This window comes from Equus quagga, chromosome 1, assembly GCF_021613505.1.
Source record: "Equus quagga isolate Etosha38 chromosome 1, UCLA_HA_Equagga_1.0, whole genome shotgun sequence".
NCBI classification, from domain to species: Eukaryota; Metazoa; Chordata; class Mammalia; order Perissodactyla; family Equidae; genus Equus; species Equus quagga.
In genome coordinates, this window is record NC_060267.1 from 51,761,527 (window position 1) to 51,832,258 (window position 70,732).

The 70,732-nt window shown below is 51.2% G+C and overlaps 1 protein-coding gene and 1 long non-coding RNA gene across 2 annotated transcripts; one reads left to right on the forward strand and one right to left on the reverse strand.

The window, feature by feature from the left end:
* Window positions 1–9,025: 9,025 nt before the first annotated feature.
* On the reverse strand, window positions 9,026–41,257 carry CD9 (CD9 molecule). The gene is made up of 8 exons (XM_046674063.1): window positions 41,063–41,257; window positions 20,209–20,311; window positions 13,974–14,071; window positions 13,179–13,253; window positions 11,598–11,696; window positions 11,373–11,462; window positions 10,683–10,766; window positions 9,026–9,519 (listed from the first exon to the last, which is right to left on the reverse strand). The coding sequence occupies exons 1-8, from the start codon at window positions 41,126–41,128 to the stop codon at window positions 9,454–9,456; spliced, it is 681 nt and encodes a 226-aa protein (XP_046530019.1). The 5' UTR covers window positions 41,129–41,257; the 3' UTR covers window positions 9,026–9,453.
* Window positions 41,258–51,489: 10,232 nt separating this feature from the next.
* LOC124227710 (uncharacterized) lies at window positions 51,490–59,795 on the forward strand. Its single transcript, XR_006885529.1, has 2 exons — window positions 51,490–51,582; window positions 58,151–59,795. It is a non-coding gene; the product is annotated as an uncharacterized LOC124227710 (long non-coding RNA).
* Window positions 59,796–70,732: the final 10,937 nt, after the last annotated feature.

Genomic DNA, 70,732 nt, shown 5'->3' on the forward strand with positions numbered 1-70,732 from the left:
GGCGTAGATCTGGGTTAGAGGAATGAAAGTATTTAGCCCTCATTTGGAAATATTCTCTTGTTCCCAGCTTCAGGTTGACATTTTGCATTATTAGAATTTCATACCTTGCTCAGCAGTTTTGGAACAACATCTAGAGGCACATTTTATAATCAAGTATCCAACCAGAAGGATAAGAAGTACAGACAACCCAAATTTTAACAGACCCTGAAAAATAGATCTGATCCCAGTGGATTAGATGGATTAGATCCATCTGATCTCCAGGTGGAGGTAGACGTCTGGTCTTAATTCCTGATAGTCTTTTGTTTTACTGGATATGCATCAGAAACTGGAGCAACGCCCTATACCCTGATCTTTCAGTTGTCATTGATGATGGCTATCAGCATAGACTCTCTGCCTGGGGGTCATCACATTCCTAGGGAACTCAAAAGAGCAAAGTTATCAACCTATTGCAGTTGGGAGGGGCCGTAAAATCTACAGAGCATGTCTGGGTTAGTAAATTAGAGGTCATTTAAAGTTACAATATGGTTTCTTTCCTACAATATGGCTTCACTTACTTAGGTCAACCTTGTGTTGAGCCAGTATCACCACAGACTGGCCCGGAGAGATTTGTACTTAGTTGAAGTGGTATCACCTTCCTTCTCTGCCTTTGCTCTAAACCCAAAGGGCACCCAATATGTCATCATGGACCGAACTACAGATATACCTTCCATTGTTATTCGCATTGTCAGAAGGGTCTGGGAGTGTTGAGGAGATGGGGACTCTGTGCTGGTCCAGAAGGAAATGAGGGGGCAGCCTGATAATAAGGGTGGTGGCCACTGAATCTGGGTCCAGGTTTCCCTAGTGGGGGAAGGGCAAGAGAGAAAAGTTTCCCCTGGGTCTCTTTTGACATTGTGGGGTTGGGTTTGTTTCCAAGAGATTCAGAGGATTCCTCACTTTCATTTGCTGAATATTGTCTTTGCATTTTTTTTTTTTTAAAGATTTTATTATTTCCTTTTTCTCCCCAAAGCCCCCTGGTACATAGTTGTATATTCTTCGTTGTGGGTTCTTCTAGTTGTGGTATGTGGGACGCTGCCTCAGCGTGGTTTGATGAGCAGTGCCATGTCCGCGCCCAGGATTCGAACCAACGAAACACTGGGCCGCCTGCAGCGGAGCGTGCGAACTTAACCACTCGGCCATGGGGCCAGCCCCTGTCTTTGCATTTTATCTTCATTTTCCTGTTCATTTTCTTGATCACCAATAACTCCTTCAAAGATTAAGAAAAGTGGATGAGACAGAGTTTTCTCCTCTTTACTGCCAAACCAAAGTAATGGTAGCCGGGTAAATGCTGCTGCCTTCTGTCCAAATGCCAGAACAATTATCTGTTGTCTCCACTCCCCACTGTTTCATTGGAGTTGTGAGTTCCTCCTCCTTCTCCTCCTCTCCCCTCCTCCTCCTCCCTTCCTCTCTCCTTCCTACCTCCACCTTTTCTCTAATGCTTCTTAACAGACTTCATTTAATGTGTTCCACATTTTTGATGAGAAGCTTCAGAACTTTACCACTTTTAGTGTACTTTTAAACTAAGCTATGACTTTACCATATACCTCAGTCAAAACCATATCATCCCACGTGTCAGAGCAGCCCCGACTCCTCATGGAAGTTCATGGAAGCCCCCACCACCCAGTATCCCCATGGCAAGAAGCCTCAAGAGTCATGTAATTGGTTTTTAGATGAATCTGTAGAACATTTGCACCTGGCACCCCACTCTGTAATGTAATACCTACTGTATCTTGATATCTGAGTTGAAACTTCCATCTTGTCCTGTGACATATACATTAAACTTTTTTTTAAAGATTTTATTTTTTTTTCCTTTTTCTCCCCAAAGACCCCCAGTACATAGCTGTATATTCTTCGTTGTGGGTCCTTCTAGTTGTGGCATGTGGGACGCTGCCTCAGTGTGGCTTGATGAGCAGTGCCATGTCCACACCCAGGATTCGAACCAACGAAACACTGGGCCGCCTGCAATGGAGCGTGCGAACTTAACCCCTCGGCCACGGGGCCAGCCCCTACATTAAACTTTTAATTTTTTAAAATTAATAGACAGTTTTTTTTTAGAGCAGTTTTAGGTTCATAGCAACATTGAGTGGAAAGTACAGAGAGTTCCCAAATATCTCCTCCCCCAGCACATAGCCTCCCACACCATCAAACATTGGCATCAGTGTGGTACATTTGTTACAACTGATGAACTGATGTTGACACATCATAATCACTCAGAGTCCGCAGTTTACATTAGGGTTCACTCTTGGTATTGTGCATTCCATGGGTTTTCACAAATGTATAATGACATGTATCCACAATTACAGTAGGACACAGAATAGTTTCATTGCCCTAAAACTCCCGTGTTCCACCTATTCATCCTCTTTCCCCCTGAACTGTTGGCAACCACTAATGTTTTTACCGTCTCCATAGTTTTGCCTTTTCCAGAATGTCGTATGGTTGGAATCATACGTTATGTAGCCTTTTCAGATTGGCTTCTTTCACTTTGTAATATGCATTTAAGGTTCCTACGTGTCTTTTCGTGAATTGATAGCTCATTTCTTTTTAATACTTTTAATTTTCAAAACTACCCTATAAGATATGTTTTATCAGCTCCAACCTACACATGAAGAAACCAAGGCCCAAGACCATGCCAGTTGAATGCCAGGGATGTCATTGAATGTAGATCTGTTTCAATGTCGCCATCCTTTCTCCCGTAGCCATGGGGCTTCTCTAGGCTTGCTTGAGCTTCGTGGTCCTGGGCAAGTCACTGCCTCTTTTCTTTGGCCCTCAGTTTCCCCATGTGTTAAGATTAGAGAATAATCTGCATGTCTCCCCAGCTCCCAGGGCAGTACTGAGGGTCAGCTGGACAGCCCACGCTCTGCTATGAGATCTATGGGCACAGGTGACTGCTTGCAGGGTGTGTCAGAGCGCTCCCCAGGGTCCCTCACTGCCTCACTTGGCCGGAAGGTCAGCCCAGGCTCCTTGGAGTCTTGCAGAACAGTGGAGATCTACACTGAGATAAGGTCTGATCCTGCCTGTGTTGCCACAGAAGAAGCAGATGGTTCAGGGAAATCCAATTTAAAAGGAAAGAAATCAAATTAGCTCTCCAGGGGTCTGCTGGCCAATGCTTGAGTGAAAACTATTACATTAGTGGCTCAGGCCTCTCCAGGCCGGTGCTGAAACTGAGGGTGGGTGGGGTGGCCTGAGGGGGAGACGAAGGAACTTAGCTTGCTGGAATAAAGCCCTTAGGCTCCGATGACCCTTAGCTTGGGGGTCCATGAACCTGCAGTTGACTCTGACATTGACCTTCCGTGGTTCACAGTCCCTCTCTGTAACCTCCATCTCTCAAAGACCCACAGATGTAATCCTACCTCTCCTGGGGTGTGGTCACACTTATTTAAGGAGAACATCCCTCAACAGGCATATTTGCTCTGAGAATCCCATTGCAGATCCTCTCGGGGTGTAAAGACTCTGTGGTGGGGCTCATCTAAGGTGGTTGTCCCAGGCGGTCCTTGAGCCAGTCAGCTCTAGCCAGGAAAGGTGCCCCCAGAAATTCTTTCTGCTTAATTTCCTGTGCTTGGAAGGCCATGGGGCATCCTGAACATTGACACTTCTCCCTTGGCTACAATCACTGGGGCCAGGGATCGATGTCCTGACAAGAGATGCCAATAGGGATGCTTCTTACTGGATGGTCCAAACTATCTGTTTCGATGCTTTCTGCTCAGGGAGCTTGAGTGTGAGATGCAGAGAGAAGCAGAGGTGCCACATACAGAGCTGGGATGCGCCACCGTCTCAGCCTCCACTAGGCCTGTGGTACAATCCAGGCTAGCAAATGCAGAAATGCAGAGGTCATGGTATAGAGGCTGAGATGCTGAATATCATTCCAACAAGCCCCATTATTTAAGGGTTAGGGTGCTCTTTTCCTTGAGTCTTGAAGAGTCCAGCAGTGGCACTGAGCATGGAAAAAAGGCAACAATTTCAGAGATAAAGCATTATTTTGAAATGTTTTTGGGTTGCCCATAGAAATATTCACTGTTGCTATTACTTCAACCTTTATTAGAGGTCCTTCCCTCACCCTTGCCCCCCAGTAAGGAAAAAAAAATAGAGTCAGCACTTGTTGCCTGAGTATTTGCTTGGAGACCTATATTGTTAAAGCTCTTAGAGTTGGAAGGGATGTATGAGTTCCTCAAGTCTCCTTTGGTGCAGGAATTGGCACAGCTCCATCTCCAGCCTCTCCTGGAGCCTCCTTCATATCCTGGGGCCCACTACTCTGTTGGACAGCCCTGGTTTTAAGGAGCTTTCTTTGTATTAAGCCAAAATCTGTTCCCTGTGCATTCCCCTCTGAGTTCTCATTGTGGCCTCTGGGACAATATATACCCCTGGTTCATTTTATAGCCATTTGGATATCTGAAAACAAAGATGGTCATGTGGTGGGTTCTCCCCTTCCCGTGCTCAGGTTAGAATTCCCTGGTCCTTCACTCTCCTCCTGGATGACATGGTTTTAGGCTCCTCCCCAACGTCCATCCCCTCCAGGTCTCTGTAGTTGGCTACCTTCACTTTTGAGGAGTTCCCAGGTTGGAGCATCATACCGCCTGGGGTCTGACTGCTGCATCTGTGGCTTTCTTCTCTCCCTCTGTCTGGACACCCACCTCTCTGGATGGAGCCCAACACAGCTTCACCTGAGAGTTTTGGCTTCTGTTAAGTTTGTAGTAAGCTACATTTCCACATCTCTTTTTCAAATGAAATTCTTTCTCCATACTGCATTTATGTAATGAGTTCTTCTGATCAAAAGATGTTCCAGTTAAATTTCCTCCTATGATATTAATCCTGGGAGGCACCACTGTGTGAAACATGCAATAAGACGGGAGAAAGGTAAACCTGGATTCAAATCTGTATCCAGTATATTAACTGTATGATCTTCGGGCAAATATTTAACTTCTCTGAGCCTCAAGTTCTCCAAGTGTAAAATGGAATAAAACACCCCATAACTCATTTGTCCCTTTCCCACCTTCACTGTAGATTGGAAAAACTAAATATTTGTATTCTCATCCTCCCTTATGGCTATGAGTACCCGTGTGATAGACTTTGGCCAATGATGGCCAAATGAAAATTGGCTTCTTGTCTGTTGGGGGAAGCGTTTGTATTTCAGATAAAAGGAATAGTTGTAGCGAGCATTTGCCCTTCTCCTCTACTTCCTGCTGTGAATGTAGAGATGGTTGGAAATGCGGCAGCTACCTTGTGACCATGGGGGATGAGCCAAGAGCATCGCAGAGATGCCAATTTTGACAGCACCGAGCTGCTGCATCACCTGTGGTTGCCTCCAGACTTAATATATGAGGGGAAAAACTGTATTATCTAACCAGCTAAATATGTGCCTAACCTAACTCAGCTACTTGAAGTGTAAGGATCAAGGACTGTGCTGAACATATTATAGGATTGCTTGATTTCATTTACTTTGTATTCCTGTTAAGATACATCCTTTGGGTGTCACAATCCATTATTCTAGACCCCAAGATCTCTTAGAACTGTAATTCTGCTAACCCAAATTACTGGCTATTCCTCAGAGCCTTGTAAAACCTACAATATTTAATAATATTCTGAGTTATCACTTAAAACATTGACCATGATAGGGCAAAGCAGGGCCCCGTAGCCCACCAACAGAGACCTCTCCCCTTGTGTGGGGTATTCCCCCCGCTATGGGTCCGCTAATGGTGCTGTCACTCCCCCATACTGCTCCATCTCGTGCCTAAGAAGCTCAGGAAATGTCTGAGCCTAACCTTCTGTAAAACAAAACTTCCCTGCACTCCTGCAGTGTCCTAATGCGCTAGTTAGACCCCCTTCCCGGGAGAAAGGACGGCAGCAGGAACGAGCGCTGGGATTCACGTGGGGTCCTGGCTCCGCCCTCGCACCGCTCACCTCCACTCTCGGGGGACGTGCCATGTGGGAGCCGGGCCTTGTGAGAGCGCCAGGAGGGTGGGGATTCAAAGCAAGTTCAGGCCTTGAAGGGCACCGAGTGAAGTAGTAACTTTTACTATCCAGCTGTTTTGATTCAGATTTGTTGCCCCTGGGCTGTTTTTCACAGTTGAACCAAGAGGCCAACGGACCCAGCTGGGTATTCCTGTTTTGCTCAAGGAGATTCTCCGCCCCCCCCCCCCCCCCCCCCCCCCCCCCCCCCAGGAAGATTAGCCCTGAGATAACTACTGCCAGTCCTCCTCTTTTTGCTGAGGAAGCCTGGCCCTGAGCTAACATTGTGCCCATCTTCCTCTCCTTTATATGTGGGACGCCTACCACAGCATGGCGTGCCAAGCGGTGCCATGTCCACTCCCGCAATCCGAACCGGCGAACCCCGGGCCACCGAGAAGCGGATCGTGTGAACTTAACCACTGCACCACCCGGCAGGCCCCTCAAGGAGATTCTTTCTGGACCCACAGCTATTGCTGTTATTGGCAGAGTCTATTGCCTTTTTGTGACCTCAAAATTTCCTAAAGGCCTTTGCTCCCAAAGCCCTTCAGGTTCTGAGCGCTGGGGACCATCTTGGTCTTGCCTTAACTGCAGAGCTTCATGGACCGTCTGCCAGGAGTCTGGCAGGCTTGTTTCGGCCAGACTGAGGGCAGCGGGGACCAGCTGGCTCCTTCCCGGGTGTCTGCCAGCTCTCAGTGATCCCTCCGCTTCTGGTCCTGGGCCCAGTCTCACTCAGGTCAGAGGGTGGCCGAGTCTTTACTACATGCACCCCTCCCCCACCTGGCAGCTGACTGGCCAGGGACAGATATTCGAGTGAAACTGGGTCAGATTCTCTCCTAAGACTTCAAACGGGGCTAATGGTGGTTGTCTCTGTGTAAGCTTGGGAGCTGCAGGCCAGCCTTTTCCAGCCCACGTGGACTGAGTAGCAGAGACCATTGGTCTCTTTGGAGAGCAAAACATAGCACTCAAGTAGAGAGCTGCGCGAGCTCCTGGGCCATGGTTCCAGGATCTTCCTGTGGCCCAGGTGTCTCCACTCTTGGGTTCCACGAGACACCACTAGTGTTCTTAATAAATTATTCGCTTTCGCTTAAGCTAGTCAGTTGGTCCATTATTTACAATAGGCTGAGAGACAGGGTACAACCCTGAGATATTCTTCGATTTAAGTAGTGGCAATCTGTGACACTGACTCTACCCATTCTTCAGCAAAGCGGCAGAGGAGAAAGTGTGTCTAGGGGACCCGCCTTTCCTAGAGGTGCTGGCAGTCAATACAGGGTGGAGAGTAGAATGAATCAGGATCCTGACGCCGTGCATTATGACAGTCTCATCCACTCTTACACAAAACCAATGGTTCCACAGCCGAAACAGTACAATTAGCCCTCAAATGCTCAAATTAATAAGGGACCTGGGCCCATAGAACAGCGATGAGATGCAAGGGTGCTAACCCTGACATTTTTAAATTGTGGTAAAACAAACATAACATACAACTTACCATTTTAACCATTTTTAAGTGTACAATTCAGTGGCACTAAGTCCATTCACAACGTTGTGCAACTGTCACCACCATCCGCTTCCAGAACTTTTTATTATCCCAAATGGAAATCCTGTTCTCATGAACAGTTTTCCTCTCCCCCACCCCTGGTTACTTCTAGTCTACTTTCTGTCTCTATGAATTTATCTATTTGAGGAATCTCGTATAATTGGAATCATACACTGTTTCCTTTTTGTGTCTAGCTCACTTCACTCAGCATAATGTCTTCAAGCTTCATCCATGCTGTAGCACATGTTGGAATTTCATTTCTTTTTAAGGAGAAATAATATTGCATTGTATGGATTTACCACATTTTGTTTATACACTCATCTGTTGATGAATATGTGGGTTGTTGCCACCTTTTGGCTCTTGTGAATGATGCTGCCGTGGACACTGGTGTTCTGATATTTAATGTAACGGTGGCATTCAGTGCCATTTGGATTCTTTTATTTTTTGTAAATGTTAAGAAAGAACCCAAACTAAATTAAGGAGTGGAAAATAAGAACAGGCTTCCTCTGCCTCCGCGCGTCACCTCACAGCGTTGGCCTCTGTTGGAACTGCCTCCTTAACTCCGGGTGCTCACTGGATGGCAGGCTTCCAAGTGGCACTACCTCCCACACTGGAGGCTTGGTGAGCAGGCAAGCTGGTTAAGCTGAACTACACTTCCCAGCGTTCCCTGTCCTGCATGCTTCTGGTTCCGGTGGAGCACGATGGAAGGAGAGCCTCGTTAGGGGTCTGGAGGAGGGAAGAAGTGGCAGTCATTCTGTAGCTCCCACAAGCTGTTGCCTAGTTGCTGGCTCACATCACCTTCTCCAACTCCTGGCCAGTGTGTTGAGCTCCACCACGAAGGATCCCAGCCGCTGTAGGACCCACACCACCAGCACCAGAGGAACAGGAGTTGACACGGATTTGTCTGTCCTCACGGGCTCCAGCCTGTTCCTGCTGTCCCCCACTTTCCATCCATCTGTCCTTCCCAACTGTCTGCACTGTGGGCTCCAAGCTCTAGCATCAGACGCAAAGACAACAGGCATATAGAGACTGCTTAAGGATTGTGTAAGGTCAATCCCTCTAAGAAATTTTATACATGCATTATATTTAATATTCTGCTTCTCTGGTTAAACCCTGATGAGTATGCCTTCATTTATTCAACCATCAAATATTAACTGAGCACCTACTATGCACCCGACAATAGGTTCTAGGTGCTGGGGGTAAGCAGTGAATGAAACCAAGCCATCAGGGAGCTCCTGTTTACTGCTGTGTCCCCAAGACACGACAAATCCCTGCAGGACAGAGTCCTGGGCCAGGTTCCACTGCTGACTATCAACAACTGTGTGGTCTTGGATCACAATGCCTTCATCTCTCCATGCCTTGATTCCTTCACTAGTAAAGTAGGCAGACTAACCTCCCCACCTCCTCACAGAAATGAGTCGGAGCAAAGAGCAGTTGAAAGACATCTGAAAAATAAATACCTCTAAAAAAATAAAAAAAGAAAGGAAGTGAAAAATAGAAAGCAGTCTGGGATATTGTCATAATCTTTTATTATGTATCAAATTGTCTTCAACATAAGTTATAACCTGATTAAATTTGATAGACATTTTTTTTCATCTATTTAAAGACAAAAAAAATTCTCTTTATGTACAATATCTTTTGTCTAGAGTCTAGCAAATATAGTACCTTTCATTGCAGGATTTCTGCTGAACATAATACGCAAAAACAAACAACCAAAAAAAAAAAAAAACCAAACCAAAGCAGACCAAATCCCCAAACCCCTCCACTACAAATATCAATATTGAATAAGCACTAAAAAGACAAACGGAATAACTTTTTCGTGTTTAGAAATGCAGCATGAATACTACAGTTAGTGGCAAAAAACAAAAAACAAAAACAAAACCCCAAGAAAACCACAGTCTTCAGGGGTAAGCTTTCCTGCTCGGGGGTGCAAGCTGACTCTAGACCATCTCTCGGCTCCTGCGGATGGCACAGCACAGAATCATACTGAAGATCATCCCAAAGATCTGGAAGACAAGGCAGGGAGGGACATGAGGAACGGGCGGGCTTTGCCGAGGGAGAGGAAAGACACGAGTCATTCAGGCCGACACAAACGACAAGGAGAATGGTGACCACGAGGCCAAATGAGTTCAAGGGTGCCGAAGCAGGAGAGACGTAGGTTAGACAACGGGAAGGACTGCTGACTGGTGGGATTCTGAGAGTCTGCAGTCACTTGCTAACGCAATCTGCACAAGCAACTCCCCTGAAGACCTTGCAGGTGAGACAAACAAGCTCAGAGCTAAATTTAATGCACAAATTTCAGATAGTCCAATAGTCCAGACAGGTTAGTACTTTCACTTCCATCTCTCTATGTCTGTGTCGTATATTCTATTTTAAAAGGTATCATTTTGTCTCTTCCTGAAAGCTGCTTCCAGCTTTTCTTAGATGCAGATGAGGGGTGCAAATAATCAATAGGGAAGGGAGCAATTCTCTCTTTTGGGGCAGTCTTGCAAGGGGCAGAGGAGGACCAGAGGGAAGACTCTGGGATGTTAGTGAGCCAGGCTGTCCCAGTGAGGGGTGTGTCCCCTACAGGGTCCTTATCACTCCCTCATGGGGAATGGGGGTGACCCTAGGGAACCTTGTTGGCCCTTGATGGTTTCTGGGGGCTGATTAGCAAGAGAGTCTTACTGGAAGCTTCCGTCTTCCCTCTGGCTGTCCACAGCGGGACACAGGGGGAGGTGAAACCATTCACATCCATGTAGCTTTACTGAACTTCTTTCTCAGGGAAAAGAAGAGCAGGTACATGAGCAAAACATGTTCTTAAGATTATCCCAGATAACTAACAGGTCGGGGGATGTCCATCCTTGCTCCTCAAAGCCTGGTCCGGGGACCAGCAGCACTGGCATCACCTGACACTTACCCTTGAACCTAAACGGTTAAGAGAATGGATTCCGCAGATACACTGAGTTCAAATCCCAGATGCTTCACTCAGGAGCTCAGGGACTTTGATCAGCTTACTCAACCTCTCTGTGCCTCCACTGCCGAGTCCGTAAAGTGGGAATACTAATAGTTCCCGCTTCATAGGTGCGGTGAGGATTAAACTTGTTGATAAATTAGTTGGTCAGAGCATGTGCTTATTAAGTGTTAGCTACTAAGAGGACCACTCCCTCCCAACGTCCCCGCCACTCACCATCACCACGGCAATCCCGATGCCCACCGCGCCGATGATGTGGAATTTGTTGTCGAAGACCTCCTTGATGGCCTCAGGGCAGGGCTTAGGGGGCAGAGCAAGACTCGGGTCACACAAATCCCTGCTCCAGGGCGCACCCCCTCCCGCCCACAGCACCGCTTTCACACCGGGGGCACTGGTGGCCCCAGACAAAGGGCTGGGGCAGGAGTGTTCAGGTGTCCTGGCTGGTGGACGGAAAGGAGAACCAAGACAGAGATATGGGAGACGGGTCCCTAAAATCTGGGTGAGAGAGCGAGGAGTGGAGAGGGGTAGGCCCCCGCTTTGGGGTCTCTCTCTTATCAGGGTTACTTGTCCTCCTGAATTTGGACATTCGCTCTGGTGCACGATCCTGAGCTGTTTATGAGTCTATGGCAGGAAGCCAGGACTCAGAGCACAGCTGTCCTCGAGGGCCGCATGGGGCAGAATGTGGGGCAGCAGCGGGCCATTCCAGGTGCCAAATCGTTGCAGGCAGCTAGAACACTTTCTTATTTCCCCTATTTGTTTTGCGGTCCTTAAGGAAGCAGAGGCCCCAGGGCAGTGGAGAAATGAGATGGCCACCCTGGGCCCTTTCACAGGCAGAAGAGGTGTTTATGGGTACCTGTCACCCCAGAACAAGAGGGCAGGGGCACAGAGGCTTGCTCTGAAGGTTACCTTCGTTGTGAAGCTTGAGAGTACATCCTTTTGGGGGCAGATGTCCGAGATAAACTGTTCCACTCCCCCAACGATACCACAGCAGTCCAGCTGCAGGGAGAGGGATGGGGGTGAGAGAAACAAATAAAAAGATGAGCAGCATAGGGACGTGTGGCAAGCATCCCAGGTGCACAAGCGTCCACCAGAAAGGCCACAGGGGTCAGGGTCTTTGCAAAGATGACCTACCGCATAGTGGATGGCTTTCAGCGTCTCCCGCTGGGGCTCGTCCTTGGTCTTCAGCTTGTTGTAGGTGTCCTTGTAAAATTCCTGGATATCCTTAATCACCTATGATGGACACACAAGAGAGGAGCAGAGATGGTTTTTCATGAACACATGTTACCTGTTCCATTTTGTTCACAAAGAAATTCCTGGGGCTAGAAATCATTGCGAGCAGACTGAAGCCACTGGCCTAGCACGGCCTCTCTCACCTCGGGGGCCCCTCCCTCCTCCTCCCACAGCCTCTAGGAGCCTGCTGTGGCCATGCTCCCTTCTTCTCTCGCACCTTTGGTCTGGCCCTTCAGCCTCACTTGGCTCCTTCCCTTCTACCTATGAACAAAATTGAATCTCTTCAAGCTAAAGAAAAAAAATCCTATTCCCAACCTGGCTGGGTCCTCAGGTTTCCATCTTCTTTTTTTTTTTCCACTTAGAGACCAAACATCAGTTTCTGCATACGTAGGATGGAGATTCTAACAGTCCCTACCTCAGAGGTCATGGCAAGGATGCAAATGAGCTTTCGCATGTTAAGCCCTTAGCACAGTGTCTCATAAGGGGTACATGTGGAATAAGCATTAGTTATTACATCATGAAATAGAAGACACATTATTACTTCCTGTACCTGGGTGCATCCCAGTCTAACAGATGCCTGTCCCTTGGTCCCCTCTCCCCTCAACATCAATTAACTGACCAACATCCAGCATTTCTCCCTCAGCAGCTTTAATAGTTATCCCCTCCTATTTCCATGGCTGCAGCTTTTATTATCTGGATAATTAATTAATTAATTATTTTTTTTTTAAATTAAAAAAAACAGGGTTCCTGGATCCAGTATCTCTTTTCTTTTTCCCCTCCTGCTAAACATGACAAGACAGCCCTTCCTAAAACTGTTCTGATGTGGTCCGTCCTGGCCACAACTCTTCGGTGGCTGCCCATGGGACCCCAAGCTCAGCTGTGCTCAGACCCTTCCTTTGCCGGGAAGTCCCGTCCCCCACCAACCTTCCTCCTGAAATCCTATCTCCCATTTAAGGTTCACGTCAGTGTCCCCTCCTCCATGAAGCCAGAAGAGATGCCCCTTCCTCATCCAACCTTTTCAAATCCCATGGGACTTCTGGATGTAAACGACTTCTACGACACTTGCACTTAGCTCATGGCAGCACGAATTTATAGACTAGGTGAAGTAGGGGGTGTCCAGCCCACACAGAGCCAGGTGTTCCTAAGACCTTTCTAGAGGAGGTGAGAAAAGGGCTGCCGAGCTGTGAGACTGAGACAGACACACACTCCCAGGGAGTATTTCCTGAATGCCTGCTGTTTGCCAGCACCGTCCAGCAGCGGTTGGCAAATTCCCACACAGGGAAGTATAATCGCTCACATTCCCTGCCCCGGGGGAGCTCGCACTCTGACGGGCATGCGGGAACGTGGTCGAGTAAGTGGCACGTGCAATGGCTGAAGGCTGACCAAAGCGACGAGCCACCGTCCGCCTTCATCACCCCCCACCCCCCAACTCCCAAAACCGCATCACTGCAGGTCCCAAGAGATCTTATGGGAAAAACCCACCTCATCTTTGTGGGAATATCCCCAGATGGCTGCAGCAATTTCGATGGCAAATATCACCAACAGGAAGCAGAAGAACTGGAAGGCAGAGAGGGGGTGGGTGAGGAACAATGCCAGCCAGGCGACCAGGAAAACCAAAGGGCACTTGGAGAACAAGGAACAGTGACTACTCTCTGGAGACGGGGCATCTAGGGGCACAAATGCACAGCCTGGAGGGGAGGGAAGATGCTTACAGAACCGTGAGAGTTAAGCCAAGGCGGAGGTGAAAGCTTTAGTGGGGAGGTTCTCACTAGGAGGAAAGGACTGGACACAGCTGACCCCAGAATCGGCCTTTCTAGGGTGTTAATTAAGAGTCAGTCAGAAATAAAATACCCTCGCTCACTCACAAAAAACAGAGATCTGAGGAAATAAAGAATGTGAATATACTCTGGAGTTTGAGAAAAATTCTAACAAATTTTGAAGTAAGAAGAGAAGGCAAAGGTACCTGTGGATTCAGGGAAAAAAAGCAAACGTGGTCCTCGAAAAAGGGAAAAACAAAGTCCTGGCATTTAGTTGCCTAAGGGAAGTGACAAGAGAGAAGCTCCAGAAAGGAAGAGGACAGCACATCGCCACAGGGGAGGGGGGCAAGATGGCTGCCCGGCTGGGAGACGGGGCAGGGCCTGGAGCCCAGGGACACTGCAGGGCTGAGGATGGCTCATGCCCTTGGGGTTCCCTCTTCACCTCATCCCACCCCATCTGTTCTACGAGATCTTGCAGTCCAGGAGTCAGAGTGGCTGTGGGCAGCAGGGGGACACTCACCAATCCCAGCATGCACTGGGACTCCTGCACAGCCCCACAGCAGCCCAGGAAACCCACCACCATTATGAGGGCACCGGCTCCAATCAGAATATAAACTCCTGCAGGGAGAGGAGAGAGGACAAGACGTGGAGACATTAGTGTGGAGGCCCAGATACTTCGGGCAATTCCATTTCCTTCTACATGACTCTGTGCTGCCCCCCATCCTTCAAAAAACAGCCTCCTCCACCTCTGCTCGTCTCCGTCCCACCAGCCCCTCTTCTGGAACCCAGCCCCATCAAGTCCTCACTCCTGCCTCACCCTCAGCCTTCCTGGAAGGTGCCCATTACCGCCCAACCAGGACAAAGAAGAACCATGGGAACCCCCAGATTCCACTCAGCACATGAGCTGGTCCAGGCTGTCAGCTGTTTCCAGCAAGATGAATCCACTCACGCTGATTAAAACAGACCCTCCAAACTTGGGCTAACTTCCTGGGACTCTGGTGAGCCTCCCGCTGGCCTGCGCCGCCAGGAGAGGCTGTCAGAGCAAGCTTTCAGCGGGAAGGGGCTGTGCGCACGCAGACTGCCGTGCTCCGTGCAGCCAGCTCCGCCTGATTCCCACAGAGAGGCCTCCCCGCCTTGCTGCGGCGGCTGTCAGCCACTCGCAGTTAGTGATGCCCATGTTGGCAAAGGCAGGAGTCCCTTGCTCTACTGCAAAGAACAAGGCCTGGTGTCAGACGACCCTTGTGTTGTGGTCTCAACTCTGCTACTAATTGCTGTGTGATCCTGGTAAGACACTTTTCTCTCTGGACCTCAATTTCTTTATCAGTAATATGAGATGTTGGTTGCTAGAAAATTTCAAAAGATCCCTTACAGCACACTAAAGAGACTTACAGTGCAATTCAGTTACTCCAAGTTAAGGGCGACAAGGGTCCTCCTTGCTAAAGGGAGGGAGGGTGACATGGTTTCTAAGTGCTCTGTTTGAGTGCAGTGACTTCCAGACCCGTGTCTAGGCCCCAGAATGCAAACGCCCAGGACAGGGGGGCGCAGCGAGCAGCCCTGGCCCAGGCACCCCACTACCCCTGGGGAGCGCCTCGAGGAGCCCATCTTGCAGATGGATGTATCTTGAGAAGGCACAGCGTCCTGAAGGGACCACCCCCTTACGCGGCTCCTCCAACATGCAGGCCCCATGCAAAACGGGCAGAAAGTCCCATGCTTCCCTGCGTTACAGACTCGTTCTGTTAGGGGGGGGACTCCTGTTGACAGCACCAGCTCTGCGACCCTGGGAAAGCCACTTCGCCTCTCTGTGCAACAGTTTTCTATCTGCAAGACAGGGATGTAATCACGCCTGCCTCGAGGACTGTTGTGAAGTGAAGTGACATTCACCCAAATGTGCAAAAAAATGCTTCTACTGTTAATCTTAATAATACGAAGGATGGATGATTACCAACCATCAGAGGGACGAATTTCACATACTTGCTGCTCCCTCCCTCCTGTTTCCTAACTGGCACCAGGGAGACTTCCTTGAAGTAGGGGCTGAAAGTGACAGAGTCTATGATGTTTCCCCACAATACACAACAGGATCCCGCGGTGAGGACCCTTGGCAGGTGTCGCAGTGACTTTACTGTCCCCCCCAGGATGTGGCTGGGGCTTTGCAGGCAACAAACCGTGCTGTCTGCCCACAGCTGAGGCTCCTGGGCGGCACTGAGCGGAGCGCACACAAGGGAGCATTTGTGGCTCTCCCCTTTCCCCCCACATCTGTCGTGAGGTCAAGTCACGTGGGTTTCCTGGCAAACCCCTATGTTGCATGAATATCGGTATTGTTCCTCTGCCTGCCCGGCCCAGACTGGGCAAGGGGACAAATGTGGCTTGTCCTCGAGTCAAGTCCCCTCCTCCTAGGCCGTTTAAGACTGGGGCTACAGGCCGGACTCAGAGAGGCAGCGCAGCTCCACGCCCAGCGCAGCGGCAGGGGCAGCCTCCCTCAGGTCCGGGCTCTGACACGGGGACACCAGCGAGCTGAGGCAGTCACACGGCCCCAGTTTCTCCTGTCTCACCGGGGGAAGAGAACGAGGCGTGAGGTCACTCCTTTGAGCTCCAAACCAGGGGCTGAATAAATAAGGAGTATTAAGAGATCAAAAGGATTTCCAAGCACATGAAATTGAGTCGACTGGGAATGAACAGACAGACAGGTTTTCTCTAAGTCCAGATCCGAGCTCATCAGCCTGGGCAACCCTGGCAGAAGTCAGGGAGTTGGGTCAGCAGCAATAGGGAGCTACGGAAGGAAAAAGCACTTCCCACGTGGACAGAGAAAACATTCTCCTAATGGGCCTCGGTCAATGTGAAATATTCATTCTTGGGCTCAGCAGATGAAGAGGACAAAGGGTCTTGCTGGCTTTAAATCTCCCTTGGACAGCTGCAGACCTGGGGTGTCTCGGCTTCACTCTCTCCATTTGGGGATGAGGATGAGCAATTCACTGGCAGCTGTTCACAGGATTTCAGCAGAGCCCCGGAAGCCAGGGAAGCAAGCGGGGCTCGGGCTGCTGCTTCTTAACTGGGCTACCAGGGCTTCCCCCAGCCAGGCTCCCCCTGCCTACACCCGGGCTCTACACCTGAGCTCGTTAGCAAAGGCCGGCGATGACGAATGACAAAACGTTCGCCTTTATAAAGCAAGTGAATGTTAGCTTCTGTCTGACTCATGGAAAAAGTGATTTGTCACGGAGCCTTCTCGGGGATCACTGTATTAATTTGCTAAGGGCTGTTTATTCTGCTTTTTTTCAGGCTGACATTATGGGCCTGGTTGAAAAAAAAAAAGGGTTTGGTGCAGCAGGAGCATATGTGAGGGTGTCCTTTATACAAGAAATGGGGCATTCTTTTCCACCTGCTTATCAAGCTCGGCTTCGGCAGGAGTGGACACATCAGCCTCCTGTCACCACCTGACCCAATGCACCAACAGCACTCGCCACACCTGTCTGCATGAGAACAAGATCCTGCAGAGGCTCTGGCCTTCACTTACTTGGGACAGTTTATTATCTCCAAATAACTCTATCAGGGCTTCAAAGGAACCCTAACGCTGCTCCCCAATGGCTCTCTCTTGGTCCCTCTCGGTCCCACCTAGGGCTGTTCTCACTAACAAGCACTGCGGTGGACTCCATCTGCCTGGAGTTCTCTGCCTTGGAGGGCTGCGGGGGCATCAGCTCGGCTGGTTTCAGGATGGGGAGAACCAGGCACAGGACAACAGGACAAAGTGCCCCAGGTCACCATGGGGAATGGTCCTCAGGAGGGGTGGACGGCCACGGCCTCTGGCTGGAGCCCCCAGATACCCTCATTCACTGGCTATGGTTCTGGAAAGACACCAAGGAGTTAAGAAGGACTGCTGGCCTGGGACCAAGAAAATGAAGTTCCCTGACATGTTTGCAGCCTAGGATTACAGAGACTGCTGATGGGCTGGCTCTCCCGGCCTGACTCAGAGAGAAGGCCCATATAAGGCTGTCGGCTGTTCTGGATCCACCATAGACTGCTGTGAACGTTGGAAAGTTTCTTTTTCCACTTGCTTCTCTGCCTGCTTATGCATTCTTTCTCTACTTCGAAAGCTGTGGCCCCGCTGGAGAAAAGACATCATGGGTCCTTCAGGGTTCCTGAAGGGTCAGCTGCGTGGTCAGGCTGGCCTGTGGGTTGCCCTACAGATGGTCAGTGCCCCAGTGCAAGGGACAGTCACCCCATGATGTCGAGAGTAGTGGCCAGGTAGAGTTGGCACTCTCTGTTATCTCACACCCCGAGGGGGGAGGGGACACTGAGAATGAAGCCTCCTTGGCCCTTTGGCCCCGGATGAGGATTATTCTGTTTCCCAAAGCACTCAGTGCAGCACAGGGCCCAGACCCAAGTGGTCCCTCAGCTGGCCGATGGTCTAGTGTCACCGCATCGCCCTCTACTCCCTGAGCTTCTGCAAGCAGAACTAAGTCTAGGAAGCTGAGCCCTTTCCCAGGAAGGGGGTCCAGGTGCAAAGGGTCCGTAGTCCTCTGTTAGAGCTAAGGGGACAGTGGCCACTGGCCCCTGACTAGGGATTGCCATGTCTCGTTGGGATTGTGCCTTCAAATCACCCTCCTGGTCACTTCAGGTAGGACCACTGCTCACCAGGGTGCCCTGCAGTGACCCAGGGGAGCTGAATCCTGTGAGGCAGGCCCTGCCTCCTCCAACTGCATGCTCATCACTCTCCTGACTCTGTATGACTTTCCCACCTGTCATCTGCAGGCCAGGGCCACCGGCGCTGGGGGCTTCTCTCTGTTGACTACAGTCTAAGGGGAGTTAAAAGGCCAGGGGAGCCTCTGCTCCGGCCCGCCATGGGGAACGTTCAGTCAGTGGAGACAGTTTCCCTTCCTACAGGGGAAGTCCCCCACAATCGAGCACAGATAATACAAGAAGCAGCTGTCACAGGCCTGGCTTCAAATCCCAGCCCTGCCTCTTGAGGGTTACGAGCTTGGGCGAGTTATTTAACCTCTCAAAGCCTCGGTTTTCTCATCCATGAGATGGGAATCATTCTACCTCCCTTGAGGAGTGCAGGGGATGAAATTACACAACAATATGTGTGAGGAATGAGACATACAATGAAGGGTTCAAAAATGTGAGTGGTTCCTCCCAATTCCATCCACTCACCAAGGGGATCCTGACCTCCCACGTCTAAAAAGACACAGAATTAGCCAGACTCCTAGACAACAAAAGATGGAAACCGGGTTGTTGGGAGCAGCCAGAGAGCGTGGAGCCAGGTCCCCTGCAGAGAACAATGGGAGACGGGGCGCGGGAGGCTGGGGGCTCTCCTCAGGACGACCAGCCTGAAACCGTGCCACCTGCCTCCACGCTGCTGTCGGCAGATCTGCTCTCCCCACAGAGCCTTCACAGCTCCCTGGTGTGACACGACACGATATGACATGACCCAGAGTGCTCAAGGCCTCCCCCAGCGCCCTCCCACCTCCTGCCACCACTGCTCCAGCTTCACAGGGCGGCATTCCAGGAAGGCTCACAAAGAAACCCCACTGTTGCTGAAACAAGTCAGCACACCATGGAAACCTGCTCCCTAAAAACTCTGTGTATGTGTAGTCTTTTTAAAAAAACCTTATATTGTGTTTTTCCTACCCTCACTTTTTTTCTTACAATAGGGAGACACACCCTAAAATCTCAAATAACAACAACAGAAAGCAACGAAAGGAGGGAAACTCTCCACGGGGCCCAGGCGCCTGCCATGCCACCAAGCGGGCTGTGCCAGCCCGCTCAAGTCCAGCCTCGGGGGGCAGGCAGGGGTCCGCATGCTGGCCAGCCACTGCATTCTTCCTGAAGGCCTGGGCGATCACTCTCTTCAGACTGTTTTCTCTCTCCTTTTTAAAAATAACTTGTTTGGTGGGTGGGAAGGAAGTGACCAAACTTACACTTTGAGCCTGATGACATGACAGCATTATCCTAAAAATAGGGGGCTGCTTTTGTTTCCCGCAAATGAAGTGTTTCCTATGCCCAAACCAGGCAGAAGGGAGAGCCACAGACCCCGTGAGCTGACTCGGACACTGCGGAATGGTGTTCGACAGGCCTCAGTGCTCCGTCTCCTTTTGGAGAGGTGTTTGCATGGTGATACAGTGGTGAAAGTGACAGAATGCTGCTGGAAAAGATGTCAAGATGTCCATGTGTAGAAATAAACCTGCTATGTCTATTCATGTTTAAATCAGAAATCTTTGCCCTAAAGCAAAAGCACTCTAGAAAACAAACAAACAAAACTTAACACCCATGGCACGTGCACCAGCACGAGGGGTCCAAAGGGCTGGCGTGTCTGCTAGTCCCTCGTATAAATTTGACTGTAGTATCTGAGAGGCAGGTCTTTTGGGTGTCAGACTCCCAATGGGGAGAAATCATGTCTCCTTTTCCTGGCACTGGGATCCCCAGGACAAAGTTTTTTGAATTAAGGAAATGATCAAGCCCAGGAAGATATGAAATTAGAGAGAATCAGGGATGAGAACTGAGGTTCTTAAACCTTCAAGAGTAGCAGCAACTTTGGCAGAGGCAAGTTCACATCAGGGAATGGTCAAGATGCCAGACTTAGCATGAAAAAGAAACCATCACAGTCAAATGCAAATGCATGGGCACAACTACACAGAAGCACGGCTTGAAAGTGACATGACTGGCCAATGTGGGCAGAGCAGAAGTCTTTCCCTGCCCAGGCCCTGGATCAACACAGCCGGCATCTCCACAGTTGGAGGAAGCACCAAGTCTTCCCCCCTCACCTGTGTAGAAGCTGGAATTATTATTTTCTTGCTCGAAGATGCTCTTGGTCTGAGAGTCGAATCGGAGCCATAGTCCAATGGCAAGGACCGCGATTCCAGCAAGCTGCAAGGTACAAAGGACATCAGCGTTAATCCTGGCTGCCAGGGACAGCATGGTCCCTGACTGCTGAAGGATGAAACTTGCAAAGGACCTTGGGACAACTCGCAGTCCCTCCCTACCCCTCCATGCCCCTGGGAGTAGCAGCAGCCAGGGTGAGGGTGGGGGTGGGGGAAATCAATCCATTTGCTAAAAATATCTGCCAGCTGGGAATAAACAATTATCTCTGAGAAGTACAGTGGCAGGACAGCTACTTTATGGACAACAGAATACTATACAGCACTGAAAATGAATGGCTGTAGCTAAGAGCAATACTGTGAGTGCTTCTCAGGATGCTAACCAAAAGAAGCAGGAGCCGCAGAACACATACAATATGATTCCAGAGTTCAAAGTTACTTTGCTGTTTATGTGTGCACAGAAACGACAAAAGAAAAAAAAGTGATTATCATAAAATCAAGTGAGCAGTGACGTGTAAGGGGAGGGAGGGGCTTCTGATAAGGGACAAGCACCGAGGCAGGCACTGGCACCATTCTAGCTTTTGACTTGGGTCATGGAAACATGGATATTCACTTCATGATTATTCTTTAAACTGTTCATGTTTTATGCACTACTCTGTATATATACCATGCAATAAAAAAAGGAGAAAAAGTCACGCAAGGGCACACCCATGTGCCAATGAGGGCAGCTGTGATTCCTCATCAAGCCGCACTGCTCAGTAAATGACACACAGTGTCCCTTCAGTTGCCCAGGTTTGGTCCTTGCCTTCTTCGCACAGAGGAACCTTACGAGCTGACCCGCCCAGTTCCAGGTTTCAGGTGCACGCTTCCTTACAGGCGATTCTTATAAACAGCAGACATCCTTATAAACATCCAGAAACCTCCACGTAATCTTCTAACCTTGCAATTTTATGAAAATCCCCTGTCGTAGGTGGGCAGGTTGAGACACTGGACCCTAAAGGGCAGACTTTCCCAGTAAGGGACAGAACTGAGCCCCTGGCATTGCTGAAGTGGACGCCTGTGGAGGCCTCCTGCCAGGCCCTCCCCCACTCCCGGCGCCAGCTGAGCTCCTAGGCTCTCAAGCTCACATCAGCGCTCGCCCGGGAGTGACTCACAGCTTGCAGTGTAGAGGCCGGCTGGATGCGTGAGTGTGGGCTCCCGGCCAACGCCCAGGCCCCAGGTTTCGCTGGCCCACCCTCCTCAACAGAGGCGCCCTGTGTCAGAGCCCTGCTCGGCAGTGAGCTTGGTTCTCTGCCCCATGAGCTGGCAGAGCCTGTGGTGTGGACAGGCCTCTCTTTCTTTCCTTCTTTGCTCCTCTCCTTTTCCCCATGACTTGGCAGTGGGTTTGGACGTGTTGGCTGAAGAGTGGAGGTGGCAAGTCATCAGCCTGCAGTCGAGTCAAACCTTGCCTAGACCCCCAGTGGTGGCAGCTGACATGAGTGTATTTCCTTTCCACAATGAGGATCTGGAATTCCTGGCTTAGAGTGCTACTGCTCCGTTTTCACATTTGTAAAACAGGAACGGTGAGACGCGGCCGTTCCTTGCCTCTTATTCTGTTCCTAAGTGTGGCTAAAGAATACAGGAGGTCACACTAGAAGTACTTCTGAAGGAGGTGCCAAACGGCTTTGGGAGAATGCCTTTGTCAGCACTCGGGTCACGGTGTTGCCCGCCCACCCCTGTGGACAGTCAGTCCGCGTCTTCCCAGACCTCTCAGGCCTCATCTTAGGGAAGGTAGCATCAGACATCAGTAAGAACCACACGAGGCCAAGTGCCCCGGGGCTGGACAGTGCGGGGAAGAAAGACTCACAGACGCCAGGCTTGAAGGAGTAGGAATTTAGAGTTAAAACGAACCTGAGAGCTTTGGGCTCAAACATGTGGGTCAGGTTTTCCTTATTAACAAAAGACATGTGGGTGAGTGACGGTCCCCTGGCCTAATCCAGAGACAGCACACATGGCTCCTGGGGGAGAAGGACGAGCCTCTTCCCTGCCCCCAGCCTGGAAACTCTGGTTCAGACTGGGTTCTCCTGATTCAGACACACCGCCGTCAGGACAGGGGCACTGTGGGGCCCAGTGGGGATGTCCCTCCCCGTACACTGGGTATTGGACGCATGCATACTGAGTGGGTGTAGACTCCATGGTGGGCAGGCCCCGGCCCAGCTCCCCTGGGGTCCTGGAAAGTCAAAAGAAATAAGGTGATATTTTTCCCCTCTTCCCCTCAACCCATGGAGGCTCAATCAGACCCCAGGGAAATGGGAGACTGAGATTGCTGGCTTCCTTGTGGCCATGAAGGCATTGACCCAAGAGAACCCTGTAGGCCGAGGCTAAGTCTTGGCTAGACTTAGCCATAAACCCTGACCTCCCTCTCGCCCTCATCTTGGTGGTGCTATTGCTGAGAACACCTGGGACCTGAGAGGCACTGCCCTTTACTGTCCCTCTGCTCCGGGCTTGTGCTTATCAAAGAATTATCCTCAAGGCATCTCATTCTCCCTGTTGATAAAACTACCCACCTGCCTCTTACTCTGTCAGGCAAATTCTTAAGCAAGTCACCATGGAAATAAAACAATCCCATCCAAAAAACTAAGCTACAACGATTTGAGAAAGCTGCACTCTGCACAGAAGCTTCTCACCGGCAGGAGCTGGGTCCCTGGGAATGACTCCATGCTCGGATAACGGCAGGGCACCCAAATCAAATCTCCAATGGTCAGGCCTCTTACGTTTCGTCATTTCAAGCATCTGAGCCAATTTGTAGAAGTCCATTCACTTATCTGGTCTACCTGCACAGGTGGCAAGAAGGACCCTGTGCTGGAGAACTGGAACCAGAAGGGGGAGGAGTCCAGGTCTCACTCCGGCCAAGGACAAGGCCAGATCCAGGAGTCGGGAGTCCCGCATGTTTGGACCCCACCCCAAACCTAAGGTCCTGCTGCCTTGTTGTCAACGTCAGAAGACTTTGCTGAGATGGGGAAAGAAAAGTGGCTAACTCTGGAGAAATGGAAAAAGCGGTACTGGATCTGTCTCTCATGCCTAAAAACTCACCGTAAGAGGGGAGGAAGGTTCAAGAAAACCCAGGGGGAAGGGAGGTCAGGGCCAGGAGGGCGAGCACTTGGTTCACCAAAATCACAGAGGACTGAGCCCTGCTGCCTTTTTGATTAAATTACTGAGTTAATTGGCACGAGGGGATGCTGTATAAGCTATCAGCTGCCCCATTTCTGTAATGCTATTGGAGAAATTGCTTCAGTTGGCTTGGGGGGTGGGGCACAGGGCCACGAAACATGTGTAACTGGCACCGCCTAATAATGGCTCCCATGGCTGTGCAGGCAGCACTATCTAAGGAGCTCAGAGTACTTTCCATGAGAACTCACTTTTTGGTGTGGCACAGAGGGGCTCCCCAGCCCCCATCTGGCTCTTGCCCCCAGCTGCTTGACTACTAGGAGAAACTAAATTAGAAGGGACCAGGAGGAACCAAAGAGAGCTTTAACCTTTAAAAAAGGGTGCCCAATTATTGAGGGACTCCATAAAATAAGAAAACAGTCATTTGGGAGGCCAAGAAGTTGACGGTTTCCTCCAGGTGAATTCACTGACATGTGGCAGGACTGTCGGCCACACAGTTGCAATGGCTGCCGCCTCACTCCTGCCAATCATTGCTGGATCCGAGCAGGCCTGACGCGGATGCGGATGCTCAGACAATTCTTTGCTCACAGAGCCCTCGAAAGAGGACAGTGACCTGCCCAAGATCACCACCTGGTCTGTCAGGGATGGAAATAAGACGTCGACACCGCTACTCCCCGCCCAGCCCTGCCCAGCCTGCGTGGTTACCTCTGTTTCCAATTAAAGCCCAAGGGAAACATTCTGGTTTTGCTGAGAAAAGCTCCTTTGCCTCCAGGACAGAAATGGTCCCATCCATTTGACAGTGCAGGGAGAAAAAGGATATTTTTCCCCATTGTTTTATTGGAAACTTTTTCTTTTCTTCACGCACGCTCATTTTTTTCTTTGAAGAGGGGCCATGAGAACAACATGGGACAAACCTAAATTGAGGACATTCTACAAAATACTCGACCAGTGCTTCTCAAAACTGGCAAGGTCAGGAGAAACAAGGAAAGCCAGAATCAGTCACAGAACAAAGGGGACAGAGGGAACACGACACCAGTCATGTGGGATCGTGGATGGGATCCTGGACAGGAAGAGGAGGTTACTGGAAAAACAAGTGAGAGCTAAGTAACTCTAGTTCAGTGAACAGTAAGGTACCAACGTTGGCTTCTCAGCTGTGGCAGATGTAACATGATAAGGTAAGATGTCAATGACAGGCGAAACCAGCGAGGAGAATGAGGGAACTCCCTAGGTAATCTACAAATTTTTCTGTAGATCTAAAACTATTCTGAAACTTTTTAAAAGTGTGTGTGTATATATACTTATATATATGAAGATGGGGCCTCTCTTTCAAAGTGTCCTGTCTCCTTCAAGAACCTGCTCCATGCATGCATCCCTCTCTTTCCTGCCTCTGTCCTCAGTCTCTGCCACCGCTTCACTCGGGGCCAACACATGTGGGCAGGTCTCTCTATCCTAAACACCAAACCCTCTCCTCCTCCAGCCTCCCTGCTCCTTCTGGTTGCTCGGTGCTTCAAGACCTGAGCTTGCAGCTCACGCCCCTCGAAGTCCTCATGAAGAAGCGGGCACTGCTCCACTCTCCCGGCCTGCCTGCTGCCCTTCATGCAGGGCTGCAGCTGTTTCTCTGAAAGGCTGCGGACAGCTGAGGTGGGTCACCAACATTCAGGGCTTTTGCTCCATCATAACCTTTTGTGGTCTCTCAGCAGCACACCATTCCACCCCGCCTGCTCCGCATCTGCTCCTTCGATGGAATTGCTCAAAGTCTCCCAAATAAGTCTCGTGTACTCCCACCTCTGCTCATTACACCTCTCTATCGATCACGCAAGTCCCTCCTCCTGGAAAGCTGTTCTGGCCACTAGGCCTGCTGCTTCCCCAAGATTTCCTCAGTCTCCTCCCAAGGAAGTGCAATCCCGAGCTCCACATTTGTTCTTCTCCCAGCATCCTCCCTCCCTCTCTTGCTTGTGCTCATCTCGCGTCTCACTAGAGCATCTGCACCTTGAGGGCAGGGCTGTTTCTTAGTTATTTAGTAGCTCCCCTCTGCCCCATCCGCACTTGGACAGAACAGTCATTAGTAAATAATTATTCAATAGATGAATAATTACTTCAATGAAAGAGAATCTCTGAAACCCACCAGAATTTCCTCTCCTGGGTCTTCTCCCCTTGGACAAGCCTCCTTTCCCACCTGGCTTTTCATCCAGATCCATCTTCTAATATCTCACAATAAAAGTCACAATCTACAAAGAATAATTACTTGCCCAGAGAAAATAGTGAGAAAGAGCTACGAGGACCTGTGATGAATGTCACAGTGAGAATTAGGGACAAATACATATGAAGTCTTTTGAAAATGAGAGTTTATGAAAAGGCCATGCATGGCTGTCCTCACCCCCCAAAGTCCAGTTAGACACCCCAACTTTGGATGAACACAGAGGGAACCCAGTCACCTGGGGCTTCTGCTGATTTCAGGGGACATGAACACCCAGCGCTGCCCCAAGCTCAAGGCCATGGTGGACAGCTTCCTGGCCATCTCCTCTCTCAGCACATTCATTCGCTACTGACGCACATTCATACCAGGCACCTGCGCACAGGTCAGGCTTTCAGTGGGTCACACCACAAATCTTGCTACGGGGGCAGGCCCAGAAACCTGACACTGAAGCACACACCTGGCATTAAAGGAAACCAGTTCCAAAGGGGGACTGAAAACAATCAAAGGGTCACACTGCTTGGGGGCACCTGGCTGCTCTGGACCCTATGCCAAGTTTGCAAAACTGGTTCCAGTTAGAACCTGACGAGGTGTTTACATCCAGGCGGCCTCACTGATGAAAACACCTGAAGTAACCTTGCAGAAGACGAGGTGGTGACAAGACAGAAAAGAGCAAAGGGTTGACTGAAGAGATTCAGTGTATGTATGTGTGTATGTGTGTGTGTGTGTGTGTGTGTTGCACTGCATCGCATCCCCAGGTGGAAAAAATCCTCTCAGGGCAAACAAACTGGGTGATCTCACCTAGGTCCCCTTTTCTTCTGTAATACGACCTGACTGGTCACATTTTTTTTTAAAGGACAAATTACTCAGTACGTTTTCTCTATCCAGCTGTCTTAGAAAGCCCAGAAAGTGGAGAGCAGATCATTCTCCACAAGTGGTTTCCCTTTGAGGCCGGCCTCAGACCTGAGGTGGTGGCACCTGTCACACTGGGAGGGGATGGAGGGGGCGGCGGTGGTAGGATGGGGTCAGGAGGAAGGCAGCGCTGTCCTCCCCACTTCCCACAGTCCTTCTGGGAAAGCAATGGCTGTCTGATTACTTTGGTGAGCCTGTGGTCAGAGATGCTGCAACAGTTTTCAGTGAGGCGCAGGTGGTGTAACAGAAGGACCTGAGCAAGGAGTAGGAGGCCCCGGCTCTGTCACCTGTCACTCGCATGCCTGTGCCACCCACGCAGGGTGGATGCCAGAGTCACCTGGGGGAATTCTAAACACGCTTCCGCCTCAGCTCCACCCAGGGGACTCCACCGCACACCTCTTGAGAATGACTGGACGAGTGCACGGGCCTGGACTCTGAGGTCTCATTCTGGTGATGCCACCTAGGAGCTGGATGACACCAAGCACTTGCCTCAGCTTTTTTGAACCTCAGTGTTCTCATTTCTAAGAAAAGACAGTATGATACGGGTCCTAGGTTGAAGGTGAGGATCGAATGAGGCAATGTGTGTGAAACACCCTGAAAACTGGGACGTGCTAGAGCCAGCCAGCTTCACGACAACAATAAACCTCGAGAAAGACACTCGATGACAGTGGGCCATGCATGGCGCTTGGCGGCCGTGCTGTGTGTCCTTCTATGATATGAGAAGGCGGCTGGGCGGGAGCAGGGCAATCTAGGACATCAGGGTTCTGGTTTCTGTGAGTCTGTGTGAGGCTTGTGGGGTGGGGGAAGATGGATAAATTTACCTTCTGCACACCCACGTGCTGCCCCGCAGAGCTCCCCTAGGATCAGAATGGAATGGCCGAAGCCAAGTGGGGAAGGAAGGTTAACGGGAGGCTGTGGGCTAAGACTGGAGGCCTCTGTCCTTCCATGAGTCACAGGCTGCTTTGTGGGCGAATTAACTCTGCACAAAGGAGTTATTAAAGGGGCAGATAACAGAGAGAGAAGGGATTTTCTCTCTCTACTTCTCTCCTTCAGCAAGATACGTATCAGCCTTGGAGTTTTTAAAAAATGTACTGGACTTGGGAGACCTGTAGGCACAGCTGCTTAAGGAAGTCACCCAGGAAGTCAGCAACCGACTGAACACCCAGGATGCAAGTTTCCCCACCAGCTCTTCTGGGCCCCAAAATACCAGTCACGCTTTAAGAAAGCCTCAGAAGTGGAGATAAGGGCCTCTATGTTCACACAGGCTTCAACATTTACAAACAAGTCAGGCCACCCAGACCTGTGGGCTCGGGGCCTCACCCATCTCCATGGCAACCCCGGCTCACCGCTGAATGCCAGGCCCGGCTGGGCTGATGGATGGGCTGATTCACTTGGCAGGACACTGGGCAGGGCCCTGCCAGCAAGAACAAACAGGGGCCCAGTCCTCGCTGCCTCTTCTAGTCCTCCCCACAGGAGGGCTGAGCTGCTGTCTTTGGAAGGGCAAAGCCACTTGGGCAGGAGCAGAGGTCTTGGAGTCCTCCCTCATCCAGCCCCAGCGTACAGCAAAACAACAAAAACCAGACTCCACTCTACTCAGCAGGAAAAAAACTGCCATGACTTGCTTTCATTCAGTCACAAGTAAACTGTTAGCACATGGCAGAATTTAAAGATGACAACAGGGGCACATTATTAACTTTAGTTTTATTAGAGACGAGTTGAAAAGCCCCAGAGACCACAGCCCTGGAGAACAAGTTCCCTGTGAGTATCATCACCTGGGGGTCATCTCGTCCCTCTAGACAACTTCTGCTCTCGGGGCTTATACTGACCTTCCCATCTTAGGGCAGCGCTTAAATCTGTAGGAGCCTGCATCCTCAACGGCCGCTGGGAAAGTTTTCTCTAGGCCAGCGATTTTCAACACGGGGTCCTCAGACCAGCTGCAGCAGCAGCAGCACTGAGAACTTGGGAGACATGCAACTTCGCGGTCCCCATCCTAGACTTACTCAGTTAGAAACCTGAGTGCCGTGGGGCCCAGCAATCTGCGTGTTAACAAGGCCCCCGGACGATCCTGATGCTCACTTAAGTTTGAGAACCACTGTGATCAGCCTTCATTTAAACACCGCACAACCGGGGGACGTGGAAAAGCTTCCTCTGGGGGTTCTGAGCCCAGAGACGAGCTTTCTAAATGGTAGTGCTGAAGAGCGTGCGGCCTAGGAGCAGATGTGTGAGCTTGCTCTGGGCTCGAGCTTCCCCATCTGAGTCACGGAGGCTCACAGGCTCCACACAACAGGGAGCAAAATGTCACCATTCCACTTTACACTCCCATCTGGAGGGTGTGGGCTCAGATGCCCTGCAGCGACTGGGGCTAGACACCTCCGTGAACTGGTGCACAGCGACAGTCAGTGGGGAGGAAACAGGACAGGTAAGAGGGAAGGAAGCAAGAGGGAAGAAACAGAGATACCAGCCGGACAACTCCATCCCGAACCCAGAGCCTGGAAAGTCATAAATGGTTGGAGCTAGAACCTGCATTTGGCTTCCTAATGTGCATTCACCACACAGGCTCCGCCCCGTGACCCGCCCGCCCCAGGAAGCCAGAACGACCCCTGAAGCCTCCGATGCTGGGTGCTCTTGGTAAAAACTTCCCCCTAATTTCTGCAGCCTGCGTTCTCCCTGTGTCAGGCTGCTGTTATGTATGAGCGTGGACTCTTCCTCAAACCACCCTAATTCTAGAAAAAAGAAATTTTCTTTAAAGAATACATGCAGAGGCTGATGGTTGATGACATTTTAGGTTATCTAGTGTTGACCTGACTTCTGGCAGGCTTTGCTGTCCATTAGCAACACTTCCAGATGCCGGGGAAAGGAAGATCAGTAATATACCAACAGTAGCAGTCACTGAGTGCCCACGCCTGTCCCGCATTATAGGAGCTGGTGTGTGTACACTGGCTCTTTAATCCTCTCATCATCCTTATCTCGTGGAAGAAACAGGCTCAAAGAGGTTAAGTAACTCACTCAAAAAGACACAGCCAGCAAGAGGCAGAGCTCACACTGAACCAGATCGTTCCCAACACACTGTGCTCCCTCTCTGCCCAGCTAGCAAATGGGAAGAATTGGAACCCCGAGGACTTTTCCTGGGGGCCAAGAGGGCGGTCTGCACATGCTGAATCTGGCAAAACGATCTAACCTAAACCTTACCCGGCCTGCTGCAGCCGGGGAATTCCGGGTCAGGGCATTGCACCAGCCAAGGTGAAGGTCAGAGGGAGGGCGGGCTCCCACCACTAACTTCTTTGGATTTGTGCTGTCTCTCCCCTCCCCTTTCTCCCTCTGTCGAGGCTGGGAAAGGTGTTGGTCTCAACCCACCATCATCGGGTCCCAGGGAAAATGCACGAGGGCCAGCTTTCCCTTTTCTCTCTTCTTCCCATTGTAGCCACACAGAAGCAATGGTGACTCTGGCTCTCCAAGGTGTCAAGAAAATTCTAGGTAAGAGGAATCCATCTCCTTTTGGGAAGCAAATAGAAGGACGTGAAGGAGAGGTGCTGAGCCCACCCTCCTGGTCTGCAGGCCGACTAGATTTCCTCCCTCGATTCCAAGGGCTGAATCCCGTTATCACAGGGGAGCCTCTGCTAACGGGGCTCCTTATGGGCCCATTTCCAGCAGAGTGCACAACTGGTCCCTCTCCTCACCCACCTGCACAAATTGGGGAAATCTGAAATGGGCACTTCGTAGGCAGATGAAAAGACAAGCCATTTAACTCATCTTTGGAAAGGATGAAGTCTAGTGGTCAAATTTCAGCTTTGAGCACTCCTGTCTGATGTAGCTTCACAGAACTGCAGTTATAAGATACGGATGCTCGTGAACGTTGAGGACAACCTCAACCTCTGAAGAATTCTAAGGAGAGGCAGTAGGAATAGTAACTACAGCACCAGCCGCAGAAGCTGACATCTGAGCTCTGGCTATGAGCCAGGCATGACGATATCAGCTTTACACGAAACAGCCCCTCACTCCTCCTAAGGGCCCTAAGAGTTTGCTTGTATTACTACTTTCATTACACAAATAAGCAAAGTGGGGCTAACAGAGAGTCACCAATTTGCTTCCCCCCACCCCCGCCACCTACATTTCTAACAAGCCACCCCTCCCTTCCCCTAAGAACAACTCTTGGCATAAAGGGCCCCCTGCTACTCTATGCTGCTCTTCTGCAGCATCAGGACCCGTGGGGGGGTCAACACCACCAACAAAACACCCAACCACCCCTGAGAAGCCAGGTTCTTGGGGAGGCAGACTTCTGCCTCTTGCGGTCATTTCTGGCCCTAAACACTGAGAAGGTTATGGCACCTACCCCATCACTCATAAAATTCAATACGAAAAAATATCAAAACTGTAAAAGAAGTACAAAAATGTGCTTACTGGCTTTTCCTATGCTTCCGTGGGCTTACCTGCATTGCGGGGCCCTAAGCACATGCTCAGCCTGCTGCTGACCTTGGGCCTCCCTTTCTGGGGATTCTGCCGTACGTGGGGGCCTCTTGGCGGAGGGGTGAAGGGGGCTCAGTGGCTACAGCCTGCAGCTGCCATCCTCTTACTGAGCCTGGCTCTTCTGCGCAATTGTGCTTGAATGTTCAAGCCTGGCCTCAGGCTAACAGGGGCATCCCTCTCTGCCCATCCCTCTCCGCCTTGTAGCAGCAACAGTGAGAGATTTCCCGGGAGAAGAGGAATTCTGGAAGACAGAGTTCTACACCCCTTCTGAATCTAAGGGCGCTGGTGGGACTGCTATACCCTTCAAGGGAGTTATGATCATCCCAGTTTGAGATGAGGACACAGCCTCAGAGAGGTAAAGTAACTCGCCCATGGTCACAGAGCAGGTGTGGGACACCTCAGCTGTCAGCTCTCCCCTTCTGCCACATGCAAAGCACATGGTGTCTCATTCCTGGTGGAAGAGAGGTAGCCTGGTCCCTTCTCTGGGGTGTGGCAGGGGACCAAGGGCCTTGTAAGCTTGTTCTCAGCATACCTTTATGGAAATTAGGCAGTGACCTGGTCTGAACAAGTTCAAGAGTTGAGAAATCCTCCCTTCCAAGGAAAGTCAGCATCATTTAAAAGCCAGAGCCCTTATTCTGCCTAAGAGAGGGGAAAGCTTCGGCTAATACGACGTGCTGGTCTTAAGTACTTTGGGGCTGAGGGACCGGGAGGGTGGCCTCCGCCCAAGGGAACTTCTTTCTAAACAAGAAATCTCATGTCAAGTTTCCATCGCCTGCTGGCCAGACGTGGAGCGCACACCAGCCAGCCTATAAATCCGTTTTCTGCTGAAAGCAGGCATTCTGATCTTAACCAAAATCATCTGATGTGGGGGATTGTTTTGGGGGATGTTTTCCTTTCAATTCCAGAATACCACACATTTGTTTTCCATTGTGTATGCCTCACTAAGACGTCTGGCGATCACACACACACACACACACACACACACACACACACTCTCTCTCTCTCTCTCTCTCTCTCTCTCTCACTCAGACACTCTAGCCATGTGGACCAGCTAGCTCTCACTCCATCTGCAGGACCAGCTACCACTTGCCTGCACGGCCCTGAGAAGCGGGAGGTGCCCCTTCTCTGACACTTTTCAAGCAATGCTACGTGGTGCGTGGATCGGCAGTGTTGGCAGAAGGCACTCCCTGCGCTGCTCAGCTAAATGGCCCTCCTCCCCGTCACGGGACATTCTGAGCACCAAGCCAACAAGGCTGCGAGAGCCAAGGTTCCCCAACCGCATGTCTGACTACCACACGCCCTGTCCCTCTCCGTGAGCCCAGCCTTCACTTTAGGTCTCTTAATTGTTCGATAGTAAACACCTCAACTTCTGCTATGTCCACACCCCGCCCAAAGCGCTTCACCTGGATCACTTAATTTGTACCATAGACCCACCAGGTAGGTCAAATTCACTTCCATTTTTCAGATGAACACTCAGGAACAGAAGTGAAGTAGTTTGTCTGAGGTCCTGCAGGCAAACAAGTGGCTGAGTCAGAACCGGACCTCAGAACACTGACTCAAAGCCCAAATCCTCGACCACTTGTTAAACTGTTTGTCTTTTTTGATCTGTTTCTTTGATTTCAGAGCCAGAATTTTCCCCTTTTGTCCTCTCTCCCTCTTAGCTATGTCTGATCCCATTTCAAAAATGGCATCTTCCATCCTTAAAGGCCCTGAGAAAGCCAGCTGCAAGAGCAGAGGGCCCTCCCTTCTCACAACAGGAGGGCATCTGCAACGGCCACCTGGCCTGGAGGTGCCAGCCGAGCCCGGCCTCTCTGGGGGAGCTGCAGGTGGACAGAGTTTGGAGAGAGATAGAGCCTCGCTTCCTCTGGCTGGCCGCTGGCCTGAGGGCTCTGTCCACGCCCTTGCTGTACTGGCCAGAAATCCAGTGTGGACACAAGCACTGCTCTGGGAAACAGATTCTCCAGAGTAACTGGGCTCGTTTTCTTCTCATCCAAGCGTCACTACTGCTGCAAGCCTGGCAAGTGCAGGCACTGCTGTGGCTGCCCGCTGGCCACCAGGTCCACAGACAGGGTGGTGGCCCATCAAGTTCCCTACAGGAATAGCCCCAAGGTGGGACAGAGCCTCTGCCCTCTCCCCACAGCACCATCCTGGCAGGAAAGGGCACAAGAGGACATCAGTGCAGGCTTGTGTTACATGCCTGGGCAGGGGGTCTTGAGAGGCACCTGCGACGTGAGGATAATGCCAGCTTCCCATACTAGGGCTCCTCCCCACGCCCAGCACTGAAAGAGAATCTAATTTCCATCTGAAATCAGTTTTCTGGTCTCTTAAGGGTTATCTGTCTTAGGGAGTCAGGGCTGTAATTTGACTGGAGTGGGGAAAAGTAAAGTATGGGAAGACCCCCTCAGATTTATGGAAAGGAAGCTTTAAAAAGTTTAAGCATATGGTGGCCTGCCCCCTGGCTGAGTGGTCAAATTTGTGCGCACGGCTTTGGCAGCCCAGGGTCTGGATCCTGGGTGTGGACCTACACACTGCCCATCAAGCCATGCTGTGGTGGCATCCCACATAGAAGAACCGGAATGACTTACAACCAGGGTATACAACTATGTACTGGGGCTTTGGGGAGAAGAAAAAAAAAAAAGAAAGAAAAAGGTTGAGCATAACAGTAACAGACTGAAATCCACAGCCCCACGTCACAAGGAAGAAGGCAATGACACTGCATGAGGGTGAGCAGGAGGAAGAGTCAGTGGGAAGGGTTTCCCATCACTGAAGTGCACATTCTGTACTAGGAGCAGGGCTGCCGAGGGGGTGAGGGCAGCCCCCCTGCCCCCTAATCAGAGGGGGCACTGATGTGAGGGGAGCACGCAGACTGGCACAGCGCGATTGATCCTCTAGAAGGGGAGAGGGGTTTTCGATTTGCACCTGTAAATAACTGTGTCTTTGTTCGTTTGGGCTGCTATGACAAAGTGCCATAGACTGGGGGGCTTACCAACAACAAACATTTGTTTTCTCACAGTTCTGGAGGAGGGGAAGTCCAAGATCAAGGTGCAGCAACTGGTGTCTGGTGAGGATTTGCTTCCTGGTTCACAGAGGGCTGTCTTCTTGCTATAATCTCACGTGGTTGCAAGAAGAACTCTCTGGGGCCTCTTCTCATAAGGGTACTAATGCCATTCATGAGGGCTGCATCCTTACGACCTACCCAGCTCCCAAAGGCCCCGCCTCCAGAAACCACTGCATTGGGCTTTAGGACTTAACGAGTGAATTTTGGAGAGACACAAACATTCAGTCTATAGCAGACTATCTTTTAAAAACACCAAACTTCTACTGACTTGAAGAGCAACAAGTTCACAACTTAAGTATGATTTTGCTGATCTTTTCATTTAAAGCTTTAATAAATCAACCCGATCATTTATCATGCTATTCATTCAATGTAGGTTTAAAGATAAAAAGATAAATGAAAACTTAAAATGCTATAGAAATGTGTTTTAAATTCAATAAAACTGTCTGATTTAGTTTCTCGTATTTTAATCCAGTTGAAGATGTCCTCCCGGGATCCACGTGTTGTATGGTTTCTGCCCTTGGACACTGACACGCAGCTCAGACTGGGACCAAAAGCAAGGAGCTGCCTCCTGAGCAGCTGGGAGGCAGCAGCTTGGGAGAAGTCACGGCTGCCGGCCTGCTCGCCTGACAGGGGTTCCCTGGAACCTTGAATATGCACCGGGTAAGCTTTGAAGAGTTACTTTCCTAAGAGAGCCAGCAAGAGCCATCGTTTCTGCTCCCTTGCACAATGCTTGGCGAGAGGATTGAACAAGGACTCACTGACTTTTGCTCCAAGTCAGTAGTCCCCAAACCTCTACCCAGGATCTTCTCTGGAATCACACGAATCTGGGTCCATCCCCAAGTCAGCCGGCTTCGCCCTCCCTTGCTACTTAACCAGGCTGCACATTGGCCCCTCAGGAATCCAAGTCCCCAAACGACCCCTGGGAGACGTTTCTCCCTTTCCAAAGCACTCAGGTGTAAGGCGAGAGAAGGCTGGCCAAGCCTTCTAGTCTCCATTTGGTGGAAGGAGGAAGAAGGAAAGACAGAACCCTGCCCTTCAGGAACGAAGACAAATCCCCACGCTATGGGAAAACCTAGCCCAAGATGCAAAACTTGGCTGGCAGCTCATAAAGCTGGATCCTTCATGTGGACTAGAAATACAGAACACTCATTAAATTAATGGAGAGTCAAAGCCACTCCTTGGGCAATGATTAAGCTGGGAGTCAGAGCAAGGCAGGGAGGGGAGGCCAGCTCTCTAGTCTGGGCTGCTCTTGATCAGAGAACTTAGGGCTCTCTAAAGCCTTTCTCAAAGTCCTCCCATTATTCCCCCATGCAACCCCCAGGGAGCTGTGAGGCAACCTACTTCTCATGGCAGAAACATGGGATTCAAGACAGAGCAGGGGTTACCTGGAAACCAAGAGAGAAAAACCAATACGGGGTATTTATAACCTCAGGTCCATGGGCCTCCAGAAAAAAAGCAAAAAAATGGGCATAACATGTTTCTGGAGGCAGATCCCATCGATTTCACGGGATTCCCTAGAAAGTAAGATCCACCAGTTGGTGATAGCACACGATACTTAAAAACTATCCAGAACTAAGTATTTTTTGGGGAGGGGCGTTATTGGATGGATGCAATTATTACACAATTATCTCATCTGGAGACAGGACGCTGCTTTCCACAGCTGTATGCCATCACTTGATGGAAAATGAAAATGTCCCTGGACCAGCATGACTTTTTCCACGGGATGAAACAGGCAAGTGATCTGCAGTCAGACTTCAAAACCATAAATTAAGAAAAATGTATTGTTAAGATTAGCCCTTCGGTCTCCTGAATGCCTTCAGCTGCAAAGGAAATCTCAGGGTAGTTGAGAACACGGGTCCAACAGGCTCAGACCCAGATTTCCAAACCCTGAAACAGTGAAGTCACTGCTCTTCTGGATGTGAGAGGTAAAGACCGTTTTTCTGCAAGGCCTCGGTTGAGAAGACCTGTGGCAGGTCCAAATAAAGTCCTAGTGACCCCAACCTGGGCAAGGGAGGAACACACAACATACACACGCAGCTTCCTGAAACTTCTCCACTCTCCTCTCCCCAACTCGACACAGGTCTATCTAGAACACACAACCCCCAAGGAGGCAAAAGGACCACAGCAGCCACAGTAACCGTGACCTCAGGTCCCTGACCCTCACAGCCAGATGCACCCACAGTCAAGGTTTCCGTTCTTTAAAAGAAAAGGTGCTTTCGTAAGTCCAAGGTATGTTATTAAGTCCCAAACTGTGTGACCAGTTCCAAAAGCGATGCCTCCTCATAAAACGGAGCCGGACAGGAAAACAGACAAACCAAACATGGGACACTCAACTCTGTGTGTGACGGGGAAGATTCACGTCTGACACAAAACGAAGAGGTGAGCACACTGACTTGTGAGGCCTGAAGCCCCAGAAGACTCATTTAGCAGAGTAAGTGCTCTGACGAGGATGGCGTTCCATGGGGCCACTTTACAAGGCGGTTCCAAATTCGCGTCTGAAACAGCAGTCACTTCCTTCGAGTACAAGAGTAATGTCTGGAATGGTGCTGTGGGCCACTTTGAAAAGAAAGGTGTAGTGTGTGTGTGTGTGTGTGTGTGTGTGTGTGAGTGTGAGTGTGTGTGTGCAGGTGTGTGTAGAGGAATCCCCCCCACACCCCCATGTCAGGAATCAGGTCCTTGTTGTCGACAACCACTGCAGGGAAAAGCAGGGGAACAGCCACCAGGGTTCTGGGCAGGTGAGAAGTCCTATTTTCCTTAGCAGATACAGACACCTGGCCTCACCTCACCTCTCCCCGGACCTGCTGGCTTCAGTACAAACAAGCCGGCTTTCCCAGAGCTCCAGCTGTCTGGGTGCCAAAGGTGGGAAGCCATTTCACACAAATGCCCCAGCTGCTTGCTCAGCCCAACACTGAAGGCAAACAGCCTCTGGGTGAGGCAGCAGGGTGCGTGGGAGGGGCTTCTGCCAAGACCACCCCCTAGTCCAGACCCTGCCCAGACCCAGAATCCTGAGGTCTGAGGGTTTCTCTGCTGTGTAGTTTTATTTTCAGAAGTGGAGCCGCCCCAGAGTCGCACATGTAGCCACACATGAAATGGAGTCGGCGTCCTGATGTGGGAATCGCAGAGGCGGGTGGAAGAATGAGGCTGGCAGTGAAGCAGGAAGAGAAGGACAAGAAGGGAGCGGGGTGTGCAGACTCAGGGTGCTCTTGGCTACATCTGTGGTCCAAACTGCCGCACTTCTTAGGGAACTGCACCCACCCCACCCAGCGATCTACTTTCAACTGGTGAATAAAAATAGCTCCAGCTGGACGTTAATGCTGCATCTACGACTAGGCTACTATGCTCAGTGCACCCCATCCATTCTCTCATTTACCCTCGCAGCAGCCCATGGGGCAGGCATCTGGCGATGGGGAAACTGAGTCCAGAGCTGGTGCTCTGACCACTAGGCAGTACCACCAAAAATGGCTGATGAAAACAGAGAACCCCCAAACACAGACCTCCACTCAGGGCGAGTAGAGGGAACTGTGAGGAAAGAGACACAAGAAGCAGACCCCAGAGGTAACGGTCAAACGACGCCAAGCTCCGAGGACAAACCTCAGAACTCACTGCTCATTTCATTTCCTGGCTCTGATTCTGGGTTGCGTGGGAAGGTCTTACTGCTGTAGGCAGTGGGGGAGAGGCTGGTTTCACAGACTGAGCTGAAGGAGCTTTTGAGACATTTTGGTTCAAGACATTTTGGTTCAACCCACTGGTTTTACGGATGAGGAAACTGAGGTTTGCAGCACAAAAGTGACCTGCCCAAGGTTTCAAAGTGAGTTGGGGACAGAGTTGGCCCAACACCAGGTCTCTGAATTCCCAGCCCAGGTCTCTGTCCACGTTTCCCTGAAGCCTCCATGGGTCCAGGTGACGTGTGTTGGGAAAGAGAAATCCCCTGCTACTTCCATCAGCGAGGGAGGGCGAGGGGTGAGATGGGGGGCAGAGGGAGCTGGGATAGGAACCAGGCCCTCAATGCAGGCCTAGGATTTGAGGGGAAGGGGTGGGGAGAGACAGCTTCCTGACCTGGCCCTAGCCCCGGCTGCCCAGGTTACAGCTTGAGAGCCTACCACGCTGACATCAGGAAGATGTTTTCGCTCTCAGCCCCTTTTGGAGGCGGGCAGGCAGGAGGTCTGAAGGAAAGGCACCGACAACTGAATCAGAGCTGGGAAGTTACGGTTCCGGGGCGTTGGAAGAGCAGACCGGTTGCTGGTTTGCTGTAGGCATCAGAGGCCCTGCTTGGGGAGGACAGGCAGCACAGGCTCCGCTGACACCAAGGGTCCCGCCTGGCTGGGAGCGGGGGCCAGGGAAGAGGTACACCCCATCCCCACTCCGCCCCGATCACCCCACTGCCACTGAGATGGGCTTCCTCTCGCTGGATCCCTGCTAGACCAGCCCTCTCAGCATCCTCTGCTTGTGAGGTCCTGGTGGCCTGGGGCCTCACAACTCCTGTTCAAGGCCCACATCAGGTCCCATGAGCCATGTTTACAAATTTCTGGTCTCAAAAGAGAAAGAGAAGTGGTGACTTCTAACAGTCCAAGCAGTTCCCTTAGATCACAGCTTCCCTTAAAAGATATTTTTTGAGACTGTTCCCACCCTTCTTCCATTCCCACCCAGCGGGGCATGGCAGCAGGTTGGGATGGAAAGTGCGCTGGACTTGAAGCCAAACAGATCTGTCTTCAAACCTACTTCCGATGCTGTGCCGCCACAGGACCCTGCACAAGTCACTTAACCTCTCTGGGGACTAGTTTCCTGGTCATCAGTAAAATGGGGATAATGCCTCTTGCTCTGGCTCTGTCAGGGGACTTGGAAGAGGACTTCGCAGACTGCAAAATGCTGCACAAGTGGATCGTGGTATTTCTTTATTCCACCCTCTAGCTCAGAAGACTTCATCTCTACAGGGACCTTAATACAAGACTACTGAACAATAATTAACTCAGGAAAACGCAGTTACTGCTTACCCCCTACACCAACCCATTGCCAGGACCCTTGTTGCTTTTGTGATGGAGACGGACGAGGACAGGACTGAGGTAAGGGGCCAGGGGCTGCAGTACTGGCTCCGTCTCTGTGATCCTGGGCAAACCACCCCTCTCTGGTTCTCTGCTTCCTCACTGTGAGTACGAGGGCTGGACTGGATGATCTCTAAAGTCACTCCTAATTCTAAATGCAAACAACCCCAGAGTGAGTCATTCTGTTTTATGCTGATCACCTAGCAGCTGGCCAAGCCTCTGAATCTGGGAGGGGTGGCAGGTTGGAGATACTAAGAGCCTGAGCAGATACTGGGGTGGCTGTGGGTGCCTCTCATCAGGCTCCTGCGTGTGCTGTGGGGCAGATGGGGGTACGGACGCACACTGCTGCTCTGTGCTTACCCTCCACCCCCAAACCCTGATGCAGCCGAGGCAGATAGCTGAGCACTAACCAACAGACTGGGAGGGGAGAGACTGTGCTGGGAGGGGAGAGGAAAACTCCCCAGAGGACAGGGTGGGGCAGGGTGGGGCCAGCCCGCCTTCCACATTCTTTTCTGGTGCCAGGGGTTGGTGAGAGGAGGAAGCCGAGCCTGGCAGCTAGCTGGCCTGCTGGTGGGAACACCAGGAAGCTGGGTGCCCACTGCAGGAGGATCTCCCGAAAGCAGGTCAAGGTTGGGCGGGGCACAGAGGGTAACATCCTCACCAGAGCATGTGTTGGGTGCGGTAACTCTCGAAAGGGCAGGTCAGTCTCTCACCCCGTCAGCTCTGGAGAGAGGATTAAACTTCAGGAGATTTGCCCCACCAAGGTCTGTGGGGACTCCAGTGACCAGCTCCCAGGGGAATAAGTACATTTTTTTTGTTACAAGCCTCTGGTGGCATGCCCCTGTTTCTACAGCCATCTTTCTTGAGAGTGGCAAAGGGGCTGCCTTTCCAAGCTCCTTCCTGACTGCAGAGGGGCAAACACCAGGACACAGAGGTCCCCTAAGCTCCAAGGGAAAGTGTGGAAGGGACACTCCCCTTTTCCGCTGCCCTTCTCAAACTTCCCATCTGCCAAGGGGCTGAGCGTGGCCAACAGCGGGAGTCCTGGAGCTCCCTGGCCTGGTGTCCTCTCCAGGTGACCGTCCTCTCTCTGTGGCCCTGCCTGGCCGTTGGCTGGGCTGGCGGGGTGGGGGCGAGGCCGGAGGCCCTGAGGCGGGCACCCGGTCTCCCCGGAAACGGAGAAACACAGGGCTCATCTCGCCAAAGGTGCAATAGGCATCTGCCCGCCCTCCCCAGCTCTCCCGGAGTCCTCTCCAGTTCAGATACTTATCGCGCTTGAAAAAAAAAATCAAGACAAGCTAGTCTTTCAGGTAGTTCCGAGGGAGCTCGGACTTTCTCACCGAGGCTCAGAATCAAAGCCCGAGAGAACGGGGCCTGAAGGCTCCTCCTCGAGGGTGGAGGCGGCCCCCGACTCTCACCGCGGGGCCGGCGCGCCCCTTCCTTTCCAGCGGAGAAGCGCCAGCGGCTCTTGGCTGGGCTCTGCCTGCGCCACCCCGCCGAAGTCCCCTGGAGCGCCCGCGTGCTCCTCTCCTCGCGGCCCTGCCACTTGGGAGACCGCACCCCGCTCACAGACTGCACTGCCCGCCAGTCTCCTTGCCAGGTTTTGAGTCCCAGAAGAGGAGTGCTCGGTCCTCCCTGGCGCGTTCCCCTCCTGCACTCGGAGGGGCTCGGAGCGGGAGCGGACACAAACCCCACCCCAAACTCTCGGCGAAGGAGAGGGCCGGGACCTGTGCCCAGACTCCAGGTCACCAGGCACCCGCGTCCCACTGCCCATTCGGCTTCAGAGGAGCCCCCTGCGAACGTGGCCGCCCCGCCCGTCTCGGACGTGGCCGAGGAGCCAACTGGCGGCCGCAGTGCCCACTCTCCTCCCGCCAGAGTCTGCCCGGCTCGAGCAGTGCCAGTTACCGGCGCCCCCGACCGCTCACGGGGTCCCCGGGGCGAACAGGTGGCCCCGGGGAGGAGGGCGAGGCGGCAGTCGCGCTCACTCACCCAGAAGACGAAATTAAACCCGAAGAGCAGGTATTTGATGCACTTGGTGCCTCCTTTGACCGGCATGGTGAGGACTGGACTGGCCTGGGCCGGACTGGTGCGGGACTAGGGCGCGCGGTCGGGACGGGCGGGACCAAGCTTCGGACCGGAGTGCTGGCTGCTGCGGGCTGGCCTCCGGGATGCACTTTTAAAAAGTGCCACTCCTTACGGTGCGCGGCCGTCCGCGGTGCGCATGTGCCGAGGACCCGCCCCCCCCGGCCCCGCCTGCCCCGCCCCCGCCCCCGCCCCCAGCCCGCGCCCCGCCCCCGCCAGGTTCCGGGGGACTCGGCCCCAGCCCTCTGCCCCGTGAGCCCACCCTTCCCTCTTTTTCCGCCTGCCCCCAGCTCAGCCCTCTTCCCACCAGTTGGCCCTAAGCTTCTTCCCGCCATCCTCCCCGCCGTCCTGGGGTCTTTCCAGACCGCCCCCCCTGCTGCTTTTACCTAGGAGTTCTATGGAGGCCTCGCCCTTCCGGTCCTCGCCTTGTTGGTTCTGGGCTTCTCGCCCGAGCCCTCTACTTTGGGAGACCTTCCCTGGGTCATCGGGGTAGTCCCTGTACCCAGGGCCGCTGCCCGCAGAGTGAGGGGTCTTCTTGCTGGGGCCTCCGTTTGAAGGGAAGCTGCCTGGCTGGATTTCTCCTTGGGGCAGCTCCTTGCAAACGCTCGCTCATGAAGCACGCTCTTATTTGGCACATTCTGTGGAACAGGAGGAATTAGAAGCTTGCAGTCCAGGTGGGAAGATGGGTCGGAGGCTTATGGGAGTAATTCTCAAATACCGATCGCCGAGGAAAGTACGTTGAGGGGCGGGCAGTCCGAGAGTTCTCCTGGACTTCGGTTGAGACGCCCGCAGGGGAAAGAAAGCTCTGCGCGGCCCAGCCCAGCGTGTGGCCTGTGCTGTGTGCCCTCTGGCTGGCTGGCCCTCCCCTCTTCACCTGTAGAAGTTCTGTGGCTCCTTAAACATTCCTCTCCTGTTTCACACCAAAGGATGCGGGGATTCCCTCTTCGTTCGAAGTGTCAAAACCCCTCTGTATTTTTTCCAAAATGAAGTTTCCTTGAGCGTTCTTTTTATTACAAAAGCAAAACCTACTCATTACAGAAACATCAGCGGATACCAACAAGCAAAAAGAACGTAACTCCAACTTTCAGCAGTGTAGCCCTTATTTTGCTCCGTTTATTATCCTTGTTAGGTTGTCTCCCTGAGTCATACATTCAAAAACATTTTCAGTAGCGGCTTATGAGGGCGCATTCTCAGGGGCGGGAGGCGATCCTGTCTCTGCCCGCCAGGGGCTTGGAGTCCGTTGGGGGCGGGATTCCAGGCAGCCCGACCCCGGGATGAGAGTGGGGGCGGGGTCTCAAAGGAGGGGCTTCAGACTGGGAAGCGATGCTGCAGAACCGCGGCGAAAGTTGTTGCAATCACGGGAGAATCTTAGGCAGAGGCTAGGGCTGGGGGTGTCTGGGGTGTGGGCTGGAGCTCACAGCGTGAGGAGGTGTGTGGAGGGTGAAGGTGGAACCTAGCTAGGGATGAGGTGAGGAGGAGCCTGTGGCCCTGGACCTTGCTGTTGGGAAAGCAGGGCCCCTGAAGGGTTCCAGCAGGGAGCGGTTCAATCAGCTGTGATTTGGGTGACCCCTACCTGCGCTTTAGGTGGTTGGGTGGGGAGGCAGAAGGGGCAGGCAGTACGCCCCTTGAGGATAAGGACCATTGTTTGTATCTCCAGGCCTTGGCTCAGAGCTGTAGGGGATTAGGCTGAAAGTTGAGGCGTTGTTTCTGGGGCCCTGCAATTGGGTGATGTGAGGGAAGCAGCGGGCGATGAGGGGTGAGCTGAGGACAGTGTGATCAGCTAGGAGGCCGTTGAATAGAGGCGAAGAGAAGCGAACTAAGGTGGGGCAACCGGGGAGGCTGGAGAGTGTGTGGCAGAACCGGGGAGGGGACCAGGTGTATGTGTCTGTGGGGCAATCAGCGTCAGCGCAGCAGGAGCGGGATTAGCATCGTTTCCTTTGCTCTTCTGCTAACGTTTCTTCAGAGCCTCCAGGTACGCTGAGATGAAATGACCTCTGTCCCGCCGGGAAGAATCGCAGGGCAGGGCAGAGAGGTACAAGCCCACGGAATCTTTGCCGGGGGGGGGGGGGGGGGTGCGGCTAGGAACAAGTAGGGGCACAGAGGGCGTCCTCAAGTCTGCCCGAGTCAGGAGAGGCTTGCCAGCGCTGGGGACACGGCAGCCACTGACTTTGGAAGGCGGGGTCGGCAGACAAGGCTGGAGAGGGAGTTCCAGGTGGAGGAAACTGCATGTGCAAAGGCACAGCATGAAACCACAGGTAACTGACCGCGCTGGGGAAACTCCAGTGGTGGGTGAGACAGGAAAGGAAGGAGGACTGGGAAGGAGAAGCAGAGAAAACAGGGTTCCCTTAAATGTTGCCTAATGTGGAGAGGCGGCAAGCAGAGGACTTGCGGTATTGCTTTACCTCAGCCTGTCACCCTAACCCAGTGTCCCAGAGGATGGCTGGGCACAGCAGTGTGTGAGGCACTGTGGGGAGGTAGAGAAACAGACAATGTCCCATTGTGCCGCTCTTGGCCAGTCCACCGATCTTGGGAGAACAGATCTAAGGAAGGAAAAGAGTTTTATCTTTTTATATTCTCCTCTCCTCCCCCCAGCCCCACCGTGAACAAGCACAGGTGGGAAGAGTTTAGTAAATATTTAAGCTTATAACAGAAAGTGCTTCTCGGGTAATTGTGAGTACTGAATGAGGAATCCACCAGAAGGGCTTCGTGCAGTGCCTGCCACAGGAGTGCTTGAGAAATGTTGGCTGTTGTTACTATCACTGTTATTATTGACACTCAGGAAACAATTGGGGGGGGGGGCCTGTAGCTGAGCGCCAAATTACATCCACCCGAGGGGGTCCTCATAATGTGAGTGAGGAGACATGGGTTCTCTCCTTGATCCTCCCCTTTCGTTCATTTGGGACGAGTCAGTTCCCCTCTCTGAGCCTCAGTCTCCTCACTGGTACAGTGAGCATCATTTTGGGTTAGATGTCAAGGTCCCCGCCATCCTGACGTTCTGTGGTGCAGTGATCCTCTGGGCCAGTGTGTTTGTTATAGGCTTTTAGTTCCAAAGGCAACCAGGAAAGGGAGAGATGGAAAAAATATGGTTTGCTTTAACTGGAATGGGAAAATCTGGGTAAGCCCCTGAGTCAGAGATCACAAGGAGGCAGCCAGGGCTTCCAGGCTTTGCGGTGAAAGAGTGGGAAAACTTTTCCTCCCTCCCCTCAGGGCTTCCTGTTTCTGGAACTACCTGCCCCCTCCCCTGCCCCTGCCCCTGCTGCTGCCCCTGCCTTCCGCTCAGGCTGAGGGTCCCCTTTGGCTCTTGTGCCCCCCCTGGTGGTAAGATTTGAACATGCAGGGGCCACGCCAGCTAATGACCGGCCACACCCGTCGCCCTGGGACTGCTCATCCCTCAGCTGTGGGAGGCCACAGGCAGGACCCACCCGCCCACAGGCCACGAAGGCCCTCCCAGCCACCACACCAGTGGCCATTTTAGGGCTTGTTTTCTCCTTGATGCTGCTGCATTTGACCCTGCTGACCATCCCTTCTTTCTAGACACTTCTCCATCCGTGTCCCCGGTCCTCTACCATCTTGGTTCACTCCCTTCCCTTCTAGAAACTTCTGTACTGCTCCTCTTACTAAGCTCCAACACCACCACTTCATGAACGCTTCCTTGAACACTCCTCTTTGCTCCGTGGAGGACCGTGTTGGACTCTCTCACATGCGTGACTCATTGAGCGTCATCTTGTTCTCTTGTGTGCACACATTTTGGTGGTGAGCTCCTCGAAAGTGCCCTTGCATTTGATTAATTTCTGTGCTCTCCTTGGCACCCACCCAGTCCCTTGCTGGCCCAGAGTAGGCTCTCTGCCAACACGTGTGGAAAAGCGGAAGGGAGTGGTTCTTCCTCAGCTGGTCCTTCACCCCTGCTCCCCTCTCTCAGATCTCTCACTGGACACTCGTCCCCTCTCGATCCTCCCACCATGTCTCCTGTGAATTGACCTCTCCCTAAATTTGTCACGATATCCGAGGGCCTGCTGGGCATCTCCACTTTACTGGATCCCCAAATATGCCCACGTCCTAATCCTCTAATTCCATGAAGATGACACCTTACACAGCAAAAGGGATTATGTGCGTGTAATTAAGTTAAGGATCTTGAGAGGGGGTGGTGATCGTGGATTATACTGGTGGGCCCAAGGTAATCACAAGAGTCCTTATAAGAAGAGGCAGGAGGGTCAGCGCCAGAGAAGGAGATGTGAAGGTGGAGGCAGAGATCCCCGTGATGCAGGGCCACATGCCGAGGGATGCAGGCAAGCTCCAGAAGCTGGAAATAGTGAGGAAACGGGTTCTCCCCTATAGCTGCCAGGAGGAACCCCTGTGGCGCTTGCTGGCTCATGGCTTCTGACCTTCAGAACTGGAATAATGTGTTATTTTAAGCCAGTCAATGTGTGGTAATATTACAGAAGCAATAGGAAACTAATAAAATAAACCTCAAGATCAGAACTCATATACTCTCCGAGGGTCTCCATACACCCGGAGCCGACTTCCTCTCTCCCTGGCCCTCCCTGTTCTCCCATCCGTCAGCACTGAATGGTACCTCACCTGTGACTCCTTCTCCCCCGAATCCACACCTGCTTCGTGAATGTGGGCCTCGCCTCCTAGTATCTCTCACGTCCCTGCTGGGAGGTACCACAGAGGCTGTCCGATTTAAAGATGAGGAAGCAAGCGTAAGGCAGGAGATAGTGCCTTAGTGGCTGAGTAAAGGTCAGACCTCAGGACTTGTGATTCCAGCCCCTTGTTGTTTTCAGCTGTCATTCCTCCTGCCACCACCCATGATGGGGGCCATGTCTTCGAAAGTCTTCCTCAGCCCACACAACCGCTCTCTGCTCGCTCCTGTCTCCCTCTCATTCTCCTGTGCAGCCTGCACACGTCACTGGACCCATCGTCTCGTCATGTCATTGGGCTTGGGCAGCTCTGCTCTCATCAGGACTTCTTTTCATTGCATTAAACACATGCATAGTCCACACGGAGGCTGCCTGTAGAGTGTGGAGTTTATCAGGATTTCATGGAGAGGTGGATGAGGGGTGAGAGCTCGCATGCTGGAGAACACCATTCTAAAAACCCCTTTTGGATGTCTCTTTCTTCAAAGTTCTGTTCTATGGCAGCCACTCCTGCCTGTCTCCTGCGCACCAGCCCAGCCCCGCTAGCCTTCTGACCCTCGCTCCCCTGTCCTGCAGCAAGGTAGCTCTCACCTGGCTTTTCCAGTTTGTACCTTCCACCTCTCACTACCCAAGCTCAGCAAAACAAATCACGGGTCTCAGGATCTGCCCTTTTTAGAAGATTGGGTGGCGGGAGAAGTGGTAAGTAACTAATAGTTGATATCATCCTTTCGTCTTACGCCTGAAGATTTGCTTTGCTCTTTCCCACTCATTTTTTCTGCTCAAAAACATCCCAACTTCCCTTACTTCTAAATTGTTTACAGGAGCACTTCCCACCTTCTAAGAAAGTGGAGCATTTTCTTGGTATGTGTCTAGTTTTTTGGCTGCCTCTTCCCACTGGAATGTAAGTTCCGCTAGAACAGGCAGCTTTGACTGTCTTGTTCCTGGATGGATCCCAGTGCCTTGAACAGTGCCCGACACACAGCAGGTGCACGATGAATACCTATTGACTGTGTGAAAAGCTAATGTCCCAATTCTAAGATCATCATAAAAGCCCACTGCTCTCTCGTCTTAACCTATATTTACAATTCTGTTACCTCTCTTGGGATGTTGCATACACTCTCACCTCTATGCAGGGCCTCCCACCTCCCCTTTCCTTAGCTCTGGCCCCTGGCCCATCTTCCTGTCTTCTCCCCTGTGTGCAGCCTACCCATCTTCAAGGCCAGCATGGACTCTGCCTCCCCTAGCATCTGTGGTCACCCCAGTCTACTCTGACCCTCCCTCTTAGCAATCCTGTAGCAATTTCTTTCTGATTCACCCACTAGACTCTGATCAGATGTTGTTCTGGATGGTAATTGCACGTTTCATGCATTTTTTTAAAGTAATTTTATTTTATTTGTTTATTTATTAAAGATTGGCGCCTGATCTAATGTCTGTTGACAATATTCTTTTGTTTTTCTTCTTCTTCTTCTCCCTGAAGCCCCCCACTATGTGGTTGTATATTCTAGTTGTAGGTCCTTCTGGCTCTGCTATGTGAGACACCACCTCAGCATGGCCTGATGAGCAGTGCTAGCTCCGTACCCAGGATCCGAACCAGCAACATCCTGGGCTGCTGAAGTGGAGCACATGAACTTAACCACTCGGCCACAGGGCCTACCCCTTCATGCATCTTTTAAAATTATCTCCCCAACCAGATTATCAGCTTCTGTAGTACCCACAGTCGGTACTCTGCAGACGCTTAATGAAAAAATGAGTCTAGAGGACTAACACTGGGTGGGCACATATCATGTGCCACCTGCTATATATGAGCTCATTTAATCCACAAACGACACTATGAGGTTGATCGTCTCATTATTTTCATTTTACAATTCAGGAAACTGAGGCACGAGGGGGTTAATTAACTTGCTAGGGAGCAGCAGAGCCAGGATTTGAACCCATGTGTTCCAGGTCCAGAGCCAGGTGCTAAACTCCCTCTTCACAGGGTGAGTGGACGTGTTAACACTGGCACTGCTCTTTGCCTTTCTTCCTCGTTGATTTATTGTATTTTTTTAAAAATGCTCTTTTGTTTTTTTTAAAGGAGATTGGCCCTGAGCTAACATCTGTCGTCAGATCTTTTTTTCTCGCCAAAGACCCAGGACGTAGTTGTATATCCTGGTTGTAAGTCCTTCTAGTTCCTCTATGTGGGACGCCACCACAGCACGGCCTGATGAGTGGTATGTAGGTCCGCACCCAGGATCTGAACTGGAGAACCCCAGCCCACTGAAGCAGAGCATGTGAACTTAACCACTTGGCCACCAGGCCAACCCCCTGCCCTTTGGTTTAGAGGTGGGTGAAGGGGCTGCAGGTGATACCCTGTGGGTTGTGCCATCTTGAAGGTGCCTCCCAGCAAACTGACTCTCTGAGTCTTAGGGGCTGATGACAGACTGTGAGTGTGCGCCTTCATCTTGCCTCTACTGCTGTCTGTCTTTCTGAGCCCCCCTTTCCGCGGCTGTAGAGAGGGGAGAGTTACTGCTTTTCCTGCACCACGTGGAGTGCGGATGGCTGCTGACTTCTGTTCTGGGTGATGGTACTAGATTCAGGAGGAGGACCAGGGGCTGGACATGGGCTCCTCCTAGAGGGGCAGTGTGCGTGCGTGTGCATCTGTGTGTGAGGACCTCGGACCTTAGTGTGTGGGTTCTGGCAGATATGGGCAGGTGAAATATAGTTAAGATGAGCCTGAAGGTAAGAAGCTGTCACTAATGTCCACCTGGGACCTGTGGGAAGGGTTCAGAGGGAGGGAGAATATTGCATGGAGTTCTTGCTTGCAGATCGATGAAGCCTGGACCCCACTGTGTGGCACGGGAGGCCCCTGGTCATCTCGCCTCTGCTGCTACCGCCGCCATACCCCCTGCTGGCACCTTATATGCTCTAGACATTTTACACTATCCTTTCTTCCTACTCTCTCTCTCTCTTTCTTAGTAATCTTTTTATTTTGGAATAATTTTTGGTTTACAGAAAAGTTGCAAAGATAGCACAGCTTCCCCTCATTGTTAACATCTTACATAACCGCAGCGTATTTGTCAAAACTAAGAAGTTGACATTGGGACAATACTCTTAACACTGCAGATTTTGTTCAGATATCACTCAGAGTCAATTTTTCCACTAAGGTCTTTTTCCTGTTCCAGAGGCCAGTCCAAGATCCCATGCTGATTCAGTACTCGGATTCCTTTTAATTCTCTGAACACACTCGGCTCATTCCCCTGTCTCTCTTCCTTTGACCCTGTCATGTTCTTTGTCTCCAGTAACTTTCCTGTTCCCATCAAACTCCTGTTCATCCTGCAGCAACCTCTCTTTTAGATCAGGGATGATGTGGGGTACTTGGTAGCAGTGGGGCTGGGGGATCTGGCTCTTCACAGTATTGTTAAGTGAGGAGAATTGCCATTCCCCCTTCCACGTTCAGGATCTCATTTGACTCTCGTTTGTTTTTTACGTATCCTTCTGTATGAAAATACATGCAAATGCTAATATGTTGTGACTCACTCCCTCTTATCCCAGCGTGGTTATTCAATCGAATGTGTCTGTAGGTCACTTGCACAGGGCAGTGCAGGCAGCTGATGGCAGAGCTGGAATCTGAGCTGTCTCCTGACTTCCAGTTTCGTCGGCTCCCTTCATCCTTAGTGCTTTGCTGCCTCCACTTTCCTTTGTTCTCCGGTCTGGGTGCGCTTTGCTGTAAGGTTTGGCTCCGTGTGCTGGGTGGTAGGTTTCCTGCATATCTCACCACCCTGCATATTTAGAATGATTGCATCATCCTTGGCTCGGGGGACTTTCCTCAGGCTGCTCCGGGCTAGATCATCACTGGTGTCCCCACCACCCTTCCGACCACCAGTGCCAAACAGCCCAGGAAACCCCCCAGAATGCCGGACTCCTAGACTCCCCAACTCCATCCACCACCTGGGGCTTTGGTGGGGCCTTCTGCCCCCCATCCTCTCTGCCCCCAAGTCCCCATTGCTTGGGCTGCTTTCTCTCACCTTCTATCCTGTGGGGCCCTTTGAGAGGCTAACTCTTCATGAGGCGTTAGATTTACATTTTCCTCTAAATTTACCTTTTATGAACATCATTCATCCATGATTAAAAAATTATTTTAAAAAAGTTTTGTAGGGTCTGGCCTGGTGGCCTAGTGATTAAGTTCCCCGGTTCGGATTCCAGGCGCAGACCTACGCACTGCTCATCAAGCCACACTGTGGCAGGCATCCCACGTATACCGTAGAGGAAGATTGGCACAGATGTTAGCTCAGGGCCAATCTTCCTCAAAAAAAAATGTTTTGTAGGCAATTAGGGAAATTTGAATATGGACTAAGTATTAGATGATATTGAGGAAATATTGCTGATTTTATTAGGTGTGATAATGGCATTGTGGTATGTTTTTGAAGAAAGGCTATCTCTTAGAGTTACGTACTGACATTTTTATGGCTGGAGTGATATGATGTCTGGCATTTGCTTTAAACTTTTCAGCCCCCTTCCCAAAGAGTGGGGAGGGAAACGACACTCGAATGGCAAAATGGTGGTAACAGTTGTTGCTGGGTGACTGATGTGTGGGATTCATTACACTGTTCTCTCAGTGTGTATGTGAATGCTTCCACAATAGCAAGGTAAATCCCCATCCAGCCTTGTCCCCTGCCAATCTAGCCCTCCCCCAATGACCAATACTGGTTTTCACCTGCTGTTCCTTATGCAGACACTAGAGCATGTGATTACTCACTCCCCCTCTCCCCCTTTTTAGCACCTTGCTACTGGTGTGCTGGCTTTTCTCCTCTTCATCACGTGCAGTAGGCAGAATGATGGCCCCCCAAAGATGGCCCCCTCCTAATTGCTGGAGCCCGTGATTGTGTCACTTTACAGGGCAGAAGGGGCTTGGCAGATGTAATTAAGGTTAAGGACCTGAGATGGGGACATTACCCTGAATTATCCAGGTGGACCCAGTCTCATCATCTGGATCCTTCAGATCGGGGAGTCCTTCCTGGCTGTGGTCAGAAAGAGATGTGACAAAAGGTCAGAGGGACACGACAATGCTGGCTCTGAAGCTGAAGGAAGGGGCTACACGCCAAGGAATGAGGACGGCTTCTAGCCGCTGGAAATGGTCAGGAAATGGATTCCCCGTAAAGCTCCCAGAAAGGAATGTGGCCCTGCAGACACCTTGGTTTTAGCCCAGTGAGACCCATGCTTCAGACTTCTGACCTCCAGAGAGGCAATGTGCTAACTGTGTTTAAGTTTGTGGTAATTTGTTACAGCAGTGTTGGAAAACCACCACATCTTATCCCGGGGATGTTTCTGTCTCAGGGCAGAGTGCAGAAGCATTAGTTCCTTGGTTGTACACTGGGTCTGGAGCCTCACAGATCTGGGCTTGACTCCTGCCTCTGCCACATATTAGCTGTGCAATTTTGGGTGAGTTACATCACCTCTCTGAGCCTGTCTCCTTGTCTATGAAAAGGGAATCAGAACACATGCCTCAAGGATTGCTCTGAGGGTTAAATCATATAATGCATACAAAGCATTGAGCACAGTGCCTGGTACATAGTAAATGTTCAAAAAAATGACAGCAGTTAATAATATTATTAACATTGTAATTATTATAACAAGGAGCTTTCCCTGGGCTCTCCAGGTCTCATCATCCTCTCTTTTGATTCCCTATAGACCTAGGGGGCGGGCCATCTCTTCGCCGTTGTTTCTGCAGTGAACACCATCTCTGTTGCGTGCCTGCTTCCCCGTGTGTGTGAGCCCTGTCTCCCTACACAGCAGTGTGAGGCCGGGACTCTGGTAAGATATCTTGGTGCTGGGGCTTTAGGCTTGCATACCGCTTGAGTGCTTGATGTGTGAACAGGCAGCTTCCCAGAGCCTGCTCCCTCTCTCTCTGCAAAGCTGGGGTTCCTTCCTCACCACGCTAAGGGCATGTCAAGGGCACGCTTGGAGCCTGGCAGGCGCCTGAGCTGCTCCCACGTGACTTAGCTTCTCAGAGTGATGGGAACCTCCAGGATCCCTCTCAGTGTCCCCGGCAGCCAGCTTTTGCATGCCCTCACCCACTCCTGAGGCTGGCCGCTCTGCTATTGGGAAGTTCTGGTTATCAGAAAGGTTTCCTACCCCTCGCCCCTAACCCCGTCCACAGCAGTGTGGAATGAGTCTGCTTTCCCGTCCCGATGGCAGTCCTTCTGCCTTTTAGATGAGGGAGGGGTGGCAGGAGGGCTAGGACTTGGGGAGCAGAGATGAGAGGGTCCAGTCCTAGCTCTGCCGCTTTCTTGCTGGGTGGCCTTGGGATTATGTGAGTCTTTTTTGAACCTTATTTTCATAATCTGTAAAAAAGGAATGAAAATACCTTTCAGGATTGTTGTGGGACCCTACGGAAGGCATCCCACACGTAGTGAACACCCAGCAAATGCTGCCTTCCTCCCTCCCTCTGGCTCCAGGCCACATCTTCTGGGTTCCTTAATGGCTCCTTGGGGAGGAGGTTTGGAGGCTGCCCCACCCGCTCTGGTACTCTGGGAGTGCAGGGCGCTGACTGCTGATAGGGCCAGCCTCCAGGGTGGGCCGGCCATGCCTGCATGGAATCTTTCTTCTGCTGTGGGACAGTCTTTGGCCCCAGTCCTTCGCTGCCCCACTCCTCCTGGGCTGTCTCTCTGCTTTGGCTTCCCGGCTGGGCACCCCCTCTCCTCTCTAGGGGAAGCACTCTCCTCTCGCACTGCAGAGCCCCGAGCCTAGCCAGCCCCTTCCTGCTTCTCTGGCCTCCCTGTGCCTGGCAGCCGGGGAGGCTCTCCTCCTCTCCCCGCCACACAGACCTCAGATGCTAATGCTTTTGCTCGGCCTAGAAATACCACCTTATTTTTAGCTCTGGCCCCAGTCCATCACACTGCACCCATCTCTGCATGAACTTGTCCAGATCTGCATGTTGTTTTCCCAGATCCTTAGAGCCGCAGGAATGTGCTGGGATCACAACATTTACATGGGCTCTGCCCACATTTCTCTCCCTCTAGTCACCTCTTTTTCTTGTACACATCTGTTTCTTCCACGAATACTCTCCCAAGTGTCTCCTCGACTCCTTCCCCATCTCCTGTGCCCATATCCTGTCCCTGCCTCCAGCAGAGAAGTACTCTCCCAGGAAAACCCGAAAGCTGGAGGGGACAAAGGAAGATGGTGGGAGGGAACATTATTTGCTTCTTGGCCTGCAAGGCCGGCTGGGGAGGGTGTGTTTGTGCACACACACACCTGCACACACGCGTGCACACACACACACACACACTGTCCTGCCTTCCGTGGCATGGGGTTGGCTGTGGCTGGGTCAGCCTGCTTTCCGAGGCAAAAGTGGTTAACCCAGAGATTACTGTACTTTCCCTCTCAATTTAAATTTAAGACGAACAAACAAACAAATCCTCTTGGGACAAAGAGTCTCAAGCCAACACCGGCACAGAAAGCCAGGCTTCTAAATTGAGACGCGCAGTGTTTCCCCAGGCCTGGTGGAGTGTGGTCCTCTCTCCTGAGGCCGGCTGGCTTCCAGGCGTCTTTCACATGAATTCTACTGGCAACATGGCTCCTTCTGGGGGCTGCTGCTCTCCGAAGCCTAGACGGGCAGTTCCTGGAGGGCGTGGAAAGTTTTATTCTCATCCCTTTTTATCTCCAGTTCCTAAGGGTAAAACCCCAATTCCTTAGGGCCTATGATATGATACCCAGACCCTGGCCTCCTCCCCAACACACACCCCTGGGCTCGTGGGTGTTCCCCCTCCAGCCTGGGGACGCACTCTTCCCCCAGCCTGGACCCCTCTCCTCCAGGATCCTTCCTTCTTCAGGCCTCTGCTCCAATGTACCCTTGTGGGATGGCTTCTCGGCTTCACACAGGACACAGCCCAGCCCACCCATCCATTCCCTACCCCCTTCCCCTCCTTGCTCCCTCCGTCGCCCTATCGCCACCTGACATGGTGCACGTTGATTTTTTGTCTTTTGTCTGTCTCCTTTCACTTGACTGTAAACTTTGAGGGGGCAATGGCTATTCTTTGGTTTGCTGTTATATCTCCAGGGCCTCGCCCGGGCTGACAGGGGGTGTTAATTTTGTTAAAAGGGAAGCGAGTGCTTAGTATATATGGATGGATGAGTGACTTGCAGCGGAAGCTTCTCAGCCAGGACATCTGGGCCTCTGGATAAGGACACTGTCAAAGGAGAATGTGACAGTGGCTTCCCTCTGAGGGCTGAGTGGCCACCTGCTAGGCAGGCAGGACACACAGAGTGGGGAGGGCTGGTGTGTGGGACTCCCCAGGAAGCTGTGCTATGCCTGGCCAGAAGTAAGGGGTCCCTGGCTCAGCAGGCGACCATTCCTGCCCTTCCCTTCCTGTCCAGTGAGTCAGCCAGGCTGGGGAAATGCGCCATGGAGATGGCCCCTGTCAGGAGTCCACTGGGGCTAGGGGTCAACAAAACAAGAACTTGCTCATCCACCCCTCCCACTCCGCCCCTCAGAGCTGCCTTTACTGTATCTTTCATTTCTATCTTGGTCAGTATGTAACGGGTTGAACTGTGTCTCCCAAAACTCCTATGTTGAGGTCCTAACCCCTAGAACCTCAGAGTGTGACTGCAATTGGACATCAGGTCATTGCAGATGTAATTAGTCAAGTTAAAACGAGGTCACACTGGATTAGAGGGGCCCCTAGTCCAATAGGATTGGCGTCCTTGTAAAAAGAACACCAAGCAAACGTGAACGACTTTCGAAGACATTATGCTAAATGCAGTAAGCCAGTCACGAAAGGATAAATATTGTGTGATTCCACTTATGAGGTATCTAGAATAGTTAAAGTCCAAGGGACAGAAAGCAGAATAGTGGTCACCAGGGGCTGGGGGAGGGAGGAGCGGGGAGTTTCAGTTTGGGGTGATGGAAAAGTTCTGGAGATGGATAGTGGCGATGGTTGCACAACGTTGTAAATGTGCTTAAGGCCGTTGAACTCTATACTTAAAAATAGTTGAAATGGTAAATTTCTTTGTTGTGCATATTTTAACACACACACACACACATACACACATACAAATGCCATGACAAGAAAGAGACACGTACAAAGGGAAGATGATGCAAAGACACAGGGAGAACACCATCTACAAGGACGCCAAGGAGTGCCAAGGATAGCCAGCAAACCACGAGGGGCTGGGGAAGAGGCAGGGCACAGATGCTTCCTCAGAGCCTCAGGGGGAACCGACCCTGCGGACACCTTGGTCTCAGGCTTCTGGCCTCTGGACTGTGAGATGGTAAATTTCTGTTGTTTAAGCCCCGGTCTGTGGTACTTTGCTATGACAGACCCAGGAAATGAGCACAATACCTCTCCTGGCCCATTAATGCTTCCTCTCCAGGTCCCTTGATTTCTGGAATTCAGCTGGAAGAGAGAGGAGGAGTTGATTTGTGAAGACCCTTTGGCTTTTGGCTTGTTTTCTTCCGTGTGTTCTCTCGGTCGCTTCTTCCCTCCTTTGCCGCCTCCTTCTTCTCTCCCATCCCATCACGTGTATTGTAACTCGTTCAATATCGGTGTCCCGCACTAGACTGTAGGTCCAGGAAGCCAGGCCCTTTTGTGCACGTTCACTGATGTGTGCTCATGGCTTGGCAATTCGGAGGTACTCAGTCCATATTTGTAAATGAACGAATACTTGAAGGAAGGAGGAAGGAACAAGCCTCATCTCCCTGCTCCTGGTCAGAGATGCTCTGACAAAATGTCTGTGCTTATAATAAGCAGGGGCAGTAGTGTCCCTCTCATGACCATGCCAGCTGGTTGGGGCCTCTCCTGGCCGGGGTGGATGCTATTGCAGAAAGTCCTGCAGAGGCTGCTCAGGCAGCCCTGTGCTCTGCGGGGCAGGGCGGGGGCCCTGGTGGATAAAGCCTTTTCCTTTGGTCCACTCAACTCAAAGCTAGCACTTGTCCAGTAATAGAAAGGCCAAGGAGAAAGGCATCCCATACTGTATAAGGCAGAGCCTGGGACTGGATCGGGAGAGAGAAGTATGGGGTGGATCTTGGGGTACATGTTCTTCTTTCTTTTTACTCCTGCCCCACCCTGTTTCTCTGTCGTGGGAGCAAAAAATGGGGAAGGTGTGGAATTAGAAGGAAACACAAGTCTTCTCCTCATCTTATATTCGTAGATTCAATGACTATGTATGGGCTGATGATGTGCCTGATACTGTGATTACGCCAAGGATGGAGAGATGAATAGACCCAATCCCCAACCTTAAGGAGCTCATAGTCTGGACAGGGAGACAGACAAATAAATCTCCCAGAACAAGGCCACACTGCTCTGATGGGGTCTATGCACGTGGCTGTGGGAGCAGAGGAGATACTCTGAGTGTGGGATGTGGTGAAGGCTGCATGAAGAAGGTGCCATGAGAGAAAGGCCTTGAAGGATGAATAGGAGTTTGACATGTAAAGAAGGGGAAAGGTTGGGGAATTGGGAGAGAATAATTCTAGCAGAGGGACTAGCACCTGACAAGGCAGGAAGTTGTGAAAAGGCTACATAGGTCTTGGGTAATGGGCTTGGGCATGGGGGCGGTGGGAGGTGACTAATGGGAACTGAGGGTGTAGGGAGACCGCATGGCCTGAATGCCTGGTATACCATGCATCCTCTGGTTGGGGGGCAGAAGGAGAGGGAGGTTGGGATATTTATCCTCCCATTGCCTGGTCACATTCCAGGCGGTGGCTGCATCCCTCTGTGGCCACAGCTCCTGGCAGGCACCCTCTCCAGTGGCTCTAGCTGTCCTTGGCTCTGGTACCATGGCTTCCTCTCTTTGTCCCTCAGGCCTAGGGAGGAAGAGGCCTCCTGCTGCCCTCGTCCCTGGTGCTGCTCCACCCTTGTGGGTTCACTTATCGTCCCTGCAGTAAACTCTCTTTAGAAAACCCTTGGGGATTGGCCTTGTTTCTCTCTGGAAGGCTGCCTGATGCAGCATTCGGTGGGGAGCTAGCCCTGGTGCTAGTGTCGACTGGAGAGGGGAGAGACGAGGCAGGGATGCCAGCTAAGAGGCTGTTAGAAGTCAGGAGAGTGGTGATGGGCAGGCACTGAGGCAGCAGCAGTTGGGATGGAGGAAGGGACCAGAGGTGAGAAGCACCTCTGAATTAGGACTGCCAAGTTTTGGTGACTTACTGGGTAGATGGGGGAGCGGAAGCGAAAGTCGGACCCCGCCCCTCAACCCCGACAGGTACCCTGCTTGGAAGACAGAAAGTATCGGTCCATGGTTGCTCCATAATAAACTATAAAATCTGGTATTTCCAGTCCAAATGCAGGACTGTGAAGTTTTCACCTCTCTCTCCTATCTTGAAAGCATTAGGTGCCCTCTAAGGTTGTGGTTTCCATACTAATAGGACGAAATTGTTATCCAGTGAGAGGAGGTTCCGAGAATCAGAGACACAGCCGCTGAGTCAAAACAAGGCAGATTACTGCGTCCAATCTGTTTTTACACATGTGCACGGTCAGGCCATCTAGAGTCCATTCACCCTTTGGGGAAAACAGTATCTCAGATTTCCTTTAAGAACCTCTCCGCCGCCCCACCCTCAGCCCTTGTGGTTTGGGGGGATTGGTCCAGCTCTGTGAGCCGCCCCATCGGCCATAGCCATGTTCTGTCTTCAAAGCCACAGGGATGAGTTCTGGGAGGCACTTGGGCTCCAACCAGAGCCAATGAGACTTGGGCTGAGGTTTCTGGGAGATTGGCAGGGGCTCCTCTCCACCGAGCTTGAACCAGGAAGCATAAAAGCTGGAACCACGGTCTCCATTTTGTCATCATGTGGCCTGAGAAGACAGCAGCTCAGGGAGGAGATAAAGCTGAGCTGAGAAATGGAGAGGAAACCCTGTCTTTGCGGGGGTGTAAACCCCAGTCAGGCTGACCCGGAAGGCAGCACGACCCTGCTCCTTCACTTTTCAATTGCATGAACTCGTATTTGGTTTCTGCTTTTTTTTTTTGTCACTTGCATTTAAGAGAGTCATAAATGAAACAATAGTCATCATCATCAAAGTTTGTCTTATATTCTAGTTTTTTAAGAGACAGTGCCTTCTTGGAAAGTGTAATGGAATTTGGTCAGAATATCACAGCTCGTCACTTAGGCTAGGTCCTTTCATCTCCAGTAGCGTTTGTAAAACAGAGCCAGTAACACCTGCCTCTCATTTTGAAGGAAAAGTGAGAAAAGGAAAGATAAACTGAAAAGTGCTCTTCAAGTTTTGGGTATTGTTATTATGTGACGTGTTCCTTGAGGGAAGTGACTGAGGGTTTGTTTTGTGTGTCCACAGAGACTGGAAAAGTGCCTCACACAAGGAGGTGGGCAATCAGATACGCAGAGCTTTCATTTGAATTGAATTGAATGCTCTTTGTGCTTGTTTTCTCCGTATTGTAGACGAGGAAAATGGAGTCACAGTGAGATGAAGGATCAAGCCGCAGGCGAGGCGCAGACCCAGGAATCCTGTGTCCTGACTCAACTGAAGCCAACAGTTAAGCTCCATCCCTCTGAGATGATGATGAGTTGCTGGAGGGGGAGTTCCAGGGCCAGCTGTGTCACTACCCTGCTGGGGAGGGTCAAGCCTCACCTGTAAGTATGAGTGGGTTCTACGTGCAGGTACTTTGAGGAGTGCAAAATGCCTTACAAGTGCGTTTGCGGCGTCCTAGGCAGAGGTGTAAAGCTGCAAGGCCGCCTCACAAGTCCTGCTTGGAAGCGATGGGTGAGTAAGAAAGCTGTGGTGCCTCAGGGCTCCCCAGGCACCTTCAGCCACGTGGTTTCCTTTGATTTTCCCAGGCTGTGCAGTATTTCAGACAGGCGCCGTGTCTCCTGGGTGTCAGAGGGGAAGCTGAGGCATCGAGAAGTTGACTTGCTCAAGGCCATCCAGCTAATTAGAGACTGTGGCAGAACTCACACCCAAATTTTATGACTTCCAGATCAAGCCCAGCACAGGCCTCTGCTCCACCTGTCAGGAGAGCCAGCACCCTTCAGGGACTTGCTCACAGAGGGTGCTCCATAAATGCTGAGGCATGGGCTCAGAGGAAACCAGGGTGCCCCAGGGCTGTGCCTGGCCTGGCCGTTCTGAGATGGCCTGCTGCAGCCCGGCTGGTGGGGGCGCTGGAGGCCCAGGTTACCCTGTGGTTTGTTTGCGGGTGGTGCGTCCGGTGTTCCTGGTGGAGGTGGGGATGCTCCAGAAGGATTTGGTGAGCAGCTCTCTTGGGCGGCAAGGAGAGGCAGCAGACACTGTGTGTTTTGCTGGGCTGTGAGTGGCTCTTCCGGCCATTGTGCTCCCCGGTGCTCCGGGTCATGAACACAGAGACCAGGATGCCTTTGTAGTAGTCACAGCAACAGCCTGTACATCCCCCGCATTCCAAGGAGGCTCCAGAGTGTGGTCACTTACGGGAGGTCTCCCAGACACCTCCTTCCTCCACTCCTGGACTCCATCCTCTTCAGCAGGAGACGGCCACTTCGTGGTGTGATTTGAGGGGCGTGGGAGGGCCTCTGACCACATGGCTCTCCTCCTGATGGGCAGCCCTCCTTCTAGATGTTATCTCTTGGCCACTCAAAATGCTAACATCACAGGCGAATATTTTCTGGCTTAGGCACTGCTTAAGAGCTTTACATAGTAATCTTGTCAATAGTTCCATGAAACTAATGCTATTGTTATCACCCTCTTCCCGTTAATATGAAGGACACTGAAGCTTAGAGGCAGGGCCGGCCTGGAGTCCACATCTCTGAGGCTGGAGCCCATGTTCTTAACCACCCCGCCACCCTCCCCTCTGTGTGAGCCTGGTACTTTGTGCTTTTGAGGTGAGTAGGATCAAACAGAACCATTCAGTCACGACTCATTTTATTATAATAAATATTTTACTTTAGAACAATTTTAGATTACAGAGTTATTGCTCAGAGGTAGTACAGAGAATTCATGTATATCCCATGCCTGGTTTCTCCTATGACTGACATCATCCATTAGCATGGTACAAATGTCACTATCGCTGAACCAATATTGATACATTATTATTAAATAAAGTCCATGGTTTATTCAGATTTCTTCATTTTTTACCTAATCTCCCTTTTCTGTCCCAGGATCCCATCCAGAAGACCACCTTACATTTAGCGGTTATCTCTCCCTAGGCTGTGGCGCTTTCCCAGACTTTCCTTGTTTTTGATAGCCTTGACGATTTTGAGGAGTACTGGTCAGGAATTTTGTAGAATGTTCCATATTTGGGATTTGTGTGATGTTCTTCTCATAATTAGGCTGGGGTTACGGGTTTTGGGGAAGAAGATCACAGAGGTAAAGTGCCATTTTCATTACATCTGAAGGGTACATACTATCAACATGACCTATCACAGTTGATGTTGACCTTGACCACCTGGCCGAGGTAGTGTTTGTCTACTGTAAATTACCCTTCCTTTCTGATACTGTATGTGTTATTTTTTGAGCACTAGGAGGAGAAGAAGCCAGTGACTCTCCTAGAAGCAGGGAGCGGGGAGAGAGGGAAGAGCAGGGTGATGGCAGCTCTCTTGGAACAGAAAAAGAATTTGTACTTGACTAGGAGAAGCTGGTGCCTTTGAGTCAGGCTTGATGCAAGAGAAGAGAGTCCAGGTCCAGGATTCGGGCAAGGGCGGCCACGTGGCCCAGCCCAGCTGTAGAAGAGCTGTGTAGACATTCCCTGGAGAGCCAGGCAAGAGGAACTTGGCTTGGGTCTCATTTTCACAGACTTCATCTCCCAATAAAGTGATGCTGTAATCAGACACAGTGACAGAACTGAAAGAAGCAGTGTGCTGTCCGACTTTAAACTCCCATCTATCTTACCTGAGCCACTTTCCCTAAGAGTTCAGGATAAAGGAATATTTGCTATAAATGCTGAAATTATTTTTTAGATTAGCACCATTAGTTTGCCGTATACTTTGAGGTTGAAAGTGTAAATTTTCCAATGTAAATATTTAAAATGGATCACAAGTTCGGTAACCCTGTTTGGGCATGTCTTTGTTTCATAAAATGAATGTACTGATAACCTCAAAAGATGGAAGTGGCCTGGGCCCCCTCATGTGACCCCTGAGAGACCCTGCCTCCTTCAAGCACCAGGTGGTGAGGCTGGTGAGAATGAACTGGGGGCCTGAGAGGACTCAGGGAGCCAGCTGGACCAGAGCCGAGCTGAACTCTGTGGCCGTGTCACACACTTGCATTTGTCTGTCTGTCCCAGAGTGTGAGCTAAATGGGTGAGACTGAATTTGGATAGTTGATCTGAGAGGCTTTGGTCCCAGTGTTGGGAGAAAGCTGGCAAAATGAAGGACACTTTGGTTTGAGGTGGCACCTTTCATTTTCAGCACAGCTCCTAACACCTGTCACCCTGCCTGCCATCACACCATTAGAGGTAAATACCTGTGGATATTGGGGGTCTAGGAGTTACCTGTTCAATGAAAATACCCTAGAATATGAAATAACTTTAGCAGTTGGCAACTAATACAACAGAGGAAGTCAAGGCCTGTTGGAGGGGGACCCAAGACAGAAGTGTGGAGAAGGGTGGTGGACAGAGCTGTGGAGAGCAGGGGTGAGGGAGACACAGAAAGGGGCTGTGGAAGGGAGGCACCGAGGCCCTTCTTGAGTCTGTGGAAAGCTGCCCTGGTGACATCTATTTATAGCCAGCTGACTTCAATGAGTCACCCCTATGATTCAGTTCCCCCACTTCTCTGTAACATGGAGATGGGTCAGGTGGTCAGGATGGGACCCTTTTCCTCATCTTCCTGCATGTACCCCATGCCTCTACTGTTATCGCCACTGCTGCGCTCAGCTGCCACGTGCAGGAGCCCAGGGGGCTCTGGGCCGAGGGCTTGGTGTGGGTAATCCCTGATTTAACTCTCACCGCCCTGGGACGTAGGTACTGTCGTTGCTCCACTTCACAGTGGGGAAACGGAGCCTTACAGAGGTTGAATAACACACCCAAGGTCTCACGCAGGGATGGGCGGGGGCAGGGCCGTTGCTGTGACTCTGCCCCACGCTTGTTTGATCAGGGCCTATACAGCGAGGTCTGTCTGGGTCAGGGCTGGCAGGCTTTTTCTGCAAAAAATAAGTATTTTACGCTTTGTGGATGACGTGTGGTATCCATTTCCCTCTCTCTCTCTTCAGCCCTTTAAAAATGTAAAAACCATTCTTAGCTTGTGAGCTACACACAAACAGGCTGCTGGCTGGATCTGGCCTGCCAGCCATGGTTCACCAGCCCTGATAACAAGTAAATAGAAGTGCAAATTTCTGCAGAACCGCTGGCCTTCCCAGATTTCAGAGGGGGTCTAAAACCCACCCGGAGCATCCTGGGCCTAGGAGGCGGGCAGGGTTACCTGTGTGGTCCAGGCGGATGCGGCTTTACTGGACCCAGTGGGATGTGGCTGCGGGGCCTCTCTCAGCGCCTGGCCCCACGGGCAGTTCCATGCCCCTCACACCTGCCCCTCTGGCTCTCCAGCCTCCTGCTGCTCCAGACTCCGTGGAGAGACCCGTGGGGGCTGTGTGGGGCTGGCCTCTCCACCTCCTCACCATCCCATCTGGCTTTCCTTTCTCCTGCGACTTCTGTTCTTGGTCGGGTAAAGCCAGCTGAGAGGATCCGCAATCGGCTACTTGTCCCCAAGCCTTTCTGCCAGGCTGCCTTGGTGGCTGATGTGAGGTAGGAGGTTTGGAGGCAGAAGGGGGAGAAAAGGCATGGGAAGGCTGCAGCCAGAAGGGAGGAAGGCCATGGCCGGGCAGGAATCCAAGCCGGGAAACCTCTCTGTTCCTGAGGCGTCTCACAGTTAAGGAAGTTTGGGAAAAGCAGCTCTTGTGTAAACAGGCGATTCTGTCTGTGTGTGTGGGGCCTGCCTTGCGTGTGTGTCACATCCAGCCAGCGCCCATGCATCTCTGCAGGGTCAGAGCGGGAAGAGCAGGGGTCTTGGGTTCTGGGCAGCAGGAAAAATAGTTAAGCCAGGCCTACACCTGGGTTCAAGTCCTGACACCGCCACGGGCCGACGACCTGACGCAGGTCCGGTTCTTCCGCCTCTCAGACCCTCCCTCTCCTCGTCTGTGAAGGAAGAGCAAGCGCTCTCTCAGCGGGTGTTGCAAAGCGTGCAAAGCAACACTATTTGTCCACCACTTCCTACACGCCAGGCGCCCTCCTAAGGGCTCTCCTCATACAGTTGGTCTTCACTATTTGTAGATTCTGTATTCGTGAATCCGCCTACTTGCTGAAATTTGTTTGTAATTCCCCAAGTCCATATTCGCGGTGTCCTCACGGTCATTGGAGAACACGTGTGGGTGGTGAGGAATCGGAGCTGCCTGACGCGCTCGCTCCCAGCTGAGGTCTCACAGGGTGACACGCTGCCTTCCTGTTTCAGCTCCACACTGTCCTGTTCACAGTCTATGTGGTGCCGGATTTTCTTGTTGTTGTGCTTTTGTTGGTGACCTCGCTGTTTAAAATGCCCCCAAGCCCAGTGCTGTCTGTGGTCCTCAGTGCAAACGGCTGTGATGCGCCTTATGGAGATTGTGTGCATTAGATCAGCTTCGTCAGGCATGACTTGTGCTGCTGTTGGCCATGAGTTCAATGTTAATATATGTTAAATAAGGTCTCTTTAAACAGAAAAACACATAAAGCCAGGTTATGTGATTGGTTGTTGAAAAGGTGGCCAGAGCATCGCAGGCACCCACCCCTGTGTTCCCCCTGGGAGCTGTGACCCGCATTCAGCTCACAAAGACTTTACAGAACCTCGCACTGTGAGTATGAGAACCGACTGGATCAATTCACTTCACCATCACAACCTCCCTGTGAGGTAGTGCACTCTTCATCATCCATACTTCATGGATGAGGATATGGAGGCACAGAGGGGTTGCCTAATTTGTCCTAGGCCATACAGCTCCAGGTGGCAGAGGTGGGCTCAAAGCCAGGCAGCACTTGTGAATTAGGTAAAGCAACACGCAGAGAGCTCAGGCAGTGCCCCGCACAGCGTGTGCTCCCGGCAAGGCTCTGCCCCGCCCCGGGCCACTGTGGCTGTGGGATTGAACGGTCTCTAATGTCCCTTCCGCTCATATTCTAAGGCCCTGTGATCTCTGCCACTTCCTCCAAGCCTGCCCTGTGCTGTATCTTCGGGAGTGGAAATTGGGATGGACAGGCTGTGGGTATGGGAGGGAGATTGCTGGGGTGACAGATGCCGAGGGCTCAGGTGGTATTCCAGAGGAGGCCGGGGAGGAGCGTGGCTGTCACCTCTCTTGGTTGTCCCAACGTCTTTAGGGCTGTCTCCTCACCAGCTGGGGTGGCTGGGAGGGGTACGATTGGCTCATTCCCCTTTGTAGAAGTAGAACTTGAAGCTCAGAGAGCTTCTCCAAGATGGCAGGACACTTTGGGACTGACCCAGAACAGATGTCATGGAGGAGGATGACACCAACCCATAATCCCAGATGCTGCTGTAGACCAGGAGGCCACCTGCGCTGGGGTTGTTGGCTGAATCCGGCCGGGGCCCGGGGTCTGTTCTGGCTGCTCGAGTCTGCCTCCTCTGCCTCTGGTCGCACACTGAGGGGCGGGGATGGGGGGATTTGTCCTCTTCAGCAAGAATGATGGCATTGTCTGTTTTATCAAGTTGCATTATCTTTAGATACTGTCTTTCCTGGAAAATTCTAGTGGTGGTGGTATTAGTAGTCACCTCTAATACCTCTCCCTCACATCACAATAATTATCCATTAAGTGCCCTGTTGGTGAGCAGTGAGGGCAGGAATCCGGACAGAAGGTCTGAGTTCAGATCCCAGGTGTTCGGCAGCCCCATGCCAATCCTCCCTCCTTTCTAAGCTGCAGTTCACTTGCTGGTAAGGTCTGATAGAGCTGCCTCCCTCGTGGGGTATTGGGAAGATCAAGTACAATTTTGTGGGTGAGCATGCTTCCCATGTTGAAAAATTCTGTACATGAAATGAAAGGGATTGCGCTGGGCCCTATCCTGAGAGGCTCATGCAGGGAGCAGGAACTTGACATTGAGGTCAGTTGGAACTGTTTTGGATACGCATATGGCAGAACTGCCACATGCCCCCCCCCCCCCCCCGCCCCCCGCATTCTCCCTCCCTTCTTCCACAGTCATTGGATTTTAGTTGGCGACATGACTTCCCAGAATAAAGTTTTTATTTCCAAGGCTCCTTTACAGCCAGGATGTGCAAATGGCCTAGTTCTGGCCAACGGGATATGAGCAGAAGTGCTGAGGGCAATATCTGAACATGTCCTTAAAAGGCAGGACCTCTCCCTCCACCCACTCCCCCTGGCCCACTCCTTCCTTCCTCCTCCTGGCTGTCCAGAGCACAGATATGGTGATAAGCTGTCTGAGCCCATGCGATATGGCCAGCCCCCGGGGATGGCAGAGCAAAAATAGATGGTGCCTGGTCTCTGCCATGTGCAGTTGCTGTAGCAGCCTGGACTACTTCTGTGCAGAATATTACACGAAGGAAAATGCTTTCCATCTCATTTACATCATGGTTATTTGGGTTGCCTGTTATAGCAGTCAGATGTATCACCTAGCCATGTGGAGGTGAACCCGATGGTGAAGTAAACGTGGTACGCCAGTTCTCAACAGGCTAGTTGCTAATGCTTTGCTTTTGTTCAAGGATGGCAGGTGGGGTTGGGAAGTCGGAAGGGCAGGTGGGTATGAGAATTCCCTTGAGAAGGGCCCAGCCAGCTGCCAGCCCTCTTTGGGTCAGTGTGGAAAGACCTGGTGGGGGATACAGGACTTTAGGGCTATCAATGGCACCCATCCCTCCCCCCATGTCTCCCTCTCTTCCTGGCTCTCTTCTTCTCTCCCTTATCGTAGGCCAGGCACTGTATTCACACTGTACCCTGGGAACACAGGGAGCAAGAATAAGGCACAGTTCCTGCCTTCGCAGCATAGCGTAATACAGACTCAAGCCACTCAGTCACGCCCTCAGGGCATCCTTGACCTTTCTCTTTCTCTCACACCCCATAAAGAATTCATCAGCACACCTTGTCAGACCTATGTTCAAAATAGAACCACCCTTACTATCCTGGTCTAAGCCACCACCATCTCTTGCCTAAACTTTTGCCTTAGCTCCCTCCCTGCTCCCTCCCTCCCTCCCCCTCACCCATAGTCAGTTCTTAACAGAGCACCCAGCATGATCCTCTTAGAACCCAAGCCAGGTCATGTCACTTCCCTGCTCCAGACTTTCCACTGGTTCCTTACGTCTCCAGAGTAAACTCCAAATTCCTTCCAGTGGCCCAAGGCCCTGCTTGATGGCCGGCCTCTCTGGCCTCAGCTTGGAGGTGCTTCCCCTAGGGGGCTGCCCTGGGCACAGCAGGGCTGCTCTCCCCCCTCAGGGCCTCTGTGTGCAGCTCTCTTTGTCTTGAATGTTCTTCCCTAGATATTCCACGACTAGTCCCTCCCACAGGCCTCTGCTCCCCTGTCACCTTCTCAGAGAGGCCCTCTTGACTGCCCTGCATTAACACCGCGCACACCATCACCTGTATCCTGTTCCAGCATGGATCACCTCTGACTTATATTTGGTTTCTTGTCTCAGTCTGCTTAGGCTGCTCTAACAAATTACCATAGACTTGGTCTATTAAACAGCAACGTTTATTTCTCACAGTTCTGGAGGCTGGAAAGTCCAAGATCAAGGGGCCACAGACTCGGTTCTTCCTGGTTTGCCTTGCTGTTGTGTCCTCGTGTGGACTTCCTCGGTGTGTGCACGCAGAGAAAGACATCTCATGTCTCCTCCTCTTCTTATTAGGGCACTAATCCCATCAGGAGGGCCCCACTTTATGACCTCTTCTAACCCTAATCACTTCCCAAAGGCCCCACCTCCAAATACCATCACAGTGGGAGTTTGGGTTTCAACACATGAAGGTTGGGGGTTGGGGGGCACGAACATTTTGTCCATGGCGCTTGTTCATTGACTTCCTCCCTCCACTAAGCATAAGCTCCTTGAGTGGATTGTCAGACACTGTGGATTTGCATCTCCTACAACCTTGCCAGCACACGGTGGGGGCTCAGCCGACCTCTGCAGCATGGGGAGCGGGGAGTGCTGGGCGAATTGTCGTAACAGAGTGCGGAAGCAGAGCCGCCTCTGCCTGGGATTCCGAGAAGGCAAGGTGGACCTGAGACTTGGAGGATCGGGGGGTGGGCTAATGCTCAGCCTGGGTCTGCTCACCACCAGGCCAGCCAGGCCACTGCTCTGACCTCAGTTCTGGAGAGTTTGGATGAGTGACAAGGGAACAGGCAGGCAGGAGTTGGAGGGTGCCCAGGGTGGTCAGAGGAGTGAGGTAGGGGTAGGAGGGAGAGAGAGGATTAGAGACTGGGTTCTGGTGGCAGGGAAGGGGCAGGAGGCAGGAGGTGGTGGGGGGGTGGGCGGAAGGAGTAGGGGGTGGGCCAGCCTTTTCCAGACTATGGCTGCTGCTGCCGCCCTGGACTCTGCTGCGGCGCCTGCTGTCTGCTTCCAGGCTGGGCTGTTTATTTACTTGGCCAGTAGTTTGGGCAGCCTTGGGCTTTTCTTGCTGGATAGTTCTCCTGAACTCTAGGAGAGGAGTTAAGTAAATACTGGCTCCCAGATACGGGAACCAGAATCATCCAGGAAATGTTGAGGTGGGAGGGAGCGAGAGCACTAGCCTGGGCTTCCGCCCTCGGGGCCCCAGGAGCTCACACTCAGCTCCATCATTCCCAGTCCCTTGGGAGGTGAAGTGGGCACTCCTGTGTTTTCCAGTGGAAACTCTTCCTGGCTCTTTTCACAGCATTCATTGCTCGTATAGCTGGCAGACGTTTATTAAGCTCCACATGCCACTAACAAGCGAGGAACACAGAAAACCTTCTTGTGGCAAAATTTACATCAATGTTCACAGCCTCCGTGTACTGCACTCTCTCCTCCTCTCGCTCTTAAAACCTTTCTCCACATTAATCCCATCCCCTAGGCCGGTGCTATATGTCTGGGAGCAGTGGTGCGCTGGAAAATGTTTAACTGCTTCCTTTCTGGAAAAAAAGCCCTGATCTGTGGCTGATTTCCATAGTGTAAATACTCCCACCGTGGCTATATGTGGCTACATTTTCATGTCACTAAAGTGACGTCACTGACTGCAAAATTGGGAAGAGTTGCACAGTGGCACACCATTATACAACATTTCCTCCATACAGATACAGTAGTCTGATCTCTAGAGTAGAGATAACAGTAACATGTAAGATAATTTGGAAGTGATGAGTTTGAGTATTTATTATCTCTGTTTTAAATATGTCATTTAATTATAAGCTTATATTATTTGATTTTAAATAATGACTGTATTTAATAACTGATTGACAACATTCCTGGAAATGTAACAGTCAGCTCTTGCAAGCCTGTATGAGCTGATTCCAGCTTATGGCTGCCTGGGAGCTTGTCAGAGAGGCAAAATCTTAGCCCCACTCCAGACCTACTGAATCAGAATATGAATTTTAATACTTAAAACAGTATCCTCAGGTAATTTGTATACACATTCGAGTTTGAGAAATGTGATCCTGGAGGTAACCACTGTATAAGATTTTGTTGATATCTTTTAGAACTTTTCCATAGCACAGATGCATGTAATTTTTCATGATGTTTTTCTGGCTTGTTCTTTAAATAATTTTTAAAGACTTTATTTTTTACAGCAATTTTAGGTTCCCAGCGAAATTGAGCAGACGGTACAGAGATTTCCCACATCCCCTCCCCACCCCCCATGGACAGCCTCCCCCATATCAACATCCCCCAGCAGAGTGGTACGTTTATTACAGTTGGTGAAACTACGCTGACACGTCGTTATCACCCGGAGTTCACAATTTACGTTAGGATTCATTCTTGATGTTGTACATTCTATGGGTCTGGACAAATCTGTAATGACATGTCTCTACCATTATATTATTGTACAAATTAGCTTCACTGCTCTAAATAGATGCATGTAATTTTTTGTTTTGTTTTATTTTTTAATAAAAATAGAATCATGTTGTAAATGTTTTGCAAGTTTCTTTTTTCACTTAATAATCTATCTGATAGCTTTCCATGTCAGTCTATAGAGATCTAGTTATTTTTAATGTCTCCACAGTATTTTTAGGGCATGGATGAATCATGATTTTTTAAAAAAATCATCTCTCTTAATGGACACATATTTTTTCCCCCTTTGCTTCAAGAAATCTCATATTAACATTTTTTTTCCTTAACTTTCTCTCAGTTCTCAGATTTATCAAAATCTACCTTTTAAAAATTCTGAAAACTAATTTATACTAAAGGGTTAGAGAATGACAGTCATAGTTTACAGTGTCTTACTTCCCTAGATTTAAAAAGTTTAATTAAACTTTATCAATATTTATTGAGATATTTATGCATAAGATTCTAAGGAAGCTGATCTGGAATATAAAGAGGTTAGATATAGCTCTGACTTTAAAATACTGACAGCCCAGCAAAAGGAATGCAATCTGTGGACATATAATCATAAAATGAGGAAAAACATATACTATGATCAGTTGCTACCCACAGAACATTTCTGACATCACATATGTGTGTCCGCCCCCCATACCGACCAACTCTCAGTCACCATCTGAGTGTCCTACAGTTTAATTCAGTTCCGACACTATCTACCTAAAGTTAGCGTCAGATCCCACAAGTTAAAGGGCTCAACTCCACAAGATTGCTCCTACTTCAGATGCTAATTGCAAGTCCCAGGCCTCCTGCACTTCTGACTGACGGGCTATAAATTGGAGGTTTCCACAACCCCTCCTCTTGTTTGATAATTTGCTAGAATGACTCACATAACTCAGGAAACCACTTCACCTACATTTACCGGTTTATTACAAAGGACGCAATGCAAGGACAGTCAAATGGAAGAGATGCATAGGGCAATGGTCGAGCTTCCATGCCCTCTTCCGGGACGCCACCCTCCCACTACTTCATGTGTTCACCAGCCTGGAAGTCCTCTGAACTCCATTGTTTAGGGTGTTTGTGGAGGTCCCATTACATAGGCACGATTGATTAAATCCTTGGCCACTGGGGATTAACGCAATCTCTAGTCCCTCTCTTCTTCCTGGAGGTCGGAAGGGGTGCGACTGAAAGTTCCAACCCTCTAATCATGCTGTGGTCTCTGCAGTCAGTCCCCACCGGAAGCTGTGCAGGGGCCCCCAGACACTGGTCGTCTCGATTGCATGCAAAAGGATATTCTCATCACTCTGGAAATTCCAAAGGTCTTAGAAGTTCTTGCCATCAGGAAGCAAGGGCCAAAACCAAGTATTATAACAAAAGATGCCCCATCATCTGTATCACTCAGAAAATAGCAAGGGTTTTAGGAATTTCGTGCCAGGAACTGGGGATGAAGGCCAAATATGTATTTCTAATTATATCATAATATCACAACATACGATTGATACAGGACAGTTACAAGCCCCTTTGGTGCTATAAGAACATAGAAGGGAAGGGAGAAAAACCTAACTAAGAAACTGGTGGCATTAGAGGCATTAACCAGCAAGTGGGGAGGTGGCCACTTATCCAGGCCCTCAAATTGCCCCATTTGACGGAGGAGATAATACTGTCGGCCTTAGGCTCATGGTGGCTGGAGGTGGGGGTGGGATGAGAAAAGAGCCCCAGAGGCTAGGAAATCAGGTGCAATGGGTACCCTTTTCTTAACAACCAACCTAAAGTGAGATTTTTTTCCCCTCCATCCTTTTTTTCTCCAGGTCTAGTCAGTCTCTGGCATCTTTATTTTGAGGAACCCTGATCCCCAAAGAGGAAAGACATTCTAACTGGTTCTTGCCTGAGGCTCAACTGGACCTGCGAGGCTTCTGCTTGTCCCTGTTCCTCTGCTTTGGAAGGCATTCGATTGTGGTAAGTCTTGGGATGCATTCCAGAGCTGGTGGCAGCCCCAAGCCTTGCCCAGCTGGCTGGCCTTGGTGCTACAGATCAGCCCTCACGTCTTCCCTCTTGACTCCTTGCACATGGCCGGTCAGTCCACGAACTCTGAATCTCTGTCAGTGAGCTGTGTGGTG

What these genes read in the sequence shown, in the direction of transcription:
- CD9 (XM_046674063.1), bottom strand. Translation starts at nt 41,128, where the DNA reads ATGCCGGTCAAAGGAGGCACCAAGTGCATCAAATACCTGCTCTTCGGG. An exon ending in GATATTCCCACAAAGATGAG is followed by an intron (nt 11,697 to 13,178) that starts GTGGGTTTTTCC and finishes TGTCCATCATAG; the next exon opens with GTGATTAAGGATATCCAGGA. An exon ending in TCTCAAGCTTCACAACGAAG is followed by an intron (nt 10,767 to 11,372) that starts GTAACCTTCAGA and finishes CTGCCCCCTAAG; the next exon opens with CCCTGCCCTGAGGCCATCAA.